Source organism: Takifugu rubripes, chromosome 22 (genome assembly GCF_901000725.2).
Source record: "Takifugu rubripes chromosome 22, fTakRub1.2, whole genome shotgun sequence".
In the NCBI taxonomy this organism is placed as follows: Eukaryota; Metazoa; Chordata; class Actinopteri; order Tetraodontiformes; family Tetraodontidae; genus Takifugu; species Takifugu rubripes.
The window spans coordinates 7,751,670-7,821,130 of NC_042306.1; the positions used below are offsets into that span (position 1 = coordinate 7,751,670).

General features: G+C 40.9%; 7 protein-coding genes and 1 long non-coding RNA gene across 12 annotated transcripts in view; 3 read left to right on the plus strand and 5 right to left on the minus strand.

The window, feature by feature from the left end:
* The window catches only part of frrs1a (ferric-chelate reductase 1a), a 12,143-nt gene extending 8,576 nt beyond the window's left edge, over nt 1-3,567 (plus strand). The window contains exons 9-17 of the mRNA XM_029831530.1: nt 182-332; nt 529-642; nt 839-954; nt 1,049-1,135; nt 1,936-2,033; nt 2,547-2,605; nt 2,708-2,851; nt 2,972-3,030; nt 3,332-3,567. Coding sequence (XP_029687390.1) covers nt 182-332; nt 529-642; nt 839-954; nt 1,049-1,135; nt 1,936-2,033; nt 2,547-2,605; nt 2,708-2,851; nt 2,972-3,030; nt 3,332-3,424 — 921 coding nt within the window. The 3' untranslated portion in view covers nt 3,425-3,567. The remainder of the gene's footprint in view (nt 1-181; nt 333-528; nt 643-838; nt 955-1,048; nt 1,136-1,935; nt 2,034-2,546; nt 2,606-2,707; nt 2,852-2,971; nt 3,031-3,331) is intronic.
* A 2,512-nt stretch (nt 3,568-6,079) lies between these two features.
* On the plus strand, nt 6,080-21,648 carry LOC115248030 (uncharacterized). The gene is made up of 7 exons (XM_029831466.1): nt 6,080-6,182; nt 14,607-15,563; nt 15,914-16,128; nt 16,723-16,932; nt 17,787-18,334; nt 18,590-18,681; nt 19,114-21,648. Exons 2-7 carry the CDS (start codon nt 14,721-14,723, stop codon nt 19,204-19,206), a joined length of 2,001 nt encoding a protein of 666 aa, XP_029687326.1. The 5' UTR covers nt 6,080-6,182; nt 14,607-14,720; the 3' UTR covers nt 19,207-21,648.
* Nucleotides 20,293-30,912, minus strand: palmda (palmdelphin a). Of its 4 annotated transcripts, XM_029831470.1 has the most exons (11): nt 30,848-30,912; nt 27,500-27,544; nt 27,281-27,361; nt 26,991-27,118; nt 26,742-26,856; nt 26,598-26,622; nt 26,218-26,310; nt 25,707-25,867; nt 25,226-25,427; nt 24,787-24,978; nt 24,560-24,704 (listed from the first exon to the last, which is right to left on the minus strand). In XM_029831470.1, the coding sequence occupies exons 2-11, from the start codon at nt 27,542-27,544 to the stop codon at nt 24,691-24,693; spliced, it is 1,056 nt and encodes a 351-aa protein (XP_029687330.1). In that variant the 5' UTR covers nt 30,848-30,912; the 3' UTR covers nt 24,560-24,690. The 4 variants fall into 4 exon arrangements, with proteins under 4 accessions (XP_029687328.1, XP_029687327.1, XP_029687330.1 ...); XM_029831468.1 differs by adding an exon at nt 20,293-22,364 and having other exon boundaries at nt 24,509-25,427; XM_029831467.1 differs by adding an exon at nt 20,293-22,370 and having other exon boundaries at nt 24,509-25,427.
* An 802-nt stretch (nt 30,913-31,714) lies between these two features.
* Nucleotides 31,715-35,086, minus strand: LOC101073565 (phospholipid phosphatase-related protein type 5-like). 2 transcript variants are annotated; one of them, XM_029831448.1, is made up of 7 exons: nt 34,616-35,086; nt 34,427-34,540; nt 33,926-34,055; nt 33,550-33,800; nt 33,300-33,476; nt 32,697-32,834; nt 31,715-32,549 (listed from the first exon to the last, which is right to left on the minus strand). In XM_029831448.1, exons 1-7 carry the CDS (start codon nt 34,628-34,630, stop codon nt 32,520-32,522), a joined length of 855 nt encoding a protein of 284 aa, XP_029687308.1. In that variant the 5' UTR covers nt 34,631-35,086; the 3' UTR covers nt 31,715-32,519. The 2 variants fall into 2 exon arrangements, with proteins under 2 accessions (XP_029687308.1, XP_029687307.1); XM_029831447.1 differs by having other exon boundaries at nt 34,427-35,086.
* A 151-nt stretch (nt 35,087-35,237) lies between these two features.
* tyw3 (tRNA-yW synthesizing protein 3 homolog (S. cerevisiae)) lies at nt 35,238-37,764 on the minus strand. The gene is made up of 7 exons (XM_011619791.2): nt 37,670-37,764; nt 37,397-37,571; nt 37,135-37,215; nt 36,949-37,047; nt 36,462-36,533; nt 36,018-36,151; nt 35,238-35,888 (listed from the first exon to the last, which is right to left on the minus strand). Exons 2-7 carry the CDS (start codon nt 37,562-37,564, stop codon nt 35,636-35,638), a joined length of 807 nt encoding a protein of 268 aa, XP_011618093.1. The 5' UTR covers nt 37,565-37,571; nt 37,670-37,764; the 3' UTR covers nt 35,238-35,635.
* A 644-nt stretch (nt 37,765-38,408) lies between these two features.
* plppr4a (phospholipid phosphatase related 4a) lies at nt 38,409-54,228 on the plus strand. Its single transcript, XM_029831133.1, has 12 exons — nt 38,409-38,540; nt 46,575-46,760; nt 46,943-47,072; nt 47,149-47,344; nt 48,598-48,655; nt 48,780-48,953; nt 50,199-50,334; nt 50,618-50,846; nt 51,758-52,373; nt 52,890-53,022; nt 53,339-53,552; nt 53,808-54,228. Exons 1-12 carry the CDS (start codon nt 38,523-38,525, stop codon nt 54,226-54,228), a joined length of 2,511 nt encoding a protein of 836 aa, XP_029686993.1. The 5' UTR covers nt 38,409-38,522.
* Nucleotides 54,229-61,413: 7,185 nt separating this feature from the next.
* LOC115248023 (uncharacterized) lies at nt 61,414-64,835 on the minus strand. The gene is made up of 4 exons (XR_003887051.1): nt 64,558-64,835; nt 64,219-64,269; nt 64,096-64,140; nt 61,414-62,964 (listed from the first exon to the last, which is right to left on the minus strand). It is a non-coding gene; the product is annotated as an uncharacterized lncRNA (long non-coding RNA).
* The window catches only part of LOC101072889 (fibrous sheath CABYR-binding protein-like), a 15,268-nt gene continuing 10,454 nt past the window's right edge, over nt 64,648-69,461 (minus strand). Inside the window, exons 5-10 of the mRNA XM_011619789.2 lie at nt 67,215-67,304; nt 66,514-66,594; nt 66,109-66,212; nt 65,979-66,032; nt 65,017-65,596; nt 64,648-64,658 (exon numbers count right to left, since the gene is read on the minus strand). Of these exons, the coding sequence (XP_011618091.2) occupies nt 64,648-64,658; nt 65,017-65,596; nt 65,979-66,032; nt 66,109-66,212; nt 66,514-66,594; nt 67,215-67,304 (920 nt within the window). The remainder of the gene's footprint in view (nt 64,659-65,016; nt 65,597-65,978; nt 66,033-66,108; nt 66,213-66,513; nt 66,595-67,214; nt 67,305-69,461) is intronic.

The following is a 69,461-nucleotide window of genomic DNA, read 5'->3' on the forward strand; positions in this document are numbered from 1 at the left end:
GAAGAGATTTATGATTTTTATATGACTGTGTTATGCCTTTAGTTCAGGCTTCCTTCTCTCTCATTCAAAATGAATATATACATATGGTGAAAATAGACTTTCTAAAAGCTGTGCACATGTGATCACTTCACTTAAAATGCTTGTAAAAAAAAAAGTGAAAACAGCCTCATTGTGTTTGCAGGCTGACCTGTCCTCAGTGTCATGGCGGCTGGCAGATGGATCAATGCAGTGCCGATTCAGTCGGCCTGTCAAAATGAGCAGTCCAGAAACACGCCGCTTCAGTCTGGATCAAGAGTACTTCCTGTTTCTAGCCAATGGACATGCTCAACACGGTAATATAGTTTATTTTGCATAATCGTGTTCATGTCATTGAGGGTTGAGCTCCACATATGCAGCACATTCGTGTCACGTTTACCCTTCTGATAAAGACTTGCCTTTTGTCCTTTATTGCAGCTTTATCTGACTTCCTGCAGTCTTTCAGATGTGATATTAGGAAAAATTCTTATGACATTTTTTTTTCACCTCAAGGTAAAATATGGAAACACAACCGTCAGCCATTAATCTCTACAGAGAAAAAACTTATAATTGGACCCCCTGAGGTCCTCAGAGGTTCCCGAGGCCCCACTCTCCTGAAAATCCATGGTAAGGTTCACCTGAAACTATAGTTGTATATATTTCTATATCTGTCTTCATATTTTATGTACTGTATATATTTTATACACATAGATTTGCCCAACCTCAGACAGGTGATAAACCTGTGATTGTTGTTATCCAACTTTCCATTTAATGTTGTGTTTACACCAGTTTGCCAAAGATAACAGAAGATTCTCCTGTTCAGGTGCATTAATGCTCTTGGCCTGGATGGTAACAGGAAGTGTTGGTACCGTCATCGCCAGTTTCTACAAACCAGACTGGCCACGTAAAACTCTTTTCGGCCAGAAGGTCTGGTTCCAGGTAAATAGTATGCACCCACAGGCACTTGCTACCATAATACTACTATTTTCATTTTCATTTCATGATACGTTGTTCTCTCTCACTCTCTTTTTAGCTTCATCGAGGGCTTATGATGCTCACTGTCACTTTGACCATTGCAGCCTTTTGCCTCCCATTTTTCTACAGGAAAGGCTGGAGCAAAGTATATCACACATGACCACACACACAAAGTTCAACATTATGTTCAACTTTTTTATTGTAGGGTTATTGGTTATGCAGCAAATATGATATAATCAGTTAAAGATCCAGAACATAAATACAGTAGTTTCCATGAGGAGGGGGATACAGTGGGTAATGTAACAGCTATTTTCATCCTCGTGACGGAGACTGACTATGACTGAGTCGTCTGCAAACCTAAAATAAATCTGTTGTCGTGCCAACTGTGGCACGTCCATTATACAGAATGGAAAGCAGAGAGAGGAAATAACAGTCCTGGGGAGACCCAGAGGAGGGTGTCAGTTCACCTGACGTGCATCCATTTACCTTCGCTCCCTGTGTTGGATAATCAATGTTAAAATCTAAACTTCAAATGATTGATAAGTTTGTCAATTCAAAACAAGTCTGGATGTTTTTTGTTTCTTTCAAGATGTTTAAGAACATGGTTCAGTAAAGCGACCTTGGCACCTTCATGGCCTCCCGTCTGTATGCAAACAGCAGTGGGTCGAGTTAATGTTCAATCTTCATTATCAGGTCTATTTTTATGAGTTTTTCAAAGGAGTTAATAACAAGGGAAATCAGGCCTCCCTTGTAAAACCATTAAGAACCATAATATGGTTGTCACAGGTGTATCAGCTGAACCACGACAAGTGAATGATAAATGGATGGTGTTGAATGCAGTTGTTCCATAAAGATATCTGCATGTGTGCGTGTGTGTGTGTGTGTGTGTGTGTGTGTGTGTGTGCGCGCGTACGTGCATGCGTGTGTGTGTGTGTTTGTGTGCAGCATGCTGGTGTCCATCCATATCTAGGCTGCTGTGTCCTGGCTCTGTCTTTGACCCAACCCATCATGGCTGCGATGAGACCTTCACCTAATTCACGCAGGTAAACACCTACGTTGTCTGTCAGACACACACACACACACACACACACACAATATTTCTCATGTGATGGTCAGTGTGATGATCAGGATCAGCCACTGCTTTAATATTTTTATACACTACTGACCACAAATCCAGAAAACAAGCACAGTATAACTGTGGGATTCCAACCAGTTTATGCAGAACTGAAGAAGCCTCTCAGATAAAAGTTTAAATGTCTTTAAACTTAAAAAAGGGAATTGCATTGAATTTTCTTAAGCCAAAATTTGTCTTTGCCTGGATGGCTGAGAACATTCATATAACACAATGGGCAAAGGCAGGGTCCACCCCTGGATGAGTATCATTTGTGGGCATGGTATCTTACTCAAGGGTATCTTGGTAAGCTCTGAAGGACTTCTGGTACCTTCCCCTACTACCAGAACACCTTCCATGTTTTGTCTGCCCTGGGGCTAGGTAAAACCCAGAAGCCTTTAACACTGCCTGTTATAAAATACCTGTCTTCTGTCTTAAATTTCAGACGGTTCTTCTTTAATTGGGCACACGCAGGGGTTGGGTATGTAGCTGAGATCCTGGCAGGTTGGTTTTATTGGTATGAATAAATAATGTAACACTGTGTGAACACGTGTGTGTGTGTTGATGACACACAAGGCTGGCTCCATCCTGTGCTCTGTCTGGCAGTGGCAGCCATGTTCCTGGGGATCCGTCATTCATCCCTTCTCCTCCCTCAGCCATGGACCACACATGTTTTGATTGGATATGTGGCCTGGCTAGCCACATTTCGGGTTCTCCTACTCCTGCACAAGCACTTTTATGGCAAAAGATGTAAGAAATCCTCTAAGAATTATCTGTTAATTTAAAAGTTACAGGAGAATATGCTTTAAGACAGTATGCATCTTTCCGTGGAATGGTTTATTTTCCCATGTGCTTTTCCTTTGTCTGCAGCTCCTGAATCAGAGGACACACAGTGTATCCTTTCCAGTTCATCACTGATGTCCCGCTGGGTGTGTATGATGGAGTTTCAGCTTAAAATAAAAGTTCTACATTTGGTAGACCGTATAAATGTTACAATTTTAATTAATTAAATGTTAGTCTTAAAGAATATTTATATTTAATGTATAATTTTTGCATTGTGTGAAATTTAAAGTATTTCATTATCTGAACACAATCCAGCATGAACTGGCATTGGCTGGTTTACAAAAATTAATACTGGTAATGGACTTTTGTTTCCACCGGGATTTTTGAGAGGGTTCAATAAGATACTGCTGTGGTCTCACAGTCTGACTTGTGGAATATCTATTTTAGGGGCCCATCATCAAGCTCTCCATCTTGGCTCTGTTGGCACTGGGAAATGTTGGTCTCTTGGTCACCTTGTTGATTGCTATTGTTGAAATTTGATAATTTGTATGAAAAATGAAGAGTCGCCCCACTCCACCTTCGACGAGGTCTTTGAACTTTGTTGTTCAACCACTTAAAACTATGAAAATGATGTTAACTTAGGAATTGACAGACAAAAGAAATAAAATATCTCACTGCTAAAATATGTGCATGGGAATGCCTGATTTCTGAGGGGGGAAAAGAGTCTGTTATTTCAAAATTTAAAAAAGAAGGGTCGGGGATAGTTCTTCTTGTGGTCGGCAGAGGGCGCAGTTCTGTATATCTTAACAGGGAGCAGCTCACATAGACCAGGAGTAAAGATAATAACCACTTATGATTGCCTATACCTTTAGTAATACACAATTCAATTCAGAATTATTAGTATATTAATTATTACAGAACTGTCACTATTATCTGCATTTTCCAATTTCCAAATCTGACCTATAGGTCAGGTAAAAATTGAAAAAAAATTAAAAACCTGAAACGGTTATAATCAAGAATGTCAGTAATACCGTAATTTCTGGACTACAGAGCGCACCTGATTATAAGCCGCATAATCTAATTTTAGAAAGAAAATCAATGTTGTACTTATACAAGCCGCACTGAATTTTAAGCCGCAGGTATCCCACGTAGTAATTTGAAAAATTAGATCGAAAACATTCAGTACCGGTATATGGATTTATTACCGTAAGAGACGAGTCACTGACGAGTGACAAACAGACAGGTAAGAAATAACAGCCACTCTTTTCACTTGTATGTTTATACAGAGACCTTAAATCCAAATTTTATCACATCAGGACTTTTTAACTTTTCTTTTAATTTAATCTGCTTAGCAACATAAACAAATATATTCTACTGGTAAATGCTTTTTCTTTCTAAAGGTGTCTGTAATGCAGCTACCTTGAAATATACATTTGTATCAGCTACACACAAATTACGTTGTTTATGCTTTTTTACTCAAACAATGAACAATCTAAAACCCCCCGATGGCCCACCTCTAAAATCTTCTATTTTCATCACGGTGGCGATTGCTTTTGCTTTCAGTCTGATTTGTACAGCGGAAACACCGTGGCCGCCTGCTCTCTGTGTGTTCACCCAGTCTTCCAGAACGTTTTCAAGCTCGGGCCACCTGCGATGTTTACGTCTAAAAGCTTTTGCTGTCTTTTTGCTTTGGATCAGTTTTTTATGCTGGCGCTCCCACCTTCTCGCCATTGATTACCGTAATGTATGCCAAGATTACGCGCAGCAGCTCGATTTCCTTCTTCAACCGCCAGAGTGATCGCTTTTAACTTAAAAGTCGCATCATATGCTTTTCTTCTCGTATTTTCCATGTTGATGAGGGTTAGTAAAAATGACTGATTCACAATAGTTGTGATAGTGCACCACGAAAAAAAACATAAATAAGCCGCACCGTAGAATAAGCCGCAGTGATTAAAGTGTAGGAAAAAAGTAGCGGCTTATAGTCCGGAAATTATGGTATGTTTGAAGCAAAGAAAATAATTATTATGGACAGTGTTTGTTTTCCAATTTTAACTGACAAAAGAAGTATTTTTTCAGCCACAACTGACATTCAATTAGTTGGCGAATATTAATAGTGTTTTCACTATAAATAGAATTTCACAATTGGAAGCAGAGCTGTCAGAAGTGCACAGGAACAGTCTGAGAAGAAAGGAGAGTTTTTGCATCAGCACGCAAAAGATTTCTCCAAGCAGCAGAGAAGATGTATTTGATCCTCTCTGAATACAAGAACCATTTCTGAAAAAGGAAAACATGTCATCAACAAACATGCTCCCATACAGAACCTCACTCTTGAACAACAAAAAATCTATGCCTCTAATCCAGTTTGGGATTATAGCCACATGGCAACACGAGCATGAACACACATGTGAATTCTAGCACTTTCTATCAGTTACAGGCATCATTTCTTAACTCTGACTACTAGCTGAATGTAGTCAATGTTTCTACCTTGTGTTAACTGATTGTCTGGACCATTTATGATGTAAGATGAAGCACAGGTCTGGAAAGAACCATGCCAAAAAATGAATTGACTGCTACATCATTTAGCAAGCAGCTCCAGTGGATTAGGAAACAGTTCATTCCTCCTTAACTTAATCGTTTATCCACTCAGCCCGCATCATATTTCTGCCTGATTTATATTTATATGTTTTCCATGAATAATCATTCACCCCGCGGCCTATGTTCTGCTTTCTGATTAAAATATGACATTGTGCACCACTTTATTATGTAACACGCTTAAACCTGCACAAGGTTGCATGTAAATGAGAGTGACAACCAAAACCAAAGCTGCTCTGATAAACACTGTTAAACTGGCTGACACTCCTGCAAAATCTTAGTGATGCAATAATGCTGGCAGATAAACAACAAGGGAGCAAAGCAAATTATCCAGTTGAATTTCAACATGAAAAAGAGAGATAATCTTCAAAAAGGTTGGATGAGACAGTTGCAGATGTCAGATGCATGTGCACGCTCGCAAATGTGGCACGTCTGCGTGTCTTCTAATAAGAATGTGCAAAGCTGAACATGTGGGGGGCCACAGAAGTCACTAAAACTGCTGTTTTCTGATTGGCTGCTGCCTACACACACATACATACACACTCAATATGCACCCTGCTGGCACTGAAATGTGTGAGGCAGAGAGAGGGGGGAGGGGGGATATAAAGGAGAGAGATGGGATAATGTAAGAACCACAGTGGTGTGTCAGAGTAGAACCAGCTTCCATCACACCAGTGAAACCAGTGACCCTAGCCGGAGCTTGGAGGTAAGACTATTTCTTCTCTTTTATATTCTGCTATTTATAATTTACAACCAGCAAGCATACTGTTATGCTTGATGTGTTAGTGGTGCACAGTTTCTGAAAATGGCTCAAAATATGGAGAATTTCATATTACCAGTGATCTGCTGTTGCTGCTGCTGCTGCTGCTACTACTACTACTACTACTACTACTACTACTACAACTACCGCTGTTGCTGCTGCTGGCTAAAATGAAAAGGATTTTTAAATGTTCAAATGATTTAGATGATAAACTATATGAACTAAATCACTCAAGACAATACATTGGTCAGAGGACATGAGTCCCTGGTTAGACTACTATAATTAACATGTATTCTGGGAAATGTAGGAATTTCAGAGTGGAGGTGGTCCTTGACTATAAGTCATCTGGAAATTTGGGAACATTGTAGGTGTGGATTATATTTGCACAACAAAAGAAAAAAAAAGGACCGAAATGTTCATTGAATTTTATTGAGTATTTTAGCATTGTTCAAATACTATGACATTTATGTTGGCTGGTTGGTTGGTTGGTTGGTTGGTTGGATGGATGGATGGATGGATGGATGGATGGATGGATGGATGGATGGATGGATGGATGGATGGATGGATGGATGGACGGACGGACGGACGGACGGACGGACGATTACCTTAGTGATAGATATAATATAAACATTTTCAGATCTTGAGCCACTCATCTATCTTGACTTCTGTAGAATTTTCTGTGATCTAAAATTAATGTAACTAGTTTGTCCAGATTGTCTCTTTCAGCATAGAGGTTATTTAATTGATCCATGACTGTGTCATACAGGAAACACGTTGATGTTAACACAGTTTGAAGGGGGAGGAAGGCAACGAGTTTTGACGTGCCAGCGGCATCGTCTGGCTGTGACCTTATCTTTCATCGTGTCAACGGAAACGCCTGTTATGATTTACACAGCTGAATGACTGTACTGCTGGACGGTAACAGCCAGTTGTCTTTTTACAACATCAAATGAAAAAGAAATTAAATTGATGGAGCAGTAGACACCCTGGCACTTCATAAATGTCAGGATTGGCTCAACATGAATGAACAAACGAACAAACAAATGAATTAATTAATTAAGTCATTTTATTATCTTAATTTGGTCATTGGTGACTCTACAGTATACTGCATTATGGCCTTATTCATGATAACCAGCACTGCTGCTGCTGTTGATCTTTACTCCTTTTTCCTGAAACCATGCAGGATTGTTTTCCTCACCTGGGAGTCAGTCTTCATCACACTGAACACACTGTTGGGTTATTAAATTGCTCCATTAAACTTTCCTTTCTTGAATCCTTTAAATAAATCTATTTGCTATCAGCAGTCCAGAGATGTTTCCCTGAGTAGAGAAAGGCTCTTCTTTAATGTCCTGCACCAGGATGCCCGCAGATCTTACTGGCCTTTAACTGGAACATTTTAAAATATGCTGGGATGCACGCACGCACACACTCAGATTATTTCATTAGATTGTTATGGCAGCTCAGTATTGAAGTCTGCTTACTGATTCACTCCTTGGTTGCCATCTGTCAATATCTGCTCTGCCTGCGCAGATTATTTGCTCTTATAGTGATGCTTAATCCCTCATTTGTGCTCACTTTGACCAAGTGGAATATTATTGTTAACTTCATCATGTAACTCATCTACAGAAGCCAAGTTTAGACTGTCCCTGTTCTCCTGATTCACCATCATCACCATTTGAACTGAAAAATCACTTTAACTATATGAAAATGTGATTGATTCCTGGCCTTAATCGTTGACAGACTGCTTGTTAGACCTTAACGTCACTCAAGGTTGAAACCTTTGAAATGGGTGATCAGATACATAAACCCCGCTGGTTCAGGACAGGAGATTAGGGAGGTGAGCCAGAGCAGACTGGACAGAATGAGATGGAAGCAAAGCAGAGGGTTGACCTCTAGATAAAAAATCATTATTCAGCTGCCCCTGAACTAGACTGCTGATGTAATGACTGGCTTTAATCTGGCAACAATCTGCTGTTAACTCTTACAACTGAATGAAGCCTTGTGATGAACTGAATAGTTGATGAACTGAATAGCAGCCTGGTCCTGCTCAAGGTTTCTTCATGTTAAAGGGGAGTTTTTCCTTGCCGCTGTTCCTTGTTAGGGGTCAGGCCCTTAGATTCTGTAAAGTGCCTAGAGACAATTGTGATTGTAACAAATGCTATATTGATTGATAGATTGATTAAATGCACTTCAGGATAATGCTGCACAAAGCTGAACCGCTTTATTGAAACCTGGTATAAACCTTGTTATTTTAATAGGGAACTTTACAATGTGGAAAAGAGAATGTAATTTTAGAATTCATGTGGATGGGATGAGAAAAACTTCCATTGTCTCTAAAACATTTCTATATATTAATTTTAGATCGATGTTGATGAGTCTGTTGCATTACCATAACTGGTCCAGTGATTGAAGTTATGTCCCCAAAGATCTAACCCAGTAAAATTAATAGCTGCACACGTTGAGAGAGAGGGAGGAAGAGCGAGAGAGAGAACGAGAGAGAGAGAGGTTCATGTTCTGTCAATACAGGTTTGTCTTTTCTGCTCTAATTCACCAGCAGCTGAACAACACGCATCGATACTCTCTCCCTCTCTCTTTCCACCACACACATATTCTCGCGCCGCAGCCGCCAGCTTTGCATGCGTCCCTCCTCGCGCCAGCGGGTGGCCGCTTGGCTCCTTGGGCTGCCATTGGGTAGAGGCAGGGAGGAATGCGCGCGGCGCGGTCGCCTGGAGATGATCTCGTTTTGGTTGCTGTGCTGGAAGCTGTTGGTAGGTAAATAAAAGAAGCAACAACCTTTAAAATAGACCATAGCGATCTTCCTTTTTGTTCACTGAGGTCTAATCGCCATCCTCCTCCTCCTCCTCCTCCTCCTCTCTCTGCTCTCCTCCTTTCTCTGCTCTCCTCCTCCTCCTTCTCCTCGTGTGATGGAGTGAGATTTGGGAATGTTTTTTGATTTGGCAGTATTCAGACTCTCGTGCCCAGGCTTTGGCTTAGCTCGAGCTGCCATCAAATCCAGTTTTTCCTGGCTTATATGTCCGCGCTTATCTGTCACGATTCTGATGCTTTGTCTTATGTAACACAGTTGATTCTGCTGTCACCTGCCAGAAGTGGCTCTTCTCATTACAACCTTCATATTAGAGATATGTTATAAGATAGCACATAGCTGACAGGCCAATGTAGAAATCCACATTCTACATTTACTGCTGCTGACACACTTTTTTGTTGATGCATGATGCTTAATTCTGTGCTGTAATCCCCCAACACACGAACACACATACGCACACACACATTTACACTGCATCTCTTTAAAATTATGTTTTTTATTGCCAATAAAATAATCAATTTTAGAAACATTTTTTAATTTGAAATATTGATACCTATGTACTGAATTCAGCTGAAGAGGAAATTGAACCTGGGTGCAATAGTCAGTGAGGTCAGACACGACTGCAATAATCTGAAAGGTCGCTGGTTCAAATCCAGGCAGACAAAGATTGATAGGATGGATTAGAGCTAAGAGCTGTGCCATAACTAATAGCTCTCCAGTCTGTTCCCAGATGTTGGGACACAAATTTTGTTTCAATGGTCACAGAAGTGCACAATTCTCATACGCCCTCAAATGAAAAAAAAAACCCAAAACATATATTTAATGTTGGTCTTCTTAGAATTGTAGTCACATTACAAAAGTAGTGATCTTTACTACAAATAGATATCTGCACAAGCAAGATGTTGTTATCAATCCCAACTGTTTACTGTGTTGTTGTTGTGTTTCCTGTTAAACATGTGAACCCACATTCTGAGGCATCATTGCTACAATGTGCCGTGGATGTGATTTACAGATGGTGTCATAGCATTCTAGCTCTTAATCTGGTCTCTTCAAGTGCATCTTAAGTTTGTTACGGTAGCCCATTTCTGAGCAGGTTGGAATGATCCCTTACCAACTGGGAGGCTTGTTGACTTGAGTGTTCTGTTCCGTATGACTCGCAATCATCATCTTTATGAGACTTGAATTGGTGCTATAGTAGCATTAAGAGTATGGTTCTTCCAATCTAGTTTTCTTTCTCTAAAAAATAAACACTCTCTTGCAATACAGATCCAAGAAAGTTTGCTTGAGCATTAGGATATAAATGCCAGATCTTAACAGTCTAAGCATTTCTGGTCACTGGCCAGACAAAAAGAAATACTATTCAAAACATCAGGTTTCTTCTTCACATTTAAATATTAAGAAATCCATCAGCTTTACTGCTATTATTATTTGCAATGTGGCAATGTAAGCACTAATTCGGATGTTCTACCACCACTATACCGATGAGAAAGTAGGACCAAATCTAACAAATTAAGCAATGCAACTGTGTCTCAGCAAACTTTATCCGGTCAGAGGGCATCAGCAAGACAGTGTTTATTTAGTATTGGATCAGATCAGCAGCAAAAATCCTGGACCAAGACAACCTTAGGGAGTACATCAGAAAGGTGATGGAGACAAGCTGCTAAGTGAATACCCCAGGCAGCAGAAACCAGACTGAAAAGAACAGCTGGAACCATCACGGGAAGACAAGCTGCTACTTGGCATGTCGCACTGGCAAACTGAGGAAGTGCCTTCTATCAGGAAATCCCACCAGTGGCTGGAAAACTCTGGAATGAAAAACAGCACAAAGGAACTGATCATGGCAGCACAAAAACAATCTCTGAGCATAAGAGCAATAGAATCCTGGTTCTATCACAACAGGTAAGATACAAGGTGCAGAATGTGGAAAGAAGGAGTCCTAAATGACGGCAAGATCAGGAAGAAGGAGCACAAGAAATTGGAGAAATACTAGGCTTTGAGAGAGGAGTTATAGAGGATGTGGAGCGGGATCCCTGGGCTAAGACCCCTACCGGAGGAGTGGCTCCAGCAGATCCCAGGATCTGAAGCTCCCAGGCCAACAGGCCATTAATTAAGTCTACAACTGAAAAGTTGACAATCGCAAATACTATTGGATAGCCAAGGACTGATCAATATATTCAAGGACTTGGGCCTCAAAGAAGTTTTGAAAGTGGCAACTCTCAATACGTCCTTCAAGCCACTGTCAAGAGGCACATATAACTGATAACTGAAATCCGCAAACTTTATGATGTTTAACAGCAAATGAGGGAAGAGGATTCACTGTAATGAAGACAGAGGAACAACACTGCAGAGGCATGTGCAGAATAATTTCAAACAATGGAGGGCATTTGGTGAGAACATCCCAACTATTGGAAGCTGTATCTCTGTACACATCAGTGAGTCACTAAATGTTAAACAGCACTTGCTGTGGTATTTCTAAAATATGTGATTGTGGATGCAATTAACTTGAGGAGAAGAGGTGTCTGCTAGGCTAATGCTTCTCTTCTGCTGCACTCTGCATCTCATTGTGCTCTAGGTTTAGCCAATCTGTGTTGAGTAATCCTTAAGCCCCACTCAGGGCTTTTTTTTCCCCAGATCCACTTTAAGTACCTACTCTGGAGCAAGGACTTAGTTTTAGGGAGTTTCCTGTAGTGGAGGTTCCTGCAGTGGAGACACCCACCAATGGAGACACCCACCAATACCCCAAAGTTCCTACAGTGGGACTGCATCTACAGCTTTGCGCAGGTGCAAAGCCAGGTTCGATAGATATGGCGGACTGCCTCATGCAATGAGTCCTCCATGCTGCTCATTCAGGAGCCTATGACATGGCTGGCACTGCATGCATTCATGCATGCATTTTCTCAGTCACAGCCCACATTGTTCAGAAGATACAGTCAGCTTTATATTCAGGAATATAATTATATTTAATTTAACTCAGCTATCCTTAGCAACTGACGAACAGGTAAAGGGGGTGTGAGGAACTGTTTGAATTGTGTGTTTTTAGTTAAAAAACCAAACAAAAAAACATTCCATTAATCTATCCTGTAGTTGCTAAAAAAAAATCCTAAATAGATTTGAATGTTATCTTTATGTTTTTAAAAATACATATGTAAATAACATATTTTCATTCTGAAGAAAAAGACTGAGTTTATTAAATTTGTGATATAAATAAAAAACAAATATTATATTTGCCTCAGGTCATTTGTTTTTCTGTTCTTGCAACAATACGGCCCAGAGGGAATATGTGACTTTTTCTCCACTCATATTTAGGATTAATTGTAAATAATTCACAGCTAGCCTCTGAATAATTAGATTGAAGATTTTCATCGTTTGACAACCCTTATATGTATATATTATAGTGTTCCACAGTGGCTGTGTTGGGGCATGTTTGCACTTGTGTTCTGTTGTTGATTGGGTTCTATTTGATGAGTTAATTGGGTCATGTGAGCCAGTATTGTCATTTTGTGTGTTTTTGTGTGTTAAGCCAGACAGCTGTTTGCTGGGGAGGGAACCCTGCCAGAGTTTGAAAAGAAAATTGGAGTGTTTTAAAATTTGTCAACCTTGTTGTAAGTTGTGAGCTAAAAGAGGTGTTGAAATGCAGAATGTCTCTTACAAATCTTGAATCCAACACAAAATCTTGGAATATTTTATCTTTTATCTGAGTAATTTTTTAACCAAGGTTAAAACAATTCCACTTGAAAGGTGTCATAAAGTCCAAATGGTTAGAAACAAACAACTTAGATGCAGCATTTATCAGCACTGATGATTAAAAGTTGTTTAGTTATTAAATGTTAACTCACTCAGATCTGCACTGAAATGATAAACCAGGGCTGTTTTTGATATCACTAAGCATTTAAGCAATATACATAAATCACTTTCTATTTTTTTTAATTTTTGGTAGGCTGTACTGCACTCTTGCCTCTAATGTTGTGTTCTGAGTGACAGTATTAAAAACAAAACCTTTTAAATAATTGTTAAATGTTAGTGAAGGACATGTGCATGTACTACAGAAATTATATATTTGAGATTTTGGAAGTTGAGGGTTATTAGTTCAAATCAATTTTGCCACACTGGCTTTAGCAGAGAGCAGCCTGTTCTGTTTACATACCGGTATATTTTGTTAAATGTTCCAAGGTTGTGGCTTGCACCACTGTTTTTAGAGATTCTCTGTTTGTGTTCAGAAAATATAAAGAAAACACCTTTAATACTGTTGGTGTTAAAGCATAAATTTTCTCGTGACACAAGAAGTTAGCTGAGATATAGATATAGATAGATATAGATGCTTTTTAATGTGAGATCAGAGTGCTGCCTTTACGGAACAGAAACACAAATCACCGAGCTCTGCTTCTATACTTAGATTTGCCATAGCAACATCTTGCAGCTGTCATCAGCACATGCTGTAAAAACAGACCATAATAGTCCTCTAACCCACTCACAGCCAACGCATTGTTGCCATGGTAGTGATATGAAGGCTTGGCCCTGCGTATAGAACATGAAATATTTACGGGCCATATATGCTCACTTAAAGGAATATTCTCTGTGTGACTGTTTCAGGCTGCTTTTGTTAATGTGTCATCAACCCATGTTTGACTCAAGAAATATAAAGTAATACACAAATCATGGCAAACATCCCATCAGGACAGATTCCTCACAGTTCCAGCCAGATTATTTCATATTCATACCACTAGTGGCGCTAGGATTTGTATTATTGGTGGGCCTCTTGTAAATAGATTTTTTTTAAAAAGGTCCCCCCTTCATCTTCATTTCTGCATTTTACTGTGCTTCATTTTTCCCTCCGGATAATGTGCACACAGACAGCCAGGCACTAGCATTAAAGTTAGCCTACTGTTACATGCTTTGCTGGTGTGAGGGGGTGGCTACGGAAGGTCTTGATGGGGAGAGGGTGGCGGAGCCAAAAGGTAACTCATTACTCGTGACGTTACTTAAAATGGCAGGAGCTTCCTCCTCCTGCTCCTCGGAGCATTTCTTTGTGAATTCAAATGAATCCAAGCTGCTTTGCTTTTCACGTTGATGTTTCATAATAGCTACCATTTGTGTCCGTCTTAATGGGCTAGCTTGAAAAGCTTGTGTGCCAACGTCAGTCATTTCATTGGATCACTTGCTGGTCATGATGCAGCCTGTGAGCTAGTACACATGTGGGGTGGAGGCTGCTGACTGGCTGAGAAACTCTGTCAAAGCTTTCCACGGGCTGCTAATTGGATGTAATAATGCTTAGTATGAACGCACCCACTACTCACTATGGGCCTGTTTTACTATGGGTGGGGCTGGGGCACAATAGTAGTGCCTCGGGAGGGGTTCATATGTTCTCATTTGGAACCTGCTGAAGATCTTCCAGCTGAGGGAACCCCTAGAATCATACATCCAACGCAGCTAATTTTGACCTTTTAACATTTTGCATACTACATCTTTCTTTAAAGATAAGATTACAATATTTACATAATATTCCTGTTAAATGGCATTTTCAGGTTATGGTTTGTTTGTGCCCACAGAGAGCTACAGCAGGGTTAAGAAGACCAGCAGCTGAACTAACAGACGGTAACCAAGGAAACCTTTCTGCCAGCAACAGTAACCCTGTGAACGACACTTCAAATCCAGTACAGCAGATGGATCCCGTTGCCATGGAGATTAGCTCATCCCCACCAATGACAGACCTGGAAAGAGAAAACATTGTTAGCTGGCACAGTGAAGAAGTCCAAGAACTCCATTACCCAGAGGATCCAGAGATGCAGCAGCCAATAAAAGACCAGCAGGAGGAAGAGGAGGCTGAAGCTGATGGAGAAGAGTGTGACTATCTTGTTTTTGAGATTGGAGCAAAGGAAGAAAGGGACAGTGATGGGGAAGAGATGGAAAGAGAAGCACAGGAGGAAGGTGATAAAGATACAGGAAGAAGGGGAGATGTAGACAGACAAAACGAGGCAGAAAGAGAGAACATTGTAGATCTAAGCTATACATGTGAAGGAAAAGAAGAGGATGGAGAGATGATGGGAACAGTAGAAGCTGATGCTGGGGCAGAGCCACTTATCCCCTCTAATGGGCCTTCAACCCCCTCACCTCCGGAACAGCTGATGGAAACTAGAATTTCAGAGAATCTAAAGGTCACAGACCAAGACGACCTTGGCGACTGCCTCCAGGCCGAGCTTGCTGTTGTGTACTCGGACAGTGACACAGGGGACGACCAGTGGGCTTCCCTTACTGCCTGTGATGTCTTACACCAGAATGATGGAGCTGTAGAACTTTCTGACATCATTTGTGATGGAGAGAACAGAGAAGAGGGAGGAAGAAGAGAGGACAAGGAAAGAGACGAGACAGAGGAGCAAAAAGAGGAGGAAGTTGAGAGGAGTTGCAGAGAGGACGATTTTGATGATCAGATGACATCGAGGACGGGCGTGCTCATGAGATCGCCTTCATTTAGCTCGACAGCCAGTTCTACAGACCCTGACAAGAGGGTAAGACCTTGGACAGGCTGGTTCAGTCTGGCACAAACTCTCATTGTTATATTTTTCTTAAACTGAAAGAACATTTCAGAACATGATAGTGCTGCAAGCAGTAAAGCTGCTGGATTTCTTAATGAGGTATGACCTGATCCAATTCAGTCACATCATGACAGACAAGTATCGAAAACCTAGACGAAAATACAAAGAACCTTATATTGTTGTGTATGTGCTGTGAGTGTCAATGGTACATGTTGACAGCAGGTAAATATAGAATTTTTGTTCAAACTGAGGCTGCTGAATCAGAGGTAGTCAAGGCACCTCATTACCTATTTAATGATTTTTTTTTTTTGCTTTAACATCAGATCCCTGTAGATTTCTGTGTCCAACAAGACACCCTCAGTGAGAACGTCTCCACTGAGCACGTGGACTTTCTCTTGGCCCGCCAACAATGGAGGAAAATGGAGGAGGAGGTTCGAGGACATCCCATCCCTAAACCAGGCCTGAGAGCTCAGGGGAGCTTCCAGGGCACCCACTCTACATTGTACCCACCGACCCGCAGTCCCCGGCTGAAACACAGGTAGGAACACTTTTTCTCTCTTAAATGATGCTAACGTCCTTGATGAAAGGCCAGCTCTACCCACACATTCAATTTTAAAATGGTTAAAGTGGGTGGAGTGACAGGGGCAGTGATGTGGGCAGCTGATGAATGACAAACCACTTTAGAAAAATACAGAAAGAAAGAAAACCCAGACTGAAGACAGGTATAGCAGCTATAACCCTCATCAGTTGATCTTTGCAGATCCAGTTCCAGACTCACCACACTTTGTTCTTTACAGCAGAGGTGTGATTAGTGTGTGGGTGGACAGAGAATGGTTCACCCACACACATTACCATGAATGCAATAGCTGGGTCTGTGTGTGTGTGTGTGTGTGTGTGTGTGTGTGTGTGTGTGTGTGTGTGTGAGGGGGGACAGACAGACAGACAGACAGACAGACAGACAGACAGACAGACAGACAGACAGACAGACAGACAGACAGATAGATAGATAGATAGATAGATAGATAGATAGATAGATAGATAGATAGATAGATAGATAGATAGATAGATATTTCCCAAACCCCCCAATGTTCAGCTGAATATATATATCAAAATTTCTCATTTCTTCTGAAAGGGAGATCCATTCACCAATTCCTAAGGAGCCCCCACTCTCATCCACCATGTCCCCCAGCTCTGAGGACTCAGGTCTGGATGACCTGTCATACCGAAGCCCCCTGGAGGAGCCGGAGACAGCAGTAGAGAGAGAGATCCGGCTGACTTTAGAGAGAGAGGCGCGACACCGCAGGGAGAGAGGGATAGTGGCACAAGGCCTAACTATTCCCAGGTAACAACATGCAGAAAAGGTAATCTGTCTTTTTAGAGGCTTGTCCAGCAGTAAATTGGACACTGAGACAGTGGACAGTATTTTCCATTCAGTAGATTTACGTGGAGGTGAAGATTTAACAATGAAAAAGCAGCTTCTGTTTGCAGAAAGCATTTGTTGAACAACATACAAAACTCTTTAGAGTCAGGAAGATTAGAAGTGAGCTACATTTCCGAGAGATTAGGGAACTGCGATCTCTTATTTTACACGAGTCTCAAATAGTCTATTTATTTTCAGAGGGCCTCTAAAAACATTGTTACCTTTTCCCACTTTTTCTGGTGTTTAAAACTCCTGCAACTATTAACTAGCTGGTTTTCCAAACAGCAAACCAGAACCATAGTTTACTCTGAACCAAAAATACATTGTGTTTTTCCACTCCTAGTTTATTCTTTGTACTCACCAGCAGGTTACATGTTTTACCTACAGTGGCTGAATTAGTCAAACATGTTTTTAGCAGATTCCCAAAGACAAAAATTGTATACTCTGTTACGCTGTTTTTGGTAAATGACTGTGTTTTTTGTTATTACTAATTGGATATTCAGCCAACAATGAGTGTGAATGGGGGAATGCACACTTGTAATGTAAAGGGCGCTCAAAGATGACTAAAAAAGTCCTTTTCCTTATTGGAAGTAAGGTTAAATGTAACTATCTGAGAAAATGGGGTTCTTCTAACTGACCCCAGCTGAGTGATAAATGTGTCCAGCAGTCAGACAACCTGTCAATCAAAAATGGGTTTGATCTCGTGCACAACAGTGTAGTAAAAAAGTGGACCAAGATCCAAAATGAAAACTTATTTGATGTTTATCCATGTTCAGGCCCTCCACCCTGCAGACCGGACGAGCTCCTCCCAGACCTCCAGCCTGTCGTACCCCATCTTTATCTGTCTCCCCGTCCCCTTCCTCCTCTTCTCCTCTTCCCAGATCTGTGTACCATGAGATGACAGCCAACAATGTCATTATTCTGGAGCCCGACTGCTCTGCCTCCACTTCCAGGAACCGCATGCTTTCCACTGCTGGGGGCCCATTAAGCCTGGACACTGTGTCATCTGCCAATGTCATTGTTGTGGAAACCTCCAATCTGATCATTCGCAGCGCTTCAGAATTCTGTCTAAGCTCTGCTCCCGTGTCCATTGAAGCCCAGGAAAGCACTTTCACATCAAACCCATTTTTCAAGCTGCGATCTCTTAGTAGCCAGTCTCTGGTAGAGCAAGAGATTCGGGTAGTAAGGCAGAGGGAAGAGGAGTGGAAGAGGCAGAGGGAGGAGATGTGGAGACGGAGGAGGGAGGATGAGTGGAGGAGAGGAAAAGAGAGGTATGATACCGTGTTGGTGTCTCCTAGCCTGAGTGATGCCGTCAGTTTCAATGGTAGGTACAGTCTCCTGGACTTTTTTTCCCAGATCAAAAACCCAAAAAAATATTACAACTTGCTAAATTATTATAAACTATTTTCTCAAGATGTTCGATTAACCGATCACACACTTTTGTGTTGAAGTTTATTAAAGCACAAACCACGCCACTTTTAATATAAGTCAAAAGCTGCATTTTTTATATGAACCACCAGGGGGAAATGTTAGTTCACTTCCTGTGGACACTAAACAGTATGAAATGTTCTTTTTTCAGTGCCAGAGGTTCCAGACAGATGTGTCTCCTCTCCATCATCCCCCTCTAGGACCCGAAAAATAGAACGATCCAGTTTGTCGTGTGACCATAAGGTTAGCAGCCACGTGTGCAGCAATTATACTCATATTAGGAACAGTATCAAATGCATTGGCTCATTAAGTCACTCATTCATTTATGTATTTATTTAGAACATTAAATCTCTGTAGTGTTCCTGTTGCATAACAATTCATCCATTTTCTCTTATCAATTATTAGTTGTTTTTTTTTACAATTTGTTAATCAGCTGCACTGGTATATCTTTATCCTTTAATTAACAACCATTAACAATTTCACAAACTACACTCATCATTCTATTTTTAATTGACTCATCACTTCCATCCATCCATCCATCCATCTATCCATCCATCCATCCATCCATCCATCCATCCATCCATCCTGTTATTCATTCTGTCCTCCTTCCGTCCATCTCTTTGTCCTCTCCAACCGTTTACTCCAGTGGTTCAGCTGAATCTTCCTTCCCTGCAGTTTCCCCTGTCCCTCTCCTCAGTGCCGCAGCGACAGAACGCCATGGCACAGCGATGGGAGGCCTCCCTGTTAGCCAACCAGAAAAAAGAATGACCAGCGGCGCTATTCATCATCAGTAAATCTGAAGCCATTTAAAGTCTTAATCTTCCTCCGTTTGATTAGTTCTTGTTCAGCCAGTGACTGCAGCCTGCCTGACGTAGAGAGAACTGTTTTTTAATGCACACTGTTTTCCATGATATTTAAACAGTAGTTTGATCATCCATCTTCCTGCATAATGTCTGGATGACACCATGTAACTGCCTGTCTTGTCACACTATAGATATCTTCTTCATTTATAGATATATGAAAGTTGTGTATGGTCCTTTAATCACTTTTCTGTCTGAGGTGAATCACAATAGAGTGGGTGTAATTACATCACGGTTTAAAATAATTTGTGGAGGCACATTCAGGAATGTAACCTTGAATAACCTTTCATACTCAGTGTCATTTCCTTGATATTCCTGGTATTACTACAATTATTTATTGATATTTATTGAGTTTGTATGATTGTGATGTGATCATTTTTACATTTCTCCGGGCAGTGGCATTTTTAGTTGAATTTTTAGTGAGTGTACAAGGGATGACTGACAGCCTACAGCATTATAAATTGTTGTAGCTATGCACAGACATTTAAAAATAATTTTAAAAAAAACTACTGTGCTTTTCAGTGTGCTAAAGCAGAGCTATAAAGGTTATAAAGAGCCATTGATAGACAGTTTGGATGTACCAGCTTCTCATGGTGGCTTAACTAAAACGGTTGCTTTGGGAATCAAATTTTGTATGGCAAGGTAGGCTCCAGGGCGATGGTTAGCTGGGTAGTAAAAATCATTAATATTTCAGTTCTTGTTGATTTTTTTTTAGTTGTATTGCAGCCTATAGTTGAATGCATTTTAATAAAATTTAGTTTTTAAGTTTAAATTTTGAGTCAGGTTAACATTTGTAGAACTTCAGCTTACATTGTGACCAGCTAGCTTCCTACTAAGCAGCATTTCAAAGCTTCTCCCTTCTCTTTGTTTTGGGATGTTTTGCACATTTCAGCCTCCAAGGTTGAAGTCAGCTGTAACATCAGCAGATGAGAACAGCTTTATAAAAGGAGGAACAACATGCCATCATGTTATGCTGTTAAAAACAAAGGTTTGTAAAAAAAAAAATTAAAAAAAAAAATTAAAATAAATCCTGCCTATGGCTCTATATGCTTAGAATCTGAAGAATTTTAAAACAATCACATATTCTACTCCTAAAGTAAAGATTTCTCTATATTTATATGTACTGTCTTGATTCCTATAAAGAGATTTGTTGTAATGTAATGCCTATATTTATGAACCAAGCATTGCTTCAAAATCCTTCTAAAGGCTTCTTGGCAAAAGATCTATGTTATATTATGTTTTTAGGTGACAATGTCTGTGTGACTGTGTGCACGTATGCGTGCGAGCATTTCTTCTGAATTTCACACCCTTCATATTTAAGCTTGTCACAGCTTTGTTGGTCTTTGTTGGTCTCAGATCCACCCTAATAGCTAAAGTGACTGACTGTCATCAATAAACATTAATAGCTTAATTAATGTTCAACAGCCTGTTAGAAGAATCTGGGTTTCCTTACAAAATGGTGCATGACACCATTTTATGTTTTGGAGTTAGCAATAAATCGATGCTTCCCCAGAGGATAATTGTGAGTTTACATTTTACACAGAACAGAACTTCTCTTGCTTGGAAGACATCAATATACAGAAAGCACTGGTCAGAGACACGTTACAGTAAGAGCGCCACCTGGTGGCCAAAGCTAATGCTATAAATCTGCTGAGCTGCAGTTTAGGGGCTATTGTGCTGACAGGTAGGATTTGTCCTTGCTTGCTGCGTGAAACCTTTTTGAAATCATTCTTTTGTTGGGCATGACGGATAAGCTGCTCCAACGCTGGAGTATCTTGCCAATCATATGATCACCATGTTTTAAGGGATCAAAGTCTAGACAAAGACTATGTAACAGTTTTGCAAAGAGCAGATCTTGATCCTGGACCAACTCATTTCCAAGCAGCTGTTCGATATTTGACTCAGTCATTAAGTCAGACTTTCTGTCAGTAATTTTATGTTTTAAAAGGCAACAAACAACCTGAGGGGACAAGCAAAGCTTTTAGTCTCTGAAAGTTTCTCCTGGGAAGCATTATTGTTTGAACTGTTTTTGGTTTACTAAAAAGAGGAAACTGAAATGTTCGCAAGAATAAAAGAATAAAACATTGAGACAGTTATGTCCACTCACACATTATGAGCCTGTCTGCAGAAAAGGTACCTGGTACTGCTAAAGAATGTACTGCATTCAGATTAACGGTCAGTTTGCAAACATGTAGAGAATTGAGCTTAAATCTGAAACTTTGGAATGAATGCTAGAATGTTCCTCCTCACTTCTGTCATCTCTTCTCTTTAGGACTGATTTGCCTTTAACACTCTGCCATTTAGCACCGCCAAATGCTTACATCTGCAATAAAAGTGTGTGACGCCTGAACATTGTGATTTTTAATTGTCTACCATGAAATCCAAAGTCTTTATTGTCATCATATATTTATATATTTAGAGATTACATTATTTGGGCACAAGCTCTAGAAACAACATATTGTACATGCAGATTTCCAGACTGATTATGCACATATTTTCCACAACGAGTTTGTTACAAACTGAAAACAATAACATCAGCGAAAACTTGGGTGACTTCCTTCATCATCAGTGGAATAAACTACCAACAGCCATGATGATGATAATGATGGGATGGTTACAATGACCTTTCTCCACCCACACAGGTAGATTATCTTAAACTGTACCACCTGTAATCTGTGTTGATCCATTACCTTATGACCTCATGTCATAGTCAAACTACACTACATTGTCCTGAACAGATACATGAGTCATTCACATTAATGCATTTTGTATTCTTCAGTTACACAAATTTACCATAAATCCATTGTCATCATCAGCACAAAAGAAAAAAATTACTGTCATTCCATGAGTCTTGCATCTAAAATGATTTAAACTTAAATAAGTCTGTCTGATGAGAGCTGTCACAGGCCACAACTTTTAAATAAGGATAAAAACAATGATAAGACTTGCAATCACAACACCATGTGCTGTCCTGTGGGCCAGACCAGGTTTACTGGGAACAGTGTGATCAAACTGGCCATGATGGCTGCAGCTCCTACATGGCCGGTGAAACCTGTTTCACTCCTCCTGTAGCTGACACAACAACAGAACATCAGTACAGCGGCACTCACGGGGAAAGTCTGTTGTGACTGTAACTTACATTTTTCTAACAACATCATCCAAAACAACAGCACACATCAGTGTCAGGTGGAACTTGCCAACAGCTGTAATCAGTCAGACTGTGTGTGGTGCCAATAGAATTATTAAAATGCAGCAGATTTTACTGCAAAACATATAGTCAATAAACTCTGTGTGTATGTGTGTGTGTGTGTGTGTGTGTGTGTGTGTGTGTGTGTGTGTGTGTGTGTGTGTGCGTGTGTGTGCGTGCGTGTGTGAGTAACATGGATGATATCAACATGGATCATTGATGCTGACAGTGAGCCAACATTCATTTACCATTCAGTAGGGATTCGTTATCCTTTCTGTCATGACTCCAGGACAGAATGAGCTCAAAGATCCCCAACACCTCCACTATCCCTCCACACTAACAGGGAAAGTGTTTGTAGAACTATCTCTAGAACTTAATCTTTGTCTCCTCATTGATAATGAATAATTTTCATACCTTTAGAAAGGCAACCCGATTATACTAGGACACATGCCATATTTGCCATATTTGAACTATTTTGTGTTAGTACCATTTTTCTAACACACAACCATCTCCTCTGAGCCTTGTTATTGCAGAAAAAAGGAATTATGGCTACTGGAGCTCTATATTTTGCTGTTTCTGCATCCAAACTCAGCATTGATCCCTTAAAGTCTTATAAAAATACTGGTATTAATTTATGGACAGACACACACACACACTCACACATGTGTGCAAAGTGATGACCTCAGTTCGTTCAGCGTAAATGGATATATAGTAGGACGACATCAAGCTAAATTATATTACATAGGATCATTCATCCTCTCTCTCTCTCTTTCTCTCTCTCTCTCTCTCTCTCTCTCACACACACACACACACACACACATACACACACACACACACACAGATGTTATTAGGGTCAGGCATGCATAGAATAAGCCACATTTGTTAGTGTAAGAAAGGTTTATTAGTTACATGCTGTCAGCTCTGAATTGTGAATTTAATTCATACATAAAAAGTTAGTACAAAATCAACATTAGTGTTTTTTAAGTAAATAAAATTCATCCATTTTTAAAGAAAATAGAATTTGAATTATTAGTATCATAACAAAAGAATTGTATTAAATATTTTGAACTCTGGGCTGATTTTCTGAGCATGGAGGTCTTTATTCATGTACACAATGAAGGTTAATGGTCTGAAAACTCCAGTTAGTAAATGGACAGTAAATGCATCTGTTTTGGGAGAGACAGATCTAAAATAATCCTTTACGTTGCATAACATTATTTTGTCACTTGCACCTTACACCAACAGAGAGCGCTTTAAACCGCAATACCCACACTTGGGCCATAGCAGTGCTGTATTCCTTTCTACTGTTTTTTAAAAGAATACAACACATAGCAGAGACAGAGAGTGACATGTATCATTATATAAAATCTATCATTTAGAATCAAAACACACTGAGTCCACTGGCCATACCTAGTATTTTTTAAAAGTTTTTTTGTCTTATTGGCAAAAACTTATTGGCAAAAATCTTTGGCTCAATGATAAGCTGATTCAGATGGTTCAAAGTGACTGCAGCTATAAACTGTGACATTTAAGTAATTTAACAGTGATTATTTGAACCCTGTACATCATCCCGTAATGTTGGCCCACCAGAGGTCCTGGTTATCGCTCTGTAAACTGCTTTGTTGAGTTATTTACCCTTACAACCTCGGGGGGGGGGGCAGGTCAAACATTACGGGGGTGGGTGGAGGATGGGGCCAACTGGCTTATAAACTGTCATTATTATTCATCAAGCTCTTTGTGCACATTAGCACACACTGGCCCTGCTACATCATGGAATCTTTAAATAATTATTAAATTAATGTCATGAAACGAAAGAGCAAAAGTACCACTTATACCTCACAACAGTCTTAGGGGTTTTAAAGTAGAAGGAATGTGACAAAGCTGTACAGAATCTGTGGGAACATACTGTTACGGTGTAGTTTAAGCTGGGGGTGCTGGTGTTTAAGTTTGGACAGTCGTGTTAGTCGGAGCAATCAGCAGACAGCACAGCACGCTTTGTGTTTCTTTTTCATTTTTCTGATACCTGTTGCCACCTGCTTCTCCATCCATCTGTCTCCAACTCCAACATTTCCAACAGCTGGACTTCCTGCCTGACAGCTGTTGCTTCCTGGATCAGTCTTGGTCTCTTTGGTCTCATCATCGCTGTCATCGATGATGATCAGCTCCGCCTTCAGGGAAGCCTCACACTCTGGCATCTGCTCACTGTCATCCTGCGTCAACTGAAAGCCCATGAAGATGGCAGTGATTGGCTCGGTGGTGTCCACATTGTTGAGAATTGTGTATGGGGTATCATCGGCATACAGAGGGGAGGGTGCTCGTTTAGAGTGAGCTGGGCCACTGTATGTGGCGGTGGCGGTGGCTGTGCTTCCATCTGGGCTAAAGCAGAACAGTTCCTCCTCATCCACGGTGATGTAGTCACTGAGAGGAATGTAACTGGCTGGAGTGTAGCAGAGCTGCGATTGTCGGGGTGATAGTACCTCCTGGTTTTGTGATCTAGGAAGAGGACCGCCAACACTGTTTTCGTGGTGGCTAGCAGGCCAATTTTCCAGAACACAGTTTTTCACTTGGTACGAGCTGCTGCAGACATCCTTATGGTTGCCATGGTTGTATCGATTGTTATGGTTGCTATGGTTAACCCTCTCGTCTTGTGTTCTGTATTGTTTTTCCTTGTGACCATGCTGATGCTCTAACCCCATATAGCTTTCCCTAAAGGTGAAGACGTTTTTTGACATGTTGTTACCATGGTGACCTCGGAGATGTTGGAAGTCAGCCCCTTCCACTTCTGTCTCTTGCTGGTTATTGTAAAAACCTGGCTTGCCCCGCCTGGGATGGTTCAGGTGTGGGTTTCGGTAGTTTGCTTGGCGGTGCACAGTGGCACTCTTCAGTAGCTCTTCCACTTCATTGGCAGAGAGCTTGGAACCATTGCTCAGGTCATTTGAACCCTTAAAAGGACACGAACATTGCTCATGATGAGGTCAGCAGTAAAACATAAGAAGTCCATTTTCTCTAGAAAACTGGTGGGGAAAAGTGTTACATTAAGTTAGCTGTTACTGTTAATTCCACCAGAATAGCTGTATGTGTCGAGTTGTAATTAGCGCCATGATTTTGGTTTCTATGGCAACCATTCAGCTCGAATATTACCAATATAAAAATATTACAGCACACATTACGGAACAGAAAATGAGTTTTGCTAGATTGGTCTCTAGCTAGTCAGACCATACCTCTCGTGAATTCAAGGCATAAACACACTTCCTGCCATCGTCATAGACCTTGAGCCCTCCGTGATGCTTCAGTTCTTCAGCAGGAACTGTTGCAGTGGAAACCACTGTGTTCTCCCCAGTCAGTAAATTCTTAGTCACATTGATTTCCATGGCAAACAAAGCTGAGATGCAGAAATACACAGGTAAAATTAGTTTAACTTGGGGGGGTTACAACATCATGAGCTAAAACAGAACAACAACAGGTGATCACACAGATCACTATACAATATAAGCAAAACTGTCAAAGCATGCATGTGGACACCAAAACCTTTTTTCTTTTGTTTTACTTTTGTTTTTTTAAGTTGTAATTAGCATAATTATTATATAAAGCTCCAGGTGTCACCTCACTGTTGACAGTTTTCATACGAAACATCAATAACATTCATTGAATGGGTCTGCAGCTGGATTCAGATTTCAGTTGACACTAATGCTGCAAAGATTCATCTGTACTCTGACAAATTCTGCAGCTCACTTTTTCTGGGTGTCATTGATTCACAGTGTTTGTTGGCTGGTGGAGCAAGGTATGCTGGGATATGGGGGCCATGTGGGATGATTGGATAAGGCTCTAAGATATGGAAAATACAACTGGGATTAACATGTGATTGCTGATTTGATTCATTTGCAAATTAAATCAGATTATTAGCTAATATAATTAACATCAGCAGTTTAACACAGTAATTATTGGCTTACTTCATGCGTTCATGCGGTATGTGCAATGTTACCTATGTCTTACTTTACATAGTTAATTCATTTATGCTAAATTCTTCATAGTACTGTGAAACAATTTGAATAGTTGTTATGTTCTTGTTAATCTCATTGTTATGCATCCTCTGGTGATTTACAGTGTCTTACCTGGAACAAAGCTGTTGTGGGCTTCCTTTGGAACACATACGAATGAATAAAAGAGTTGTTAGCATAAACTATAGATGTAAGAGAGAGCAAGTAAGACAGACAGAGAAGGACAGAGAGAGAAACAGAGAGAAAGAAAGTGGATACCTTGATTATATCCTCTGAACTTTTCTCAACAGCCTTCAGTTGATTAAGAATGAAGCTCTCATTGGTGGAAATCATAGACTCCTCCCTCTCCAGAAACTCCACCTCCTTCTCTATCCTAATGCATCAGAAACAGTGACAGGCACAATATTGTGTGTGTGTGTGTGTGTGTGTGTGGGTGTGTGGGTGTCTGTGTGTGTGTGTGTGTCTGTGTGTGTGTGGGTGTCTGTGTGTGTGTGTGTCTGTGTGCACCTGTGGATACTGAGCTGCAGTGCTCTGGTCTGTTGCTGGTCAGGCAGTAGAGTGTACTGCTGTGGAGACTCTGTTCCATCGTGGGAAGTTGAGTCCTGCAGGAGCCATTTGTCTCTCACAGACTTTTTCTGATCATTTAGGAAGGAGATCAATTCAGTTAAAAAATGATTGTGATCTCTGTGAAGACGACAGGCAACTGGATGGTGATAAATCACTACTGATGATATTTATTCCAGATGATACCTCCACTGCTATTGTGCTCAAAGGTTTAAATATAGAATGAAACAGACCTTTAGATGCTGAAGTTTAAGTTTCTCCTGATCCAGTTCCAGTTTCTTCTGTCTAATGTCTGCTTGAACACGACGCTTCTCCTGTTAAAGAAAATAATGACTTAACAACAAAAATACAACAGTCCCCAACAACCTTGAACTGAGGTTTAACAGGCCACTTGCAGCTCTGCTACAGTGTTGTTGCTGCAGTGAAGATTCTGTGCAGGAGTGAGGCCTTACTGTGATGGCCTGGAGCCTCTCCTTCAACAGGTCACACTCCTCCATCTTTACAGGCAGAAAAAGAGGACAAGGAAGACACAAAATTTACATAACTCACATGGACATGTAAAATCCGGTTGTTTGTGCCACCAAATGTCATTGTTCACTCAAAATTGTTCTTGACTACATCTGTAAATACATCATTAGTCCCATTGGTCAAAATAAAGACCATTGTTGAACTATTTCCTGCACTTTCTATGTGTCCCTAAGGAAATGTGTGTGTAGCGCCAGGTTGTGCACAGATCAGGTAAAATTCAGTGGCCACTGACGTGAAGCTCATTACATGGGTTATGAGGCAATAAATCAAAATCTTATCCTCTAATTTGATGTGTTAGAAGCAAAAAAAACAAAACAGGCAAGTGTAAAGATTTGAATCAGGATCAATGTGTGAAAGGGTCATCAGAGGCCAGGTCTCAGGCTGGCCTGGGTGGTCTGATCCAACAGACCAGCTCAAACTTCTAAAGAAGCTAATGCTGGTTCAAGGGGTAATAGGAAAGTGTCAGAACACAGTAAAACACTGTTTGCTACCAGTCAGGGTGCCCACGTTGATCCCTGCTGCTAACATCTGGGTGTCAGAAACCACAGCATATCTCCAGGAGTCTAATGGAGTCCATATTTCACTAGCTCAGGGCTGTTTGGCAGCACAAGAGGTGAGCAACATGATGTTAGACAGCCAGTCATAATGTTCTAGTTGATGGGTGTACAGTTTCTGTTCGTTCTGACCACCAAGCACCAGAAGATCTGCTGCAGGGTGACAGGGTGAAAGAGAAAATAAAGACATTCCCGTGTCATCCTCCATGCGTTAGATTACAATACCGTAATGGGTCATTGTGATCTTTAACTTCTGCTGGCTCAGCATTTACAAAGTGACCTCTCAGACATTTTAACACAGAGAGACAACTGTGATCCAGCACCTGTTTCCTGAGAGAACTACAGCTGCCTGCACGCGCAAGCGTGCGCATGTGTGCGCGTGTGCGCGTGTGTATGTGTGTGTGGGGGGGGCACTGGCAGCAGACTTTCAGTCTGAGAGAAACATCTGACACATAAAAGATCTTCTTTCATGTTTAAAAACAGATCTTGTGTGAATACCGGTAATATGAACTCACTCGTCATGTTTGTTGTCATCGGTTTGTTAGTCGGCTGTGTGTGGTCATGATGATTTGTTTAACAATTACAACACTACTTTTTTGGACTATAATTCAGCAGCTTCAAATCTTCGCTAATGTGGCCATGCTGTGATTCACAGTCTGAACATTTTTATCATTTTATGAATATTCGGCTTGACAGTTGGGTGCTTCGGACTTTGGTGTTTTGGTGAATTTTTTGTCAACAACAAATTGAGGTGTGTAACTGGTTCAAATCTGATTAATGAAACATGCTAAATATATTTCCTGGAAAATTTGTGCATTCTGTGCAAGGATTATCATGAGGGCTACATGTTTTATTTCATGTTTCTTATGTTTTCCTCAGAATTTCTTTTCTTTTTATTTTCAGGTGCTCCCAAGCATGGTTATCTGATGTTACTGTAATGATTTGAGTTCACTGAAAATTTCTGACAGTGTAGTTCAGTTTTTATGGATTTTGTAACCATTGATTATTCAAAATAAACAGTATTATGTGAATTATGTGATTGAATCTTTCTGTGAATATTTTGTTTGTTTTGAGCCTTTTCAAAGAAAGAAAGAAAGAAAGAAAGAAAGAAAGAAAGAAAGAAAGAAAGAAAGAAAGAAAGAAAGAAAGAAAGAAAGAAAGAAAGAAAAATGGAGGCCGTGGGTGTTAATATGGGTCACACGATTTTCTAACGGGGTTCGAACACATGTAAGGGGTGGGGAGCTGTCTTACACACTTCTATTTCCAGTTTGACATTTGTCAGGTGAAAATCCAGGAAGAGGTATGAGTGTTTATCCGACTGTTTTCAGGTGTAATAATACAGCCATTCTCCTGATGTTGCTGACTTGGTGTCACATAGCCTGAAGAAATGAGACCCGAATCAATTTTGCTCTCCCTTATCGTAACAATGAGGCGAGGAGGGGAAACATGTTATTCTGCCCCAACTGTTTCATACAAGACAACCTCCCAGTCATTCATCGGTGGGGTTTAGGCACTGATGTCGGTGTTTGTCCTCTCAGCTGTCACATCAACTGTGAAGTGAAGGACAACACACTCATCTTTCTATAAAACAACCGTGAGTATAACAGCCTGTCAGTCAAACAGTCAGGTAAGCAGTCAGCAAAGCAGTAGCTACAGTGAGCTAATCTGCTCATGAGGCCGTTAATCTATGAAAACCATCTGCTTGCCAGCTATACTGCAGATGGAAGAGTTACCAGAATCATTCTAACCATTGTCTAAGTTAATGTCAACATGGTACCAAAACAGCAATTTCCAAAAGCTCATTGAGGAAAATAATATTTTTTTATGGTTTGCATGTCACATGTTTTTCACTAGACCAACAGATTGAAAATAAACAAATCAATTCTACCTACCATTTCTTCTTTAAGCACATAATCAATATCAATATCTGAACCTTTCAGCGATGCATCAGTTAATCAGATGTGTAACCAATAAACCAGAAATCAAGTGCAGGGATTGAAAATCGGGTAAACTTATACAGTAATTATACTGAAGTGCAGTATACAGTAATAAAGAGCATGAATTTCTTTTCTAAAATATGTCAAATTTAGAACTTTGTTGGGAAAATAGATTTCTTTTTGACATTTAACAACTATGAACAATCACTTTTTTACCTTTCATTGGTTTTTCAACAAGTATAATCTATTGTTCATTTTGTGTTTTCTGTATTCACAAAACTTTCTTTTTTGCTTGAGCACTGCTGTCAGGGCTATTACTGTTCTTAGCATGCCGACTGTGGTAACTATAAAGAATTCCCGTGTATATAATATAATATAATATAATATAATATAATATAATATAATATAATATAATATAATATAATATAATAAGATCCATAGAATAGATTGTGGATATCTCACTGCCAATAACACATTCAGAGATTTTGGTCACTTGTGTCTGTCGGATAGCAATATCAGATTATTCATCTGCTCTGCAATGAAATAAATAGTTCATTGTTATCTATGTTATCTTCTTTTTTTGATTTTTAAAAATTATGTTGGACTACAATCAACAATTTTGACTGAAATAAAATAATTTCTTAAAAGTGATCAAAACCGTCGCTGCATTTGGTGAATATGCTTAATCCTAAAAGTCTGGAGTGACTTGATTAAAGTAAATTACTTGTATTTAATAGCGGATTGTTCACTATCGCTTGTTAATAAAGTTTTGATAGCTTACGTCAGGACAGAAGCGGCTCCCCTCTCCCTCGTGCCGGTGTGTTCTTCTGTCTCAGCGGGCTCGAGACTACTTGAGCATAGGTACGGATGGGCGGGGCTACACTGAGCTTCGCACGTTGTTTGGAAGAGTGACGAATCACAAATGCGAAATTCAGCTCATTAAGTGAGACAGAAATATCTGTTCGGTACGCCAGTATGTGTAGGTATAGTGACATCATTGGCTTATTAGAGGAGTTTTTTTTTGTTTTTGTTTTTTTAAAGAAGCATATTCCTAAAGTTATTTCACGGAAACATTTTGAACCTCCATTTCCTTAATTTGTGGCAAACCTGTTTGTTCGTCAGGAGTGGAAGGTTCATAAAGCCGACTCTTTCGTGGTTAAGCGTTACCATTGGGAATCCGAATTAAATCCTGAGCTGCAATCCACACTCAAGACGCCTCTTAAAGACACTTTGCTGACACAGCAGCACTTTTCTCATGCATTTCCAATGCAGGAAAAAATAATTAATGTGCATAAAACCTGTAATAGCCACAACTGCCTTATCATATTTATTATTGACAATAACTATAGCCAGCTAGATTCGAAACCCAATGTTCATTTCTATATACAGTACATCGAACAACTAAATAAACTGGTAGATGCACTTTTGAAAATGGCAATATGGTATATTATTGTGAGTTGAAGACACTGTACATTGAAATTTGGAGGTTATATTCTCACCACCAGATGTCACCAGATCTTCCCTTCCATGTCCTTGAATAACAACTAGTTAAATCAGATGCTAAAATCATTATTTTAATAGTAATTATACTCCAAGGCATATTAACAAAAACACTCAGAATCGTTGCTAAATAAAAGAAAACACACTATAATGCACACAAGCATTATTTTCACTTTAATAAATTGAAAAATACAGAGTAATATAAAATAATCTCTTTACTGGCCTGTGAGCTTGAAAGAATACAGAACAGTGTATTTTCCAAACCAAAAAAATCTCCTCTGTGTTTCTCGGTAGCAATGTTCTTAGCTGTTGATAGTCTGGTTTAAACATACCGGAAAAAAAATAAAATCAGTCAGTAATTTCAGTACCGGTAATTGATTTACCACCTTGTAATATACAAATCACTCATTTAATATTCTAGTGATGTATTTAAATTTGGGATAAGACCTTGACATTTTTGAAAGCTAAAACTAATGCATGAATCTTTGCTGTTTCACTCAAAGTCAGCAATGTCGAAACCTTTATACCTTTAAGCAAATTAAAGCAAAAACCGTGCAAATAAAGATAAACATTACTGATAATATTACTGATACACAAATGTGATGTGTTCACTCTGGATGTTCTTGGATTTTCCAGGTTGTGAAGAAAAACAGGAGTATTTACTGTTGACATCATGCCACAATATTATTCACATTACAGTTAAACTACACAACATACTTATCTACCGTTATCACAGTTTAAATTATACAATACAATATTAATGAACTTCAACAGAAAATGTTGAGTGCACACATATGTACCCTCACACACACGGTCTCTGTAGTTCTACTCATATAAAGGAAGAAAGAAATAAGCTCGAAAATTAAATAAGATACCAATTTAAAATATGAAGCATGACAAGGGTACAAAAAGGCTTCCATTAACCCATCAATTTTGGGTGGAAGGCGTCATAGTCATGTGACTTCTGAAAAGGATCCTGGACTCTACAGGACAAAAAAAGCACATTTAATTAGCACCATGGTTGAATGAAAATACATCAGTATTTATGATACAATCATACTGGTTTTAATATACAATATGGCTCAGTGTGAATGTAATGAAACTGAGAGCTATGTGTCTTAATGTCTAACCTGTGCAACAGCGTGTTTGTCGCTGGTTTGCATGGCAGCTTTACTTCGAGTAGGCTCATCAGTGTCAGCAGTTTCTGCATCAGAGGGACTGTGCGAAAGCACATGGTACTTCCTGAAATACTGCACTACAAACACCACCTGGCAGGAAGGAAGGAAGGAAGGAAGGAAGGAAGGAAGGAAGGAAGGAAGGAAGGAAGGAAGGAAGGAAGGAAGGAAGGAAGGAAGGAAGGAAGGGAGGAACGTTACGTTACAAAGTCCTGCAGTATAACACGGAAACAGCATTTTTGAACAAAGCAACAGAGAGAGAGCTGCAGCAGGGGAGTGAAGCAGAACAGAGTGCTTCTCTCGTTTAAATGGATTTTGTTTTGCTGGAGGGCTCAGAGCTGCATCGTGGTGTTACTGTCTGTCTGACCCAGCTTTTACACAAAACATTCAACTTCATCCACGCTACAGCATTGTGTATGTATGTCCAGCAGCAGATCAGTCCATTATAAAAGTCCTCTATAGTGATGGAGGACATTGCTGCACTATTGTGTTTGGCTGTGATTTCCTGATCAGAACCCATCTTCTCTGTCCCAGTATAACCAGTCTGATCTCTCTGACCAGAAAGACAGCAATAGCTCCTCCGATGGCCTGCCCGGCGATGACATCAGTCCAGTGGTTTCGATACTCTGCCACTCTGTTAATGCCTATAAGCAAGGCCAGAGACACCAGTGAGAGGCTGAGGACAGGCCCAGTCAGGCACCCTGCTTGGGAACCAACACAGGACATGATGTACATCTGAAAAAGGACAGTAATTTTCTGTTAGTGCTCCTGAACAGACAGTTGAGCATGGTGTTTGTCAGGGACTCACAGCCAGGTAAACTGCAGTGTAGAGGCTCAGCGCTGCCTCTTTGGAAGGGAACGTCTTTCTGGCCCTCATGATGTCATCGGGGTCACCAGTGCAAGCATCTGTTTGGCTGACAAACTGTGCTGCACCCTGGCAGCCAAGGGCAGTGTAATTGGGCCGGCAAACAGACAGGAAATGAGGAGCCAGACTTCCTGTAATGAGCTGACCAGCGTTGACGAAGATGTCCGTCACAAACAGACCGAATACATAAACACCTACAGAGACACAACTGATGGGTTACGCATTCAAAATCTAGCTCTTTTCAATTTTCAATACTTGAACTGTATTCATTTTGACCACTTAACACATGCTTAATTTTAAGGACAATTATAAGGATTACCAAGGAATTGGAAGGTGCGTCGCACCATTGGGTTCACATAGCAGCAGTCACCCATCATGACAACATTCTCTGTATCATACAAGTTTGAGTTGTGGTGAAGGAGGAAGATGATTATTTCCACACCCGAAATCTGCAAATAGAATTAGTAACAATAGCGGTCACACTATTTCCCTTTTCAAATATTGTGATAATCCAAAAAGAACTGAGATGTACACAGAGGGAATATTTAGGTTCCAGGTTGTTGATGCACATTCAGACTTAGAGATAGATGTATATCATTTTCCATCCTTATATCATCTTTAAATATGCTTTCTAGTTTTCATTTTTACATGTTTCAGACACTTGTGCGTCAGTGAAAGAGGGCATCCGTCAGTCTAGACCAGGAAGGAAGCTTCTCCGACTTAAAAAAGAACTTTTCCCTTACTTCTGCTATCGTGTAAAAAAGGTGAAACTGCGGAATACTGAATGATGCAGTTTAAATTTGATTGAAGTTGTGCTCACCAGAACAACAGGCAGTCCACCCACCACAGAGTAGAGTATTACTGGCTGTATGCGGCCGTCCTGCTCCGGTCCAGGGTCCGGTTTGGTTAAGGCTGGGTCTCTGCAGATGAAGCCCTGTTCTGCCGGACTGAAGGTGTCAGTGAACTCGCAGTAGTAAGCCAGCATGACGACAGCAGCTAAAATCACCACCTGGAAATACAGCATGGTGGACCGCAACTATCTGAACACTGTTTCCACGGTGACGAGGGATCCAAGCGCAGCAGCTCCTTCAAAGCCAGCGTTGATGATTTCCAGGTTGCTTCACCATGATGAATCGTGCAGTTTAAGCCAGTCCTAGTTTCTGTCAGTAGTCGGAATATTTCCAGGGAGCCGGATACAGCCGGAGACGATGACGACCCGCCTTTCAGAAACTCATTCTTCACCGTTTTTTTTCTGATTCTGTGAGGGAACTCTTGTCTTTCCGCTCATGTGAGTTTCCTGAATCATCTGAATGCAGTGATTCGGTGAATTCATTCTATTTGACTGAACAATCTCTAAAGAGCTGCTGCAGCCTGAAGAACGCAGACCTGCGAGCTGAGCTGGTGGACTCAAGAGAATCCAGTTTTCAGATTGGTTTAGTGGGTCAAAGCAGGGTGGGGATAACTGACTGAAGGACAAGCAGCCTGTAGTGGAATAAATGTGTTTTTGTTGAGAAACATAAGAGTGTAGCTACAGTTGGACAACATGATCGTGAGACCAAACTATCAGGGTTAGCCCTCTGGTGGCTGGCAGCAGTATAGCTGATTTAAAAAAAGACATGCAAACATAAATGTCCAGAGGCAGCTCACATATTTTCACACTCCTGAAAATACTGTAACTCTTACAACATGTAAATTGATCAATTAATATATTCAGATCTCTGGCAGCAAAATATCTGATCACTTTACTTGTAGGTTCTGCGGTCTGGGGATGTAGAACAAAAACTTGTGCTGCAACATGACCTCAAGACAAGGCCTACAAAATGTCCAACATTCTCTTACCGTTGTAATAACTTACAAAAATTAAGAAGTCCAACATCTCAATGACAAAATATACATAATTCAAGTACTCTGAGAGCATGACGTTAAAATCTGTCTTGACGTTAAAATCCGTCCATCTCTGCAGTTAGAGTAGTGGTGCTGGCCATTCTCTAGGCAGCGACGAAGTGAGTATATCAGCAAACTCACATCATCATGTGAAAAGGTGTAAACAGTCTTCCAGCTCTGGAATGCTGCTGGAACTGTCACCGTAGCAACTGTTGTCGAGGGTTTTTTTCCCCTGTTTCCGTCTTCTTTGATAGACAAGTGTTGGGTTATTTCTTTGTCCATTTTCAGCCTCCAGGTCATGAGGGGAGACCTGTAGATCCTCTGAAATGGGAGGGTCTTTTATTTGTGGTTTTGGGAAATTCTGGGTAAGTAAAGCTGACTGGAGATTATCATAGAACCTAAAAAAAAACCAAAAATAATAATTATGTGATGTCCTAGAGTTGAGTTTGTCTCTATTTTTGAAATAACCTTTTATGTAGCGCCTGAAGGCCAAACCTAGTTTAAATCACAGACAGCCTTATACCAACCTCTGGATCCGTCTAAGATTCTCCTCCATTTTCTGATTGGCCAGCTCAGTCAGGAAATGGATGTATTCTTGTTCAACCAAGACTTTTCCATTGTGGCTGAGAGGAACTTCCAGAACATGAGTGCTACGGACTGCCTGGAGGGACAAATAAGGAAGAAGTGATAAGAGAATATCTGTGTAGATTTAACAAACAAAACTGTTAATGTTCAAGCAAAGGTCCCTCTATACAAGACCAAAGGGAAATCTCGATGCAACACTCATCATCTTCTTTCAATAAAGATGCCTCAGAGAGCCAAGTTGCCACAAGAGGGCAACACTGGGTACATATAGAGTCTTCTTTTGAAGAATACAATAAAATTATGAGAAGAAGTGGGTGAATGTGCTTTAGAGATTGCTAATACATAATAAAACTTTTTTTTTGTACTTGTGATGTTTGAAAACCTACCATCATTATTTTTCCTAACTTGCCAACAGTAAGACCAGAGTTCCTGAAGCCTGCATTGATGGCCACTGAGTGCTAAAGAGGCAAGATAATGTTGTTAGTATTTAATGCAATAATTGCAATATTTCACTGAGAAAAAATATGTTTATTCACATAATTCAATGGAGACACCAGTTCCAAATCACTCCAAAAGTTTAATAAACACTTAGTAAAAATGATGATGGAAGACCACTGTACAACATTTACTTAGATATTTTGTATGTGTGTAAACAAGCACTGAGAAAAAAACAAGATTCTAAGGTGGGGAATCCCAAATGATGTCAATCAAATCAAAGCAGGTTTAACTACATTACACAGGGGGAGGATAATGGACCTTTATTCACAAGCCAGTAATAGCAAGCGGAAAGGGGTGAATAACTGGAGCTATTTAGATGCATATAAATTAAAATATTAGTTTCACAAGTGCATACAGAAGACGTGTAATTCTCACCATCATCTGTGCATCATCCAACTGTCTGCACTGAACATGGAGGACAAATGGCTCAAACTTGAACACTGCATCACCATTGGAGCGCTCCAGAGCTGATATCTGAAGAACAGACCAAGGACACCCCACTTAAAGCAACATTGATTTAAAATATACGTAGTATATATGTAGTTGCCTGTTGCGCCTTACTAAGTCATCAGGTTTACATTTCTGGTGTGAGACAAACAGCCAGTGACAATTCTGTTTCTGGATGTCACTAATACCTGAAACCTGTAGAAGAACAACAGAAAAAATAATTTTTTGGCGGTAGCGATGGCAAGAAAGCATTATTTCACCTCATTTAAATACTCCGAACATACTCAATATAACTGTTATACGCTTATGACAGATGAGATTGGAGGCTCAATTCACATCGATTTGGTAGCATGTTAGCACTAGCAGAACCTCTCACCCGGTCTATGAGGATGATTCTGCCGGAGCAGGAGCTGGTGGTGAAGAACCTCTCCCGGCTGTTGATCAGAGAAACCAAATGGCTGATATCTTCATCAACGCTTCCCTTCTTACTTAGATCCAGCTTCTTCAAACATTGCTTCTTCCACCGACTGAACTCTTTCTCCATATTTATTCTGGAAATAAATATGGAGGTTATGTGATGCTATGTGAGCTACGTATCGAGGTGTTTAAAAAAACAAATCACTAAAAATCTGCTGTTTTGATTCACTACCTGGGCTAACCGAGGCTAACTGCTAACCAAAGTTGTTATCCTTCTTCTTCTACTACTAAGGCTAATGTGGCTGGTCTGAACTCGCGTTGTCTATATCGCCACCTACTGTCGATGTGTATAATCTCACAGTATAACCAAGATCACTGCCTCCAGTACAGAAGGAAAATTAACGTAAAACAAAATCTTTCTCACTCTATACTATTTTAAAATAGTAAAATAAATGAACAGTCCGAGTGAAAACTTACAGTGTGTCAGCTATAGAAAGCTGACACACATTTCCACAGTATTTTGATATACCAAGTGAAAATATGGGACTACATTTTTTATTTAAATTAGATTAAATTAAAAGGTTTTGCATTTTCATAGCTATACATACATAGTCCTCTTAAATTCTGTTTGATAAACAATATTTTGATAGATGGCTCAGTCATTTTCAGGTTTCTAAAACGGCACCTAAAGTTTGTGATTCAAATAAATGTATCAATAAAAATCAAATAAATATTAAGGATATTGATATGAGGACGAAGCAAAAATCAACTGCGCTGGCAAATAGATTAGAGTAGATTGGGGAGGTTCTCATCTCTCGGGTTCCGAGTGTTTGAACAGGTGAGCTGAGCTGGGCATGAGGGTGTGTTGACTGCTTGAATAGACTCTGGCAGGAAAGAACTTCAATTTCAGGAAAAAGAGAAAAAGCCAGGACATGTAAAATAGAGAGATGACAGAGAGGGTGAGAGAGAGAGAGGGATCCCCTATTGGACTGACCCAGAACAGAACCTATAACTGACAGGGTAGAGAGGAAAAACAGCTGAAGCAGCTCAGAGGTTGGTAACAGTAACATCGCCATGAAGCCATCATGAGGATCAGACCACAGGTCAGTCTGCACTCTCCTTTCTTCTTCTTCTTCTTCTGGAAGGACGTAACCTCCAATGAGTGAGCCTGGCACGTCATCCTGATGGGACATGTTTTAAATAATCTAAAACCCAAGGACAAGATAAGGAAGTGTGTGTTTAATCAATTTTTCACAATATTTTTTGGTTACTAAAAATTCATCCATTAAACATCTTTGGCATCATCTGATGGCATCATCTTTAATATTTCTCATCATATTCTCACAATAACAGCCTATAAATGAAAGTGTTAAGAATTTTAAAAATAGTGCCTTGACAATATTAGCTGTAATTTAAGGCTGCAGAAAAAAGAAAGGCATTATCTATCAGGTAATGCTCTTCTACAGATTCCAGACCAACCTGCAGAATTATTTAAAAGAGCTCAAAAAATCAACAAGTAAACAGTGAATTAATGTGACATTGTCAGTTGTTATTTCAAATAATTCTTTAAATATTATTTTCCAACTATGCTAAATATTGCTCAGAGAATAATAAGTAAAGTGTTAGTGGGTTCTCTGTTGTTTTACAGTCTTTGTTCAGACTGTTGTTTTTATGTGAATCTTTTATCTGTTGATCAGATCTGATGCCTGTAACCAGCATTCTCAGTCATTCAAACACAGGATATTGTAAAAATGAATTAAGTACAACTATTTTACATTGGTGCAAATTTGGCATTCACTGTTCTTTGATTAACATAATTTTGGCCTTTACTAGTTACATGTATTGTAATAACTACAATTATTCAGCTATGCTAATTTCTGACGAACAAAAGTTGAATGAAATTAATAACAATTCATGAGGGGATTTCTCATTTATTTCTTTGCTTTTATGGACACATAAAGTATGTAGACTTATGTTACCATAGTTGATAATTATGTTCCTCAAATTGACATATTTAACAAATACCATTTTTAAGTGTCCATCTCTGAAAAACAAAAAAAAAGATAAGCTAATTGGCAGGGCAGCAGTCTTTTAGCACACTGGAAACATATTGCAGTAAGTAGCTGAAGGCAACAAAATGGCCTAGAGTTTTTCGCCTGTGTATCCTCGGGGCTGCACGTCCCACATACCATCACAAAATAAGAGCAGCAGCTCCATGCAGAAAATGGGTTTTTAGCACAGCCATCAGTGGATTTTGGCTTTCCTCCCAAGGTTGTGTATGGAGAAGCTGAATCACTCTGCAGCTGAGATCCAGACGCTACAATTTATGTATTTAATGGATGATTAACAGACAGATATGAAACCTTTATGGTCACATCGTGCCAACATTTCTGATTGTCTTCCTCAGTCTGGCCTGAACAACAGGGCATTAGGTCGAAAATTGCTCATGGCAATGGATTTTCTGCCTTCCGTAATGCAGATTGGTCACTTCGGGATCTTCTTTCATCGTCTTGAAATCGTGATTCTTATTTTATCTGATTGTTGTTTGGAAAGATTGTTGAAAGATTGTTGTTTTTTTGGTTGGCTATTTCAACATTCTACTGAAAACAGTGACATGAAATCAGGATGTGTAAAACAGATCTCAGCTGAGAGTGAGAGGCAGTTTCTCTTCATCAAATGTGTTGAGTTCTGATTGCAAAATCCGATTTGTGCACCACTTGAATGACTTTCATTTACAGGTACAACTTCAACACTATATTCATTTTGACCATCACTAAGAAGAAAAAATTAACCATTTATCAATTTCAAACCATGGACTTGTATTTTTATTTACTGTACTCAAGGTAAGAGACCTTAAAGGTGAGCAATGCGTAATAAAGAACATAAGCACACAGAATCCTGAGGTTTAAGTTAAAATACTGTAAATGGCAGTGAATTATTGTAATCGACAACAATCAAAGTGGGTTCAAAGAGAGGTTAGGTAATTGGCTTGGTGGTGATATCTGCAAAGTAAGGGCAGAGTGAGACGTCGTGAAGTTTTGTCATCTCTGCTACAGACTGCCGTCTCTGTTGTGTGTCAAGTTGGCCAAATTACCTCTAATATACCAGGCTGGCGGATGCTCACTTTCCTGGTATAATTGCACTCGCTAATCGAAATTAAGGCATTTCTCACGTGAAAATGCAAATAGCACGGTTACTTAAAAATATCCACGCGGTTACCGGGTGATTTTTTTAAGAGCGCTGAGGAGAATTTGACCTGGTTTATTTTGAAAGTCTTGACCGGATACGTAATCGCGTATGTTGGCTAACTTGGTGACAAACACCTGCCGCACCAGAGCAGCGCTGAGAAGCGAAGGAGCATCATTGAAGTGCCTGGGGCTGAATGGGGGTGATTCACACAGCCCGCAGTCGCACACATTTAGCCTTCATTTATATGGCGGCACTTGAGTCGAGCTGATCCTGGAAGCCCCGCACCAGCCCCGCACTGGCACAGCCCCCTGAAGCCCAGACAGGCGTTTTTGGGGGACCACCGACAGAACGCACCGCTGTCGACACCTCCGCTCCATCCGGCTGGAAGATGGAGGTCCCCCTTTAAGGACGTGAGAGGTGGGGGGAACGGTCCAAATTTTGCCAAAATTACGACCGGAATTAAGTACAGTTCTCTGTCTCCCGGCAACGGGAGAGACCACCGGCTGCTCGTGATGAATCGTGCCAAGGAGCGACTCAAAGGCGGGAATGACACCAAGGACAGCGTCACTCTGCTACCATGTTTTTACTTTGTAGAGGTGAAATTAAATCTATCTATCTATCTATCTATCTATCTATCTATCTATCTATCTATCTATCTATCTATCTATCTATCTATCTATCTATCTATCTATCTATCTATCTATCTATCTATCTATCTATACTTCATTCTGTCTTGCAGCTGCAGTAACTGGTTTTGTTGCTGTCTGGTTGGTTTTCTTGTTTCACATGAACATGTCTCAGGGAAAATAAAGCCATCAGGTTCATCTAATAAGGCTTTGAGTATTGAAATGGAAGAAGTTCTAGATCTTGGTGCGATTACACGCTACAGGAAGGTATTTGGCCCCAGAATTGATGCTGAAGAGCAGCCAATGACACTACTGTCTCTAGAGGATAGCACAGATCGTCTGTATAAAGGATTGTTGTCAGATTTATAAATCACAATGTCAAATAATCACCAGTTCTTTATGGTTGATGCACCTTCAGTCAAAGACTGTGCATGACTGTAAATGGCAACAACCATGAGAACAAATTCATCTGCCTACAGGAGAGATAATACTCATTTAATCATCAGTATTATTAAGTGAATGGTCCCTGTCAGATGACTCTTCCACCGGTTCTCTCAGAGTAATTGTTCCTGGCCCCAGGACTAAAGCCCACGCTGATGCTGCTGCAGTTGCAGTTCATGCACACCCAAACTGCAACTGCTTAGCTCAACAACGTGCACTTTATTATTACTATCATCAATTTTGTTTTACATGCATGGAGGTCATTTAATAGCATTGTCATAGTTGGATTCTAAGGTTTTTGAAAATTAGTATCACAGCATCATATTTTTTGTTGTGACAACAGTAAGTGGTGTGTGTGTGTTTTTGTGTGACAGAAGGTGGTTGAAGATAGAGAATGCAGATAAGTACAAGATTCTGTCACAGGTAGCCATGTGTCACAGGAACTTCTCAGTGAAAGTCCTTGACAACCTGTCATCGGTTGTAGGCTGGATGCCAGATCTGTTGATGAGGGAGGAGAAATCCTGACTGTTAGTTTGAAAAAAAGTGGTCCAGGTTCCTCAGCTGATGAGCGAATGACAAGAGATGCTCCCTCAAAGGTCGGGAGGAGCACCTCTTCTACGTTGCATTTTCATGTGCAATTTTTTTTAATGCAAATGAGCTTCAGGAGAAATGAAGGTCCCACCAGCTTATTTATGTATATTTGTGTCAGCAATGTGCTTGTTTTTGCAGATGATGTGATGATGTCAACTACAGTTTGAGGTTTGTCTTGAACCTGGAAGAGCAGTTGTGTCTTTAGCATCATTCACATCGACCTATTGTATTGAAAACACATTAAAACAGGCAACTAGTGAAGTTGGTAAAATCAGTCAACACCATCTAAGATGTAGGTTACACTCAATTGTATGCTGTCCTACTGACCTCTGACCCTGCTGACCCACTCAACTCCTATACCAGCAGTTTGTTATAATTAATGTATTTCCATGAGCTTTTGTCTATTCTCTCCTCTACCTGTCCTCCCCCCTTTTCCTCTCTTTCTACCCAGCCGGCCACCAGCAGGAGAGTCCCCCTACATGAGCCTGGTCCTGCCCAAGGTTTCTTCCTGTTAAAGGGGAGTTTTTCCTTGCCACTGTTGCTTGTTGGGGGTCAGGCCCTGGGATTCTGTAAAGCACCTAGAAACAATTTTGACTGTAACAGACGCTATATGAATAAAGATTGATTGATTGACTTAAAGGTACTGTCAATTCATGAGGCATTTCTGCAGAAAATATCAAAATTTATTAAAATCCATCAGAGACCAAGAAGCAGTCGAGTCCTGCAGAAAACAGCAAAGTAGGTTAAAGTTGTCAGGTTCCGAGTGTGCGCGCGCATGCGTGCGTGCACGTGAGTGTGTGTGTGTGTGCGTGTTGGACGACAGTAACTACTGAAACATGAAATATTTGTGATTCTAGTTTAATGCTGACAGTCTCCATTTTGGCTCCTGGGAAGGTTGTTAGCTTCACTGTTATTGTTTAGCTCAGCGAGAGTCCACTACTTTGTGACCACAAGATCACCTTATTTTGAAGTGAGAAACTGCTGGATTTAGCAGACTGGCCAGCCTAATTTAATGAACCATGACTTTTTTGTTTACACTACAAAGAATCTCTTTACTGTGCGTTAAGCTGTCTGACAGATTTATGATCACATTTTGGTTTTACAGAATATGTGTGACCGGTCTTACTCCTCTGTGTTGTTTCAAGAAAAAGTTGTCACTCAGTTTTTATTCTTTCTCCTCGCCTACAGAGAATGAATTAAAAGAACAAAGAGCACAGGTTAATGAATTCTTAAATTCACCCCAGCAAAACACAGAATAAAGTGGAACCCCCCTCCCCCAAAAAATGCTGACCTCTCCCAAAGAGCATGAATGAAAAGTAGAAGCTTTCAGGCAGGGTCAGGGTACATATATGCATGCAGTTCACCCGTGGAAAGGAATGCAGGGGTACACCAAAAACTAAGTTCCGTTTGAGGAGAGGACTTTTACTCTTGCGAGGTGACATGACAAATAGAAATACATTTTGAGTTATTTTACACATATGTCTCAATCTATTACATATGGATACAAGAATACATATTTACAGGAGGAGTTTGCGTTTTTATGCAGAAATAATATCTTAATGTAAAGATTTAGTCATGATAGTAAGCTACAGCAGGCAGTTTTATAAATCACCAAAAGCGTGCCAGGTTAACCCAGTCCTGACAAGGGCTCAAGGAAAGAGAACATCTCTCATCAACTGTATTTTCTATCTCACACACTGTCACACCATCCTACCCACTAACTGGCTGCTAGGCAACATGGCCTTCTGAATGGAGTGTATTTTTATATCTGTGTTCAGGGGTAGAATGGCCTCAGACTTTAAGCAGAGAAAAGCATCTCTGCAGTCTCATTTCTTCTGTTTGCCCAGCGAATGCTGAGGTCTTGGTTGGTTTTGCTCTGCTATGGATTTTCCCATAGTCCCTTCATCAGTGCCATATAGAGAAGAGCCCAGAGGGAGCATTACACCTTTGATCTAAGCTGACCATTTTGTAACAGCCTCCCACTATACATCGTTAAACACATTAGCAGCTGTACAGTTGTTCTTTAAGCTCTGGTGTCATTACAGCTGTGAGCTTCAGTGCTTGGACACTGTCATATCTGCCCTTCATACAGTAAAGTGGACAGTTCAGTTGTAGCTCAGAAACTTTTTATGTTCTCACACTGCTCTCCAAAATGTGTTTTAGTTGGGACAGGTATTAAACTGGAGGTCTAATAACACATTGGAGTGTAATAATCATGTATAGAAAGATAATGCACATCTGTTTTAGATCAGGTTTAAACACCTTTACCATCTCGAGGCACACATAACATGTGCATTTGTTAGTTAACATTTACTTTTTCATGAATAAAGTTTTAAGAGTTGTAGAGTTGTGAAAGTCTCGTAGGTGGGTGAGCAGGAAGCTCTTTTACTGCAGCTACTATTGGCAGATCCTATGAAGCTACAGCAAAACCGCCTCCTACACTTCAGTCACTTTATCAGTTTTCCTCTGGAATAACTACAGGAACAATCACGGGAAAAACTATGCATCACTCAAGTGTTAGATCAGGTTTATTTAACTATATCCGAATGTACAAGAGTTGAATTACTGATTAAGTGATTTAAACAATGAGAGTGAAACAGTGAAAATGTGCAATGTACAGGTAACCAGGGGACACTGAACCAGTTTTCACAGTAAAAGACTTCTTAAATGTTGGTTTATATCAAAAATATATGTGAATATTGTGTCTGCAAATTCCACTGTAACACACTACAACTAAAATTAATAAAAATTGAAATAATTACCCTTATATGGAATGAGTTAATCATATGGAATTACATTCATGATATATTACATGAACGACTGGAGACATACTTTATTTTGAAACGTTTGAATTGTTCCCTGTCATGCTGGGATACATGTTCATTGCAAGTTTGTTTTAAAATAATCTTTTTAAATCTGTTGTTTTTTTCTCAACGATACAATAGAACTGAAAAGTTCCTAATTTCTTTCTATTAAGTATTTATAGTGATGAGTTGAATGTGGATATATATTTATTTCATCATACTAACAGAAAAAATAGAACTTAAACAACCACATGATCTGTACATTACGTATAAATCTTGAAGTAGAATAGTTCTCAAAGCTCAAAGAATCCTGGCTGGCACGTATACATACTTATCTTCCATAATTGTGACTACCTGCCTAATACTTTGGTCCCCCTGCCCCTCAGGGCTGTTCTGAGTCATGAACGCTGAACAGTGTGCTATGATATCTAGCACCAACATGTTAGCAGCAGATCCTTTGAGTCCTGTAAATTATGTGGAGGGGACTCCACAGATGGTTGATTGGATGGAGATCTGGATAATTTGGAGGCCAAGTCAACACCTCAAACTCATTGTTGAGCACCTCAAACATTCCTGAACCATTTCAGCTTTGAGTCTGTGAGCATTATCCTGCTGAGAGGCCAATGGCCATCAGGAAATTTTGTTTCCATGAAAGGTTGAACATGGACTGCAATGGTGTTTTGATAGCATCCACTTGGCTGGCAGGACCAAACATTTTCCACCAAAATATTGCCTCAAAATATCACACTGCCTCCTCCACATTGTTTTCATCCCATAATGGGTCCTGGTGTCACTCGTTCACCAGGCTGCATTAAGGCCTTGACCTCTAATGACCATGTTATGATGTGATGTGGGAAACATATGGATTGATATTGGCATGTTTCTTGCTGATTTAAAGGGCCAACATATATTTCCTCTTCAATTCGATTTGTGATTTGTTTAAACCTCACAGGAGAAGTTTCATGTGTGGAAAACAGAGAAGAGGCCACTGTCTTGGCTGGTCTTTACAAACAGTAGCTCCCACGGGGAGAAAATGTGGGTGCTGCTGGAGAAAAATCAGCTTCTGCTCTTCTGAGCAGCAGGGACGTGAACTACAGATCAGCATGTGACCCCACAGACGGCCTCATTTAGGCAACTCCCATTACTGAAATCAGTGGTGTTGAAGTGAAAATGTCATCAGGATGCTGAACAGAAGCTTTTCCTATTCACCGTTTCTACTTTGAACTATAAGCTCGACATTAATCTGCTATAAAGAAGCAAATGAGCGACACATTTAAATTTAAAGCTTGTTATTCCAGAAAGTTGCAAGTAAGAATTTAATTTGTAGATAAAAGTAATACCTCTAATACACTACACGTGCTGTGCTGTCTGAGTGTTGTCAATTAAACTGCTATTTGGCTTTTTCACGGGTATATAACCACCAGTTCTGACCTACTTTACAGTGTTGGTGCAGTTACAAAGCTCTTCTTCTGTGCCTCCTCTGCAGCTCCCTATCCTGGCCTCCTCTGTTGTCAGTCTATACTTCCTGGAACTTACTGATATTTTCCAGCCAGTGCATTCTGGGTACAGCTGTAATGACCGCAGCCTGTCTCTGCCCTTCATCCTGCCCAGACAGGAAGTCTGCCCACTGCCTCTGCTCTTCAGCCTGGCATTTGCTGCTCCCACTGCCACTGTGAGTGAACCATCAACTTTCATGTTTGACTTTGGAAGTCCAAAAGAATCTCTTTGATTCTGTTGGGCTTCACCTGTCAGCATTTGTCTCAAAGCTGGTCATTGAGGCACACAGACCTACCGCATGAAGATAAATAAAGCTGCATTTCCAGGAGTTACACTGCTTTGGTCTTGTGTGCACAGATTCTGATTGGGGAGGCTATTCTTTACTGCTACCTCTCCAGGAGGTCCTCAAGTACACAGACCGAGGCCAACATCAATGCTGCTGGCTGTAATTTCAACTCCTACATTCGCAGGGCGGTTCGCTTTATAGGTAATAGATCCATCCAGTCTTTCAGCTGGTCACAGGTTCTCCGTGCTGCTGATGTTAATGATGTTTTTTCTCACAGGTGTCCATATCTTTGGTCTGTGTGTGACGGCTCTCATAACTGACATCCTCCAGCTGACCACTGGTCAACATACTCCCTACTGGCTGGATGTTTGCAAGCCCAATCTGACCCACATTAACTTGTCCACCTGTGACGAGGCCTTTATTTTGGAGGACATCTGCTCTGGACAAGACAGCAGTCTGATCACTGCTGGAAGGTAAAGCCCTGCAGCTAGGCAGCGTGGGAGTGAAGTGAGTGTGTCAGAGGACGTGTGAGTGGGCGTTTACCAGAAGACCATAGGATGGAGATTTATTTATTTATTTATTTATTTATTTATTTATTTATAGCACACACTTGCATGTTTAGCCAGGCTGTAATTTTCTTAACAAATACAGGCCAAAACCGTTGTTATGGTTACCAGTGTGAAGACCAGCACTCAATCAGTAAGGAAATGAGCTGATGTGGGGACTGAACATCGTGTGATACTTTAGAAATGGAGGAGACACTGACACAAAATATATTAACTCTTTCAGCACCAGTTTCTTCATAAAATTGACTCATCTTTCATACAAAGAGAAGACAGACAGCATAATCAACAGCTTTATTTTCTACTCTATTGTTTTTCTATTCTCTTGCTGTCCCTCTCTTTGTTGCTCCTCCATCTGCTTTTTCCCATGTCTGAACTAACTGTCAACAGCTCTGCTCCGAAAACTTAACGTAACATTTTCTGTGTTCTGTCTGTGTTCTTCAGCCTGTCACTCAGTGTTATGCATATGATTCCCATTTCTTAGTTAATACAAATGTGTGGATGGGCCTAAACCTTAGAAATTGTAATAAAACAAATCAAAGGTTGTCTTTAGTGGCAAAGATACTGCTCCAGTTTTTAGTAGTCAGCCACAGCTTGTGAATTATTCTGGATGTACTATTTTGTAATGGCATTCTGAGTCAGTGGCCTTCCTATGTCCTTTATGCTCATGAATTTACGCATTTATTAAACACCTGCTACACACACACACACACACACAAATCATACGCATACATAAACTCATGTTCAAGTTTCTTTAAAAGTCATGTTACCAATTAATATTCAACTGCATCTTTTAGTGTCTAATGATTGTCACTGACACAAGCAACATTCTTTTTTCTGTCCTTTCATTTGGTGTGGCAGAAACTTCAGACCTTCACTGACCATACGGTGGATGGAAAGTTGTTATTCTGCTTCCCTTTGCACGTCTGCTCTAACCCTTTCACGCAGGCACCTGGAAAGGCAGCAAGAAGAGCTTTAACCTTCCATCCACCAGTATTATTTCAATGCAAACTGAAATTCTAATTTATATTATAATATATATATATATATATATCACCATATATATGTATATATATATTCATATTCTTATATAAATATATATATATATATATTCATATTTCTATATAGAGATGGCAAGATGGTCTTTCATTCTGTCTTTCCAGGAAGTCTTTCCCCTCCCAGCATGCAACTCTGTCTGCTTTTGCTGCTGTCTACATCTCAGTAAGTAGATACTGACTCCAAATCTTACCTTCGAAACATCTGTAGTAGTTGTGCTGTATAAATATTGATGAAAGGTAAATGTAGTTAAATCAAGTGTAAGGTGATGTAAAACTATGTGTTACAGATGTACTTTAACACGGTGCTGACAGACTCAGCCAAGCTGCTGAAGCCTCTGTTGGTGTTCACCTTTGTCATGCTGGCCATTCTGGCTGGGTTAACTAGGATCATCCAGTTCAGGAATCATCCTGTCGACGTCTACTGTGGATGGATACTGGGTGCTGCCATCGCCATTTATCTGGTAACATCACACAGATTATTATCAGTGAATAACCTTTCACAGACTTACAAAATGAAGGACATAATGTCAGCATATGCCATACATGTATATGGTCAGGCTGGCTGTATATCACTGATTAACACATCATCTAGGTGCATGTTGGGGCATACATATCAAAAACACACTCCACACTAATATGGTTATGGTGGATGTTCAGCAGTGATGGATGGATTAGTGGATGGATGATGAGAATTGTGCTGCCTTCAGTGTAGTTGGAGCTGGGGGAAGGATATTAATGAGATATATTTGATACGGGAGCTGTTACTTTCTCACTCTCCAGCCCATACACTGGGTGGATCGATGCAGTGATGGATGGATGCATGCATGGATGATGAATAGATCAATTCAGGGATGAGTGAATGATCATTGGATGGATGGATGGATGGATGGATTGATGGTTGGATGGATGGATGTTGGATGGATGATGGGTATTTTTGTCACCCTAGAGCCCAAACACTGGGTGGATGGATGCAAGGATGGATGCTGGATGGATGGATATCCAGAAGTATAGATGGATTGATGCAGGGATGGATAAAGCAGTGATGGTTGGATGGGCGCATGTATGGATCGATGGATGTTGGGTATGGCTGGATGGATAAATACAGAGATTAACAGATGGATGCATCATGGATAGATGGATGAAAAGATGATGGATGGATAAATGCATAAAGTAATAAATGCAAAATGGATGGATGGATGGATGGATGGATGGATGGATGGATGGATGGATGGATGGACGGATGGATCAGTGTAGCTAGAGCTGGAAGGAGGATATTCATGGGATATATTTGATGCTGGAGCTGTGACTCTCTCACCCTCCAGCCCACACACTCGGGTAGAACTCTCCAGCTCTCTGACAAACTGGAGCAGACACACATGCCGTTCCAGCCCTCCACACTTTTGTTCCTCTGTGGGAAGAAATGTTGCATCAGCCAAAACTGCAAAACACCATTTCCTGAAAACTTTTAAAGAGTAATTGATTTGAAAACGTCTTCTGACAAGGACACACTTGTCACATAATAATACGTATAAGTGCGAATCTTTCGTGGACGCTGAAGACTCGCCAACACTCAATCCAACATAGCAGAAAAGATGGATGATGAGTGTTGTGTAACATGTTCCTGTAAGAGTATCTGTGAGACAGCGCATAAACATTTTGGACCTGACATTCTAATCACATGAGGGTTTGTATCTTTCCCTATGCAGGGTGTGTATGCAGTGGGAAATTTCCAGCCAAGTGAGGACCGGTCCAGAAGTCTTCCAATTCCCCCCATTCTGAGAGAGCCCCCTCTTTCCTCCCTCCCCAATGTCAGCCAGTCAGCAATTAGCAACAGTCATCAAGGTAAATCTTGACCTTCTGTTTGAAAAGTACACAAGTAATCACACTTACAAATGAACGTATAAACCAACACTTTCCTCAGTGTTTATTAGTCTTATCTAAATTAAGATGTGCTTCATCAATGCCTCATCTTCCAACCGAGCCTTCAGATGAAATCTAAAAATCTCTTAACATATATTATATATTAGCTTAAGATAATTCACTCATAAATATGCTCACATTGTTCCATGAGTGAAGTGAAAGTAGATCCATGGTGGGTTCTGTCTAACCACTCTCTCCATCTCAGCTCACCACACTCTGGCACCAAACAAACCGGAGCCCATCATCACAAGGTCTTCTTCTCACACCTTGTCTCCTAACCGGCCAGAGCCCATCCTGATGAGGAGTGCCTCTTACCGAGAGCCATCTCTGTCGAATCTAAAGAGAGCCAGCGCAGAGGTGGAGGTCATAACTCCATCCAGTCCTCTGGGCAATCATGACGGCATGGCAACCTTCAGTAGCAGCACACTGCCAAGGTAAATATGACGTTCCTGACATTAGTATTACTTTCAGAATGTATGGTAATTATCATTAAAACCCATTTACTGGAGAAGCAGTAGCACAAGGCTTTTCGTCAATCGTATTGGCTGCATAACAAAATAATTGACTGATAATTTGCATTTTATACAATTTTTTTGATCGGCCCGAATGTCTTAATTCACCCATCCCATAAGTGACGTCATCTCCATTTTGAAATTTTTCACGGGTTTTGTCATTGCATAGTTTGGGGATGGCTTTTGTTCTTTGTTTGATTCAAGTTTTTAAAAAAAATGTATTGTCCATTACATAGTGACAGACTCAAAACGTAAACACCAGAGACGTTAAACACACATTTAAACCAATAAGATGTGATTATTTCTGCTTTAAACAAACCAAAAAAGCAAAATAGACCTGTTTCATTAGTTTAAACAGAAAAAGCATGAAGATAAAAAAAATATTATTAAATTATTTTACTCTGTATATAAGAAAATTTTGAACATTTTGAGCACATTTCAACAATACCATGATAATAATGATAACTGTGATCATTTTGGTCAAACTAACTGTGATATGAAATTTTCTTATCATTACACCCCTAATAGGAGATCTCCTAGATGTCATATCAACATTCTAAATGTTCTGACATCCTGAATTATAAACACATTACTGAGATGAAAGAATCAACAGACAGAAATATTGGTTGGGGCTTTAGTCGTTTTTGTCTTATACTGTTTTTGTCAATATGGCGAACGCACAGGTGGCATGAAAAAGAAGCCTGATAATACATCAGTCCTTTTTATTTAATCACATCCAGAAATACTCAAAGAAACTGTGAAAGACTTGTTTCCACACTGAATCAGTGTGTTGTTGTAAATCTGTAAATAAATGAAATCTTTGATGTTTTAAGGTCCCATGGAGGCTCTTCATTTGAAGAGGGACGGATTCCACGGCGCCACGCTTCCATCCACACCTCCATGGACTCCACCCGGTCCAAACAGCTGCTTAGCCAGTGGAAGAATAAGAATGACAACAGGAAGCTGTCTCTGCAGGTGATGGATGGAATAAGGCCAGCCTGTTCCTCGTCTCCTCAGAGGAACATGGAGTTCCGATGCTCCTCTGAACCTTCTGCTATGGGCCTAGAGGCAGAGTTTCGTGGCATTACACACCTACCCACCCTCATTGGTCAGGAGGCAGAGCTGCGTGCGGAGGCCCATATTCCTGCTCAGTACATGAAACTAGCAGCTAGCTCTATTCCTATGGGAAACCACAACCACTTGGCCCTTAATGGCAGTACTGGAATGCCCAGTGGGGCCAGAGTGTCCATCCAATCCCGACCTGGCTCTTCCCAACTGGTTCACATTCCAGAGGAGGAAAACCTCAACAGCAGGGATCAGGAAAGTGAGTCAGAGGACAGTATTATGGATGGTGGTGGGTCAGTGAGAGAGAAGTGGCTGAGAGCAGCTGAGAAAACCACCATCCCCTGCAGGCCGCTCAGTGCTGGAGGACAGCCTCGTCTCATGCAGGTTAGTCACTCTGTTTTACCTGCCTCCAAGGCTGTTTGTATGTAGAAACCTGACAGAGTGCACGTTGTGACCTCCTTACTTATGCTCAGTCTGCTGATATCCGTGTGCTGGATGAGGCTTCCATGCTTGAATTAAATTCTCCTTAACTGCATCAGCTGATGTGATGAAAGATGATCTAATGTGAGGCTGATTGTAAGAGAAATGGAGGAATCTGACCTGATTGCTCATGATTGATATCAGCTACGACAAACTTGGTAATTGACGACTTCTACTCCTTCTAGAATAGGCGATGTCTGCACGAAAAAAATCATTTTTGCTTTCCATTCTCTCTCTACACTAAGTGCATGTAAAAGATGCATGAAAACAAACATTTAAGAGTCATGCTTTGGACATGTTATCCTAGATTAAACAGTTCACTCAGGCAGAAAAATAAATGAGGGTTACTCAGTCTGTAGACAGTTAGTCAATGGTCCACCTACAAAAACAACTCATTTCAGTCTCTGCTTCCTATTTCAGGTGATAACTTTATCCAAACAACAGGGCTTGCTTTACTCCCCTCGCTCAGAGGACGGTGGTTCCATTCGTTATCGAGCCCTGACGGACCAGGACCCATCACCTCCGGCCTCCACCACTGGAGCAGTGGGTGGAGGTGTGTACTGCTGCTAAAGTGTAACACTAGATAATCGCTGAGGGATCTTCAAGGCAAACAAAATATTAAATTCACTCTGAGCCAATGAGCAAATAAGAGTAGAGTTTATAAAACATAATGTGATAATCTGTCATTGTAGAATTTTATCTTGTGTCAGCTGAATCCTCACCTTGTAGCTCTGTGGGTATGGCCGTGAGCACAGGACCATCCATTGGGGATTTGGGCTTGTCTGGGGGGGGGGTTGTGTTCTGTTGCTTCATCCATGTTCAGATTCTGAACTGCTCTGAGGTTAATATTTGTATGTTTGGACTTTTAGGAGGGGGTTTGGAAAGATCAGGAAGTATAGTCCGAGTTGAAGCCCACCCAGAGTCAAAATCACACAAGCCTGTGGTGAAACCTCCCAGCACAGATGGAAGTGGCTCCTGGCGATGGAAACCTGCAGAACAACGAGCCTCCCTCAGACAGTCGACCTTTGCCCTGAATGACCTGAACAGACACACTGATAGCTGCGATTCGCTGAGGGACGGAGCGTCTCTGGACGGACGGAGGAGCGTTACCAACACAGAAACAGAAAGTGATGGGGGGGGGGATGTTGGGGGAGGAGGAGTTGTCTACACAAACCATCCACATGTTGTTCACCCTCTGCACCCCTTACATCCCAGTAATATCTTCCAGCATCCCAACCTAAATGCCAATCTACCTAATAACCCCCACTATAATAATAGTCATGTTAACTTTAATCCCATTTCATCTAATTCCGGTATGCCATTACCCCCTTCTGTCAGCTTTGCCCCACCCTTCCACCCTCATCCTCAGGCTATTACCACCATTAGGGTAACCCCAGTCGAGGGGGGTATGGCTGCCAGCAGTGACGGTGGCTCAGATTGCCAGTCGGTTGCTTCATCTAGCCGCGAGTCTACCCTCAGGAGGAAGAGTGGCTCACATGTTGTTCACGTCCCCGAACATACGGCAGACCTCGGCAACAGCCAGGATGGCAACCGTATCGACAGCGAGAGCAGCAACCGTTTCCATGAGACCCTGAGAAGCTTTCAAGAAAACCCAATCCAGCCCATCCATCCCAACCACCCCAGTCACCCTAACAGGCAGATGTTTGCCCGTCCCAGCCCGACTCCTCCCCCTACCTTGCCCCGCCCTATCCTCACCCACACGTCTACACCTACTCTGGGCCTGGCCTATAAAGAATGACAGTGGTAGAAATGTCATGAAGATATTGAATCTCATACACGTGAGATTAGAATCATTTCCCAGACCACCCAGGTTCCGGTGCATGTTCAACAAGGGATTATAGCCCCACCCACAAACTGTCCTTTATCCAATCAGGCTGCAGCATGAGGGCAAACATGTCTGTAAGTATTTAACTTACCAGAAAATGTATAGTTGACATCTTTAATTTGATCACAGATGAGTTCCCGTGAGCTCTCATGCACCTGAAAGGGGCATAGATCACATCCATGTTCTTTTATGTTTTTATGATCCTGACAGTCCTTTGATTCAAATCAAATGAAATCTCCAGCCTTACAGCCATGTTTGGTTACATAGTGTGCTGCTAATGTTTTGGAAATATTCCAGCTGGTTGTAAATGGTTCAGCATTTGTACTGCAGTGTTTCTACATACAGCCTTTTCTCCCATATTCTCACCCTCATTCTGTTGGGGAACACTAGTGACACCAGTAAAGGAATTTATTCTTCTAGTGTGACCACACATGTGTACATATAAGCATAGATGGCCACAGTGGACATTAAACCTACAGTCTTAATGGTGTTTGAGGAACAGGAACGTCCCTTTAAGGGCAGCAGATGCTAGTGGTATATGTGCGTGAGATAAATTTACTGTGTTAATAAAGAAAAAGGCAAGCAAGCATTTTTTTGTTTACTTGCCGTGCGTGGCTCATCTCTGTTGTTGTGTAAATGCAGTGTGGAATTTATTTCAGCCAAAGTTTGGAGCAGGGGAAAGTTCTGACTGACGGTTTGTGCAGTCTGACCTACAGGCTGGAGATGAGGACGAGTTTCATTTCTATTTATGTTACTGCAGCTTTTTTCCTGCTAAATTTACATTCAAAATTCTGTATTTTTTTTTAAATGTTCTATTTTTATCCATGTAATTATCAGAACTGTTTTTATTGATTTGCTTTAAGTGTTTGGCTTTAAGTAAGACTAAATAACTGAGGTGAGACGCCATCTCAGCCTTTGTCCTGAGCAGAAAGTCTACATTGTGAGTTCGATCTAAAGCCAGGATCTGCATGTTTTGTTCATGTCAGACTGGAGGAAGCACAAACAGCAAATGAATGAGCAAGGATATTTATAGATTTGTACATATCTACATATATACATTGAATAAGCTGCCACTTTGTCGTGTTTTTTGCAATTGTAGCTCAGATTTTACAGTGATGAAGTGACGCTGTTGGTGTTGGAGAGTCAGCAGGACTTTATATGATGGTTTTATTTACAAGGCTGAGTATAAGATTCTATAACCAGACTGATGCTTTTCTAGAGTTGCTTATGTGTTGTGTTGTGCTTTCTCTTCTGTGAGTGGATGCAGTAGATATGGAGCATGATCTGTTTGATGTCAGGATTCTGTGCCGGTTCTCTTATTCGGTTCTTGGTGGGGATCAATTTGGGGTCCTGGGGAGAACAGACAGAACTAGCTCAGTGTAAAACAGCCCTTTGTTTCATATTTAATTCATTGTTATTTTTAATAATACTGGATTGCATAGAAGTTCAGTGGTTGTGTGGGTTCTGCAACTTTTCTTCACGTTTTATTTGACTGTAATTAAAAGAAAGAAATTCATTAAACATAAACCACCCTTACACAGCTGCCCAGGCATCTCATTAGTGACACCACGGGCTGATCATGGTACTGCACGTTACAGTCAAGTGGGATGAGCACGAATGTAGGTTCCTATGACAATGACCTTTATCATTACCTCTAAAATTAGCATCATTATTTGAAAAATTGAGTGGTATACTTTTGTAAAAGCACAATTATCTATTTATAAATAAAGTAATAAAGATGTATAAATAAGAAAAAGACCAAAACGTTGTCGGGACACTCGGATTTCATGCTGCCATAAGGGATTCATTAAACGTGTCCATCGTTCTGTGAAGAAAGAAAAGGCATTTTTTATCAGAATTAAAACACATTTAAATAGGTTCTCCCACTGAAATCTGCAGATATTTATGTAGAGCAACACAGAAATATGTTTTAAATATAATAGTAATAGCTTAATTTTTATCAACCATTATGAATTGAATCTATTAAACTCATAAAATGGAACTCTTAAATTGAAGGTTTTGTGTTTAAGTATGATTCTAAAGAGAGTTCTTTAACGATAATCTCACTGTCCCAGTGTCATATATTTACCCAGAAGTAATGTTGAATATAAACGCTTGGTGGATCTGCATGAGCAGCTCAGGTATGGCGTCTTCAGCTTCTGAATGATTTGTTGGCATTTCAGACTGAAGTTTTAAACATTCTGCTGAGTGTGTAACACATTTGCACGGCACAATCTTTAGAGTTTTTTTTTTTTTAAACCATTGTGTGTGTGTGTGTGTGAGTGTGTGTGTGTGTGTGTGTGTGTGTGTGTGTGTGCAATCCACTTCAGCCTGGTTACGGTTGGATAAAGTTCGAACCAGATTAATACCATGGAGGAGGCCATGACCAGTTTAACATTGATGTCCATTGCTAACCAGCTCACTTTGCCACTCAAGGCAAAAGCTAAAATAAAAAGTCAAGTTGGCTACTGCTGGGACTGGGAAAACTGGAGCGTGTTGAGAAAAGCTAATACTCACGAACATATGTGATAGTTGGGTTGTTCTTGTTATGCTATTAGCTGTTTCTGCTTCCTGTTGTTACTCTGTTGTTTAAAAGAAATATTTTATAGATGGTGAAAGTTGTTCAAACTGATTGTGAGTCATCATTTATCTCTTCTAAGAGTTACATTTTGTATTTTTCTTTTTTTGAATCTTTATTGATATGATACACTACATGCTCGTATATAGACATATTTTTAAATGGCATGAGAACTTTTTATTAACAATTAATCCCCGATTGCCTCGACGTCCTCCCATAACAGATAAACTAATAATTCTGGTAATCTGCTGCTGTCATTTCCTGAAAGTGCTCAGATATGATTAATGTCACATACCTGCTCATAACAGTACAAAGCCTCTGAGACTCATCCCTGCACACAGGTCAGATTAGCACTGCTGCGCTAATGGGAAGCAGTTTTGAGCAGACTGATGTTCAATTCTGACTAAAAATACATAATTAAATAAAAAGGAAGAAAAAGTAGGTGGACATCTAAAGCACAGAGCTGGTTGTGACTCGAGATGTGGAGCTGGCTGAAGGTTAAATAAATCAGCATATTGTAACATTGCTTTACTATTTCTGCTGTAAAAGCCCTGAAATTCAGCTTTTGTGCTTTTTTTAAAATCAGGTTGCCAAGTTAACATAGCTATCTGCTTGTTTATTACGATCAACAAAAGCAATGTTTACTGTTTCTATGGCTGTAAATAGACATTTGTATCTTTATACTAGTCATACGTACGAACCCTTGTTTGGTGAACAATGCTAATGTTAGCATAGATTGGAGGACATTTTGAAGATCTTAGCTTGAGGATTTTTATGTATTCTTTACTGGGCTGGACTGCCTTCTTGTGCTATAAATTATATATTCTAAAGTAACTTTCAGTAGGTTTCAGTTGACTAAATCATTGAAAGCAGCTTTTGTCTATATTGTTAATCTTGGGAAGCTAGTCTATTGCTTTAGCTATGAGTAATTGTATTCTGCTCACATTTCTATCTTATATAGATAGAATATATATATATAATAACTATTATTTATAATAAGTTGGTAAATCACATAATTGTTTTATTTTTACTAGTTTGAAAGAAACTGAGTCATTATCTAATCCCATTCTGTATAAAATTCTACATATGTTCTCTGAAGACATCTGGAAGCTGTACAGGGATTATTTTAACCATCATGAGGGCTAGCAGGGCTGTGCTAAAGCTAACTGCAGTGTTTTATAACCGAACTGTGACATTTGGACTGACTGTGTGAACATGTGCAACAGTGACGGTGTAATAATTTGACTGACATCATGTCTGTTTTTAGTTGTGTCTGTAACAGAATAAAATTTTGATAGTAACATCTGTCTCGGCATCTCTTTTCGACCACAGATAAAGTCTCTGGTGAGCGATGTCTGATTCCCTCAGTTGGATTCAGATCTGGGGAACAGGAACATCATTCAATAAAATCAGGCCTTCATCCTACAAGAAGTGCTGACACACTTCTCTCATGAGTCTGAGCACTGAGTTACGCACTGGAAGAAGCCCAGAGCTCTACTTTATCATGGTCTGGCTGAGACTCTGAGGATCTCATCCTGGTACCCAACAGCAGTGACCCAGAGTCAATGAAGTATGTCTGAGACCCTCTCAGGTCTCTTCTGCAGGGCTCCTCCTCTTCCTCCTTGCACAAGGAGCAGATTGTACTCCTTCTGCTGGCTTGTTGCCCTCCTACAGTACTCCAAACCTCTCCTGTGGTACTGGCTTGTCTCTTGCTCCTCCATTCTCTTGATTCTGCTGGTAGACATAGCAAACCTGTAGAAGCTGCTCTCCCTGAGCAACGTCTGTGGGCAACAGTGTCCCTTTCATTCTCCCAGGATTGATTATTCTCTTACAAGTTTTACCATCATTTAAATTCACATGAGTTTCTGGATTATGTATAATGCTCAGAAAATTAAATATATGAAAGGAACAATATCATCATCATTACCTCCTTAGAGTGTAGCTCTAAATCAGTCAATGACTGGGAATCGGTTTTCCTATAAATAACACGCAGCAGATGGAAATGAGAGGTGATGGCACACGCCACATGTCCCTCTCCTCCTTTATGACTGATGCTTGACTTTAACATTTTTATGAACCAAGCTGATGTTTGTTTGTCTGTTTGTCAGCAGCATTATGGAAAAACGCAACTACAAATTTGAATGATGTTTTCCAGACTTGAGACAGCCTCTGTCAAAAGCTGGTCCAGATTTGTGTCCATAGATCTCCCAGTATTTTACTAAAATTGGTGTTGCTGGTAATAACACAGAAAACCCAAAATGATAAATTCCTGCTGATGTGATAAAAGAGGAAATACGTCTGGATTCAAATGAAAATGCAACACTGAGCCAATTGTCACACACCACCTTCATGTCTATTCATTCTATTTATTTAACAAAAAGCAGTTGCAGCATTTGATGAAAACCAGTTTTTGAAAGGTGTAACGAGAGGAGACAGCATGTCTGCTGTGTTTGGAGCCGCTCAGAACTTCATAGTCACAGGTGAGGGTGTAACCAGAGTGGATCTGATCCAGGAAAAAACAGATTTGCTGTTGCCTTCTTCTCCAAGCAGGGTGACAGGCGGTGGCAGTGTTGATGAGTGTACTGATGTCATGTTGACTGACAGCTCATGGATATCTTATAACCAGAGCATTTAATCTGGATTAACTGATTAACACCCATGTGTTTATTGTGACTGTGGGTGGAAGCAGAGCAGCCTCAGCAGAGTTTAACCATAGAAACATACCCAAAGGTCCCCGTCACAGCCTCCTCTTGCACCTCACGCTCACGTCTGCTGGCTCGGCTCTGTCACTGCTGCAGCAACCCTGCAATCTCAGCTGAGTTTCCATGGCAATGAGACGAAGGAGAGCAGGAATGGCTGGGGGTGGGCTGCAGATGGCGGGCAGGAATCACAGCTCTGACTGTTTACATGGACGGTTTGTGCATCTTCTTACTGATTGTGGAGGAATTGCACAATTGTGCCTGCAAAGTTTTGATTGGCTGGTCGGAAATTCACCATGGCAACAATGTCAGGGAGCTCAGTGTGAGGTCAGCATACACACATGAACTGTAAGTCTGTAACCCAGGATAGATTTATGGTTCCTCAAAACTGGGCCTGTTGACGCTTCGCTGCTCTTTGTCTCTTTACGCAGACAATAATAATGCAACTAAAGTAGTAAAAATAAATACGGTACTATGATTCTCTCAACCGCAGTATGTTGTGATGAAGATGTGAAACAATCGGTGAGGTTATGTAGCGTCTCCTGCTGGACAAACTCGGCATGAAACACCACAGTGTCGTTAACAGTCATTCAAAAAACCCTTACAAGCATCTTTAAAACCTTACTGTGCAGCGTGCACACGGCTGTAGTGACAGTTCTGAGGGGATCTCTGTATGAACCTTACAACTACTTTGTTTTGATAGGTAAAATGACTTGTCAATCATCTATAGCTTTTTCCAAATCTGATTCTAAACCTATTGAACCCTCCAAATCTTAAAGGAAATTCTTCATACAAAAAACCTCTTTGTGAAAAAGCACACTACAGGTATGATGGTGTTTATAAATGTGATTTTAAAAACATCTGCAGGCATTAGTCTGATTATTTGCTACTTGGCCTTCCTGACTCTGACCGGTTACTGTGCTGTAACTGGACCAAGCTGGAGAAGAGCTCACATATACGAGAAAATTAAAGATACAGTTAAAACAAAGTCAGGGGTATGTTCTGATAAAGAAAACCAAAAAAGCCCAGATTGGTCCTCAGTAGTGTTTAAAAATCAAATCTGATGATGTTGTTGGCTTCCACGTGGGTTAATACGGGTTTGAATTGTGTTGTAGTCATTTGTGAAAGGTTAGGTGAAGCCGGCCTGGAGGAGTCTCTGTGGCTGCCGATGTGCCGATGAGCTCTATTATCTAAAGCCATTCAAGGTGATGACCAAAAATCTTAAAGACTAATTTTTACAGCTTATTTTGATGGTCCTGCGTTTAGGGAACAGAATTAGATCACAGGATTTATAAGGACTTTTAGAACTATGATCTGCTGGAATCTCCAAATACATTAAATTTTGGACCAGTGGTTCACATTTTTGCCTTTTGTTTTTTTACAGCTAAACTTAATTCTTGGGATGATTCTACAGGTGTTGAAGATTCTTTTGAGAAAGCGGAGTCTGGACCTGGAATCTCTAATGAGCAATGCTGACTAATCCTTGATTTCAACCATAACCTGCGTATCTTTGGGGTTTTTTTAAATTTACAGCGAGAGGATGAATTAGGGTGGTGTCACATTTTAGATGCAAAATTACTCACATGTGTAAGTACTGTTAGGAGTCACAATTTAAATGATTTAAAAATTCCTCCTGCAGGGATTTTGTAGAGCACAGTTTGAAGTAAGAACATTCGTCCGTTCTCGGTTTAACTTGTGCAGTTTGATAAAATTCAGTCCTCAGAAAACACTGATTAACAACTATTTCAGTAAAATAAAATTGAATGTTTCATCAGTTTGACAGCTTGTTGGTGCAGAAGTCATGAATGAAGGAGTCGTCAATGTTGTTCCAATCCTTTTATTGCAGCAACAGACCCATTTCCAGACTGACACTCTGAATCTCTTTATCATTCTTGACAATAATTTAATGAGCATCAGCAGCTACAGAGGTGATGTGCAGACACAGTGAGGGGGGGGTCCTCTCCCTGTGAAACTGCAGCTCCTGAACCAGCATGTAGACCACATCTCCACTTCAGCAGCTTATTTCACTGAAGTATCTTTATAATCTCAGAGAAGCTCAGTCCCTTAAACCAGCTGGTCCCACAGCTTATGGCTTTTGTAAAAATCTTTAAAGCATTTTCTGAAAATAAGACTTTTCAATTCCCAAACCCTTTAAAAAAAGTGTATCTTATTTCTCAAACCTAGCTATGTCAGAAGAGATCTTCATTGTTAGAAACGTGTTATACCTCACACCGACCCAAAAGTGTTTGAAAACAGAAAATATTATCTTTGTTTGAGCAAAATGGAGGAAGACTCACTCTGCTGGAATGTGTCTCAATCCTAGTAACTATGGAAAATGATGTGAGGTGACCAGACACCAAAAAGGAGGAATGTTTGACTGAAATCTCTTTTTCCATCTCACAGCAGAGTTTCACTGAAGCGTACAGCATCAGTTGTGGGACTGAGGTTCAGTCTGCCGTCAGACAGAAAACAAAACATCTCGCTTTTCAGCATTTCCATCAGAAACACTGCTTTACTGAACTCAGGTCAGCCAGGAGCCGTGCTAGAATCCTAGAATCACACAGGTAGACCATGCTTCAGGCATCGCTGGAACTTCTACATCACAGTTTACAGAGCTGAAGTCACAAATTCAGCTCATTTCATTTGCTAGTTCATTGGTCTTGTTAGTCATTAAAAAAAAGAGAAAGAACAGCTAGTACTCTACAGAACACACACACATGCACACGCATGAACGTGCACATACACACAGTCATTTACTAACATAAAAAATGGAAACCTGCATCAGCACACAGCCAAGAATTAACCAGAGAGATTGTCAACACGCTCACTCACGATTTAAACGGTAGCATCCTGGAGTGGCCACCCCCACACATACATACACACACACACACACACATGCACGCACACACACTGAGTGGTAAGTACAAGAAGAGGAGGGGACACAGGCGTCACACAAGCTTTGCATAGAATCTCAAAATTTGTTTTGCATCAAGAAAGAGAATCTGGCCTGATAAAGGTCAGAGTTTCTCCTCAGTGATGAAGTTTGGCTGCAGGAAAACAAACTCCACCACTGAGAGACGTCCGATGCTGCCGTTACAGACGAGCTGCAGACACAGGCCGACTACGTAAACACATTCACACACAACATTCATAGAAGAAGAGGAGCGCTAAAATCTGGAGTAAGGTGTCAGCGGACAAGTCATCAACTAACACATTTACACTGACAGATGAGGGAGGAGTGAACAGCAGGAGGAGGAGAATGTTCATATCTCTGGGGGTGGGGCATCGCTCTGAGAACCCTCAGACGGTGCTGGTGTAATATCAGTGGATCCCTGCTCCTTCAGTGCGATGAGTGCAGCATCCTCTACGTCTCTGAGGGAACCACAATGCAGCAAAATTAGCACGTTCTCCGAGATCAACAGATCAGTCATATGTGGAGGTCGTGCAGAATCAAGGGGCCATGTGAAAACATGTTCATTTTATTGGACTGAAATGACTTGCTAACATTTGAAAAAACTCAAATCCATTAAAAAAAGGGAAACATTTACGGTAATAAAACAGTGAACATTGTTGTCTTTGTCTTCTCTGGTCTGCCAGACCTTTGCTGTTTATTGCACTTAAAAAGAATAAAAGGAAAGTAAAGAAAATCAATCAATCGGTTGTAGTTCTCCAACAGACTGAGTTCGATCATCCTCCAGGAGTTGGTGATATTTTTTCTTTACTCTTGTTCCTCTCTACCTCTGCAAGCCATCCAGGATCTACTGCTGAGACACATTCCTGGTGCTGCCTCCATGCTTCACCTGGAGATGGTGTGTTTGTTGTGATGTGCATGGTTTGCAGTTGTGCAACTCGAGTGAGAACCAAAAACCTTATCTCAGAACAAGTAACCTTCTTCCAGTCTCCTACATGATTTTGGGTGAGTTCCAGATGAGATTTTCATCTGAGCTTTCTTCAACAGTAGCTTCTCTTTGCTTCTACAAGGGAAGAACCAGTTCAAAACTTCTTTCATTGGCCTCGTTTATGGGCGGTTGTAGGTGTCTTGGTGGCCCTCATCAGTCTTCTTCTTGCCTGGTAACTCAGTCTGTGAGGACAACAGCTCTAGGCAGATTTACTTCCAACTAAAACTTGTGGGATATCGACTTGAGAATGTTTTTTATTGTTTTGTAGCATCTCCTGACTTGGACTTTCAATGATCACTCTGCAGTGCTTGGAGGCTTCTTCTCTCTTCAGGTTGCATCTCTAGAAGGAACACTGAAGAACCAGAGACTGGAGCTGCAGATGCGGGTCGTTTTACCCTACAATCACCTGACACACATCAGCCACTCAGCTGATCTCCACTTCACTGTGACACGAGCTGGACCTCTGTTAATTCAGCTCACTTTAAATTCTTCCACTTAGCTGGAAAACTTATGTTCACTGGATAAACTGATCACAATAGGACACCTCAGTTATGGTAACTGAAAACAGGAACAATTTTAAAAAGGTAATATCATGAAAAATTACCTGATGTCTCATCCTGAATCTGTTCTTCCGTCTCAGACTCCACCACTGCAAACGCACAAAAATACACAAATAAGAACACCCAAAGCTTTCAACACAACATACAATGAACGGAATTTGTCCCACCTTCTTCTTCTTCTTCTGTCTCCTCCACCTCTGGTGCTGGTTCTTCCGTTTCTGCCACAAAACACATTCAGGTAGGTTCACTCAGTCACGAGAAGATTTTAGTGTTTGTTTCTACACAAAATCACCACAAAGCAACACTTTGATCCAACTGCTGTGATTAGACTCTTCAGGTAAACGGAGGTCCTTCTGGCTACATGCATGAACGACAGGGCTGTTACAGTGTGAGCAAAGGTTCAAAACGATGGAAACATTTAACACAGCAACTACACTGGATTTAAAAAGAAAGCAAAATAGCCATCAAAGTTCCAAATAAACCTTTGACAAAAGCCGTCTCTTTACCTGACTGTGTTTGCTCCTCCACTGTCTGTGTGTCCACTGACTCCTCAACGGGTTCATCAGAAGGTTCCTCTGAAGCTGCATCCTCCTCTGTTACTGCCTCACTAGCATCTTCTAAAAGTGATTCCTCCTCTTCAACAGGCTCTTCAGCAGGAGCAGCCTCCTCCTCCTCCTCGGCAGGAGCCTCCTCCTCCTCAGCAGGAGCGCCCTCCTCCTCTTCAGCAGGAGCAGCCCCCTCCTCCTCCTCGGCAGGAGCGCCCTCCTCCTCAGCAGGAGCGGCGGCCTCCTCCTCCTCCTCCTCGTCAGGAGCGCCCTCCTCCTCCTCCTCCTCGGCAGGAGCGGCCTCCTCCTCCTCGGCAGGAGCGGCCTCCTCCTCCTCGGCAGGAGCGGCGGCCTCCTCCTCCTCCTCCTCGGCAGGAGCGGCGGCCTCCTCCTCCTCCTCCTCGGCAGGCGCGGCCTCCTCCTCCTCCTCCTCTTCAGCAGCAGGAGCCTCCTCCTCCTCAGCAGGAGTCTCCTCCTCCTCAGTAGGAGGAGCCTCCTCCTCAGCAGGAGGAACCTCCTCCTCAGCAAGAGCAGGTTCCTGCTCCTCCTCAGCAGGTGCATCCTCCTCCTCTTCAGCAGGAGCAGCTTCCTCCTCCTCTTCAGCAGGAGCAGCCCCATCCTCCTCCTCTCCAAGAGGCATATCGGCTGCTTCTTCCACTGGAGCATCATCTTCCTCAGCAGGAGCAGTCTTTACCTCCTCCTCCTCAGAAGGAATAATTTCTTCTTCTTCAACAAGAGCTAACTCTTCCTCAGCAGGAGGAGCCTCCTCCTCCTCTTCAGCAGGAGCAGCCTCCTCCTCCTCCTCTTCAGCAGGCAAATCAGCTGCTTCTTCCAATGGAACATCATCTTCCTCAGCAGGAGCAGGCTTTACCTCCTCCTCAGCAGGAACAATTTCTTCTTCAAGAGGAGCTACCTCTTCCTCAGCAGGAGCTGCCTCCTCCTCCTCAGCAGGGGCAGCTTGCTCCTCCTCCCCCTCCTCCTCCTCTGTAGCTGGAGCCACCTGGTTCATGAAACAATGCCAAGAGTGTATGATGTGACAATAAAGTTGAATCTAATCTAATCTAAAAATTAGCTAGAACATTAAATTTATATATTCTTCATCACCGTTAGATTTGGCAGTGATGTTTAGATAGTGCATGTGTGTGCGTGTCTGATATTTGTTATCCACTATCTCATTGTTTTAATCCACATCTTATTTGAATCATTTTTACAGCCCAGTTTTTTGTGGGTTTGGGCTGCAAGTCAAATCTGACATCCAGAAATGTGGTCATTTTTCTTCCTCCATACCATATCCATTCCTCCATATCCGTCAGGTGCTGTTATTTGGCCGTACAGCCGGCAAAAGACAACATGAATGAAGCAAGCAATCATGAACTTCATACCTCCTCTACAGTCTCCTCCTCCTCCTCCAGCACCTCTGGGTCTTCTTCAATAATCTGAAAAGCGAACCTCCGTGTCATCAACACAGTCGTACACTGGTTGGCCATTAGCTTCAACTTGTGCTGCACCAACCTCAGGAATCTCCACAGGCTCTGATGCTTCATCTATGCTTTCTGCCTCAGGCTCCGGTTCTGGCTCTGAAGAGAGCACCTCGGGCTCAACATGAGGTTCAGCTTCTAGAGTGACAAAGATCGTCTGGTCACAGAGTTCTTTCATGGTCCATCTTAAACAGACTGGTTTAAATTGGCATCTGGAACAGGCTCACAGCAGATACAGCAAGCATTTAGCAATTTTAGAAACTATAATTCAAACTTTCAGAATTCACCCACTGATTATTTATAAAGTGAATTATGTGCCCAAAAGGGGCTGTGCTACTCTTATTGTAAAATTAACCAAACTGTCCTAATGTAGTCCTATCGTGAATCCACTTATTTTCAGGTTTATTAATACCTGCATTCATATCTCCGTGGTTTGTACCTGGTGCTTGTGCAGACGTATCCTCGGCCACAACAGCTTCGATCACGTCCTCCATGGGTACAGGGTCGGGCTCAATGACAGCTGAGGACACAGAGGCTGATGAATGGAAGGCAGCAAAGGCCTTAGCCAATCAGATTACAATTGTGTTTGATTTTTTTGATTAAATGTATGGATCAGTATTTACAGTATGTACTGTTAGGATGTCATCGGCTCAGAACTACCAATCACACAGATTCATGCACTGACACACAAGGTGACCAAAAAGTGCGCAGGGCATCTGCATTAAAAGCTGTGCTGATTCTCATTCTGAGCTCTTCACCTCAACCTTTAAATGTTCTAATTCTGGAATGGACTCTAGAAAACACCAGGAGCAGCCAGATCAAGGATCTAAATCCACATATAAATAGATGATATAACAGAAGATGAAAACCCTCCGAGCGACTTTATTGACATAACCAAGTTACAGCACATACAATCATTTGTGCATTTACGTCAACCATATAATTAACCATGTAATTTCCTCACGATTATGTGTGTTGTTTGACTGGATTGGCCATTGGATGGATAGATAGATAGAGGTACTTTGTTTATGGTGTATACATGTTTCATACATCCATTAAATCCCGACGGGCCTTTGGTACGCTGTCGTGGGTGCTGGACTTCTGCACGTCAGGAGGATTCATGCATGTGTCATTTCATACCTTCAGGCACTGGCTCGTGTTCTGCAGCCTCAGCTGGAGCAGCATCTTCCTCATGAGGCGTAGCAACAACAGCAGGCTTCTCTCTCAGTCCTGCAGCACATCATGATGCACATGTTGGCAGGAAACGGTGTTTGTGCACACAAGTGCACGTGGCCAGCTAGAATGGGTTTCTTTTGCAGACCGCCAACACACACGTCTGTTTACCATTTTAAATCAAGCTGGTAAAAATCCTGGTTTTATGGTTACAAGAGGCTACGCAACTAATAACTCACCACATGAGTTCAAGTTTAAGTCACACATTCAGAATTAAAGATCCCAACTCTGGTGGAAGCGGAATAAAGCTTTATTGACAAAAGAAAAGACAAGGATATGGTTCATCATAAGAGCACATAAAACCCCAGAAACCCAGAAAACATTTTATTCATCTGAAATATAAATGCATGCTAAAGCATCTGAGCTGCTGATTTCCATTAATGACCAAACAGGTTGACTCGGCAACATAGCTAAGAATTTCAGAAGAAACCTTTATTTTTACCAAAGTATTTCCTTTTTATCAACATTAACAGGCCTGATGGTTGAGTCCTCTTCTTTTAGTCAGACTTAATTCTATATCATCATTGCACAAGCTGCAGCCTGCTTCTATTTTAAGAAGGAAATAAGAAAGAGTTCCAGCAGGACAATGACATGGTCTTTTCTATTGTTTCTGGTTCTGACCAACATACTTTGGTCAGTACAGCAACATTTTACAGCTTTCCCTAATGTTATAAATAGCTAATGCTGTCTTACTATGAACTAGAGATTTCCTCTGAAACGCCAGATCATTTTGTGGTTTCATTTCCTGCCTCCCTTCTTTCTTTTCTCTTTAGACTCTTTTCCCTTTTCTTTGTCTTCCTCCAGTAAGACCCTTGGCTCCTTTTCCTCCTTTTTAGATTTTTTCTCCCCGTCCTTTTCCTCCTTGCTCTCCTCCATGTGTTTCATCTCTTTATTTATTTTCTCCAGAGCCCTTTCCATCTCTTCTTTTTCGAGTTTCTCCTCTTCTTCCTTCAGTCTGATGGCCACCCGTTCCCTCACCCTGGCCTTTATCTCCTTCCTGCCCAGCTCAAGCTCCTTCTCCTCCTCCTCCTTTGCCAGAAGCTCTCTAACTTCCACCAGAGCCAGCTTGGCCAGCTTCTTGGCCTCCACACGCTCATGGATCATGGCCAGCTGCTGCTTCAGTGCTTCCCTGAGCTTCATCCCCACATCCTTAGGATGGGGAGGTTCTAGAGTGGATTAGCAACACCGTTTGGTGTGTCACTGCTCAGATTTATGACAGGACAGAGACCATGCAAGAGCTTGAGCACATAGACATCTGGTCTGTCAATGTGCTCTTTTTGGAATACCAAAGTGCCCATAAAAAGGGATTTAAAGGAGCTATATATAAGAAATGTATTTAAAGTAATCATAAGATGGCACTGACATGTCAGCAGACATTAAAGAATTGCTTTTTTTATTTAAAAAACCCGTATCACTGACAACACTAGTCAAGCCCCAATATTCTCATTTCAAAAGCAGAGTGATTTTGATGTTTACATCTGTGGTGCCTCCACCCGTCTCCCCATCGGGAAGTAAGTACGGTAGCATTTCCGCATTCTGGCTGCCAGTTATCACTGAGGTGCAGCTACGAATGATTCCGATCACAAATGACTGACATTACAATACTTAAAAAGCCTTGTTATAATTCCAAAATCAATTGGGACGAAGTAAGAAAAAAAGAAAGATCTGGACATGCCACTGAAAGGTGGAGATAGCTGAAACTGGAGAAGAAATTGATGACTGACGCCAAAGTTGCTAATTTTCTCCCGGGCAGGTAAGATTCAGCTGTCCGGCTAACTTAATTCTACCAAATGTAGGCACAGGCATCATGCATGAAGCATGGACATAATTAACAGATGATAAACTCACAGTGTATATGACTTCTTGCTTGCCATCTGAAAAGCTGAATCTTTCACCCTAACTAGCAACTTCTACTCTGGGGATAACAGTGTTTTGAATGTGATCACAGTACCGGATCTAGCCACAAACATACACATAGCTCCTTTAAATGTTAAGAAAATGTCTGCAGACAATCAAAAAAAATCAGACACACAACAACAGCTGAAAAAACTACAAAATTACCAGCTGTTATATATACACACCACATTAGTGCCCCTAGTGGCCAGTATTAGAGGCAACATTGTCCTTTCAGAGTAAAATGGATAAAGGGTCTTC

Excerpts from the sequence above, each read along its gene's own strand:
- LOC115248030 (XM_029831466.1), top strand. The coding sequence starts at position 14,721 with ATGGATCCCGTTGCCATGGAGATTAGCTCATCCCCACCAATGACAGAC. Across the intron at positions 16,933-17,786 it reads CAAGGCCTAACTATTCCCAG|GCCCTCCACCCTGCAGACCG; the intron begins GTAACAACATGC and ends ATCCATGTTCAG. Across the intron at positions 18,682-19,113 it reads GTTTGTCGTGTGACCATAAG|TTTCCCCTGTCCCTCTCCTC; the intron begins GTTAGCAGCCAC and ends CCTTCCCTGCAG.
- palmda (XM_029831467.1), bottom strand. The coding sequence starts at position 27,544 with ATGGAGGAGTGTGACCTGTTGAAGGAGAGGCTCCAGGCCATCACA. Across the intron at positions 27,362-27,499 it reads AGAGGCTCCAGGCCATCACA|GAGAAGCGTCGTGTTCAAGC; the intron begins GTAAGGCCTCAC and ends TTTCTTTAACAG. Across the intron at positions 26,311-26,597 it reads CCACAACAGCTTTGTTCCAG|AGCCTTATCCAATCATCCCA; the intron begins GTAAGACACTGT and ends TCCATATCTTAG.
- LOC101073565 (XM_029831447.1), bottom strand. The coding sequence starts at position 34,630 with ATGCTGTATTTCCAGGTGGTGATTTTAGCTGCTGTCGTCATGCTGGCT. Across the intron at positions 33,801-33,925 it reads ACGCACCTTCCAATTCCTTG|GTGTTTATGTATTCGGTCTG; the intron begins GTAATCCTTATA and ends GTGTCTCTGTAG. Across the intron at positions 32,550-32,696 it reads ACAAACACGCTGTTGCACAG|AGTCCAGGATCCTTTTCAGA; the intron begins GTTAGACATTAA and ends TTTGTCCTGTAG.
- tyw3 (XM_011619791.2), bottom strand. The coding sequence starts at position 37,564 with ATGGAGAAAGAGTTCAGTCGGTGGAAGAAGCAATGTTTGAAGAAGCTG. Across the intron at positions 37,048-37,134 it reads AATGTAAACCTGATGACTTA|ATATCAGCTCTGGAGCGCTC; the intron begins GTAAGGCGCAAC and ends TCTGTTCTTCAG. Across the intron at positions 36,534-36,948 it reads TGGATGATGCACAGATGATG|CACTCAGTGGCCATCAATGC; the intron begins GTGAGAATTACA and ends TTGCCTCTTTAG.
- plppr4a (XM_029831133.1), top strand. Across the intron at positions 46,761-46,942 it reads TTGCTGCTCCCACTGCCACT|ATTCTGATTGGGGAGGCTAT; the intron begins GTGAGTGAACCA and ends TTGTGTGCACAG. Across the intron at positions 48,656-48,779 it reads TTGCTGCTGTCTACATCTCA|ATGTACTTTAACACGGTGCT; the intron begins GTAAGTAGATAC and ends TATGTGTTACAG.